The following is a 69,463-nucleotide window of genomic DNA, read 5'->3' on the forward strand; positions in this document are numbered from 1 at the left end:
CACCTGGACAGATGGGGGCAGGGTCTGGAAGGGCAGACCTGGGGACGGGAACAGGTACACATGCTGAGCGCCCAGCCTAGACCTCGAGCCTCTAGGCTTCTTTCCCCAGGGGTGCCAGAAGCATGCCAGGGACAAGGAACAGTATGCCACAGGACAGTCTGGGGCTTGGTCTCTCTGTTCTTTGTCGAGCCTCCCTGAGGCTCCTCCCCCCTCCTCCTCCCACAGGCAACTTGAATGGGAGCTGCCAAGTTCATCCACCTTGACCAGCCGTCCATGGAGTTTGTGGGCAGCATGAACGACTTGATGGCAACCCCAAGCACCTGACCCTGACCAAGGATGCCCAGAAGATGAGGAGGGAGGAGGGATGGCCATGGTGTAATGCTTGTTTACCAGCCCTCACCCACAGATCAAATACGGGGGCGATGTGCCCAAGAGCTACTACCTGCGTAACCAGGTGAGGACACACTATGAGCACACAGTGACCGTGGCCCGAGGCTCCTTTGTGCAGGTGGAGAACGAAATCCTGTTCCTGGGCTGTGTGCTCAGGTAGGGATGGTGGCCATGCCATCCCTGGGCACAGCCAGGAGGGGCCTAGAGTCCAGGCAGGTGGTCATCTGTGGGGCCCTGTCACCTGCAGGTGGCAGTTCACATCGGAAGGGAGAGACATCGGCTTTGGGGTTTTCCTGAAGACCAAGATGAGCGAGCAGAAGCAGGAAGGGGACATGGTGGAGGTGTTGCCCATCCAACGCTACAAAACCCACGTGGTCCCTGAGGAAGGGGGCCTCACCTGCCTCAAGGCCAGCATCTGGAAGTATTGGCAGGAAACAGCTGCGCTTGGACCTGGGGGCTGGGGGCTGGAGTCCTGATGTGCATCCACGTTTTACCAGGTGGGGGTCCCTGGCACCAGGAGACAGGGTGTGTAACTGGCTTTGGGCTCTCAGGCAGGACAATGGCTCCCTGGTCTGGGTCCTGGCACAAGGATTTACACCATGGAGGGTGAGGTCCTGGGTGGGGCACCCTGTCTGAAAATCTGTCCCTTGATGGAGATGTCCTGAGGTTCAACAACATCTACAGCCTCGTTCATTCCAAACATATCGGCTCCACTGTAGAGGTTCTACTCATGGACCAAACCTTTGTGGAGAAGACGGAGAGATTCTAGGCAAGCCTTGTGGCTCCCATAGCCTCCCCTTTGATCTCTAGGACCACAATGAATTCATAGTCTTCCCTGGCCAGACCCCCTCCAACCTCCCTAGGAGTGGGAATCCTACAACAGCTGCTCCCAGCCCAATTGTCACAGTGGGTCTGCATCTTAGGAACAACTAGGACTGTGTCCCAGGGGTGGCCAGACAGCCACAGCAAAGCAACCAAAACATGAAAGACTGAAGGCAGTCATCCCTGGAATCCCATTTTTTAAGGGCTCACCAAGCACCCCTTCTCAACAATCTATTCCAGAATCTTGATAGCAAGTTTATTCAACTGATTCCCAAATCCAGTGCCTGGCTCCTATCATCCTCTATGGTTCTACCATGTTATCTTGCCCAGATGGCACCAAGGTGCTGGGGCCAACTGGTAGGGGGAGTTTAGTTGGAGAAGTGCCACATGGGAGGGGAGGGCATTGGAGAGCCATGTCAAGGATGGAGGGATTTCCCTGGCTTGGGTTGCCTTGGTCCCATGATCTGCCATATCCCACCCTCTGTTCCATCTATTTCTAGCAACTGCCCTTGCTACAGTCTTCTGGAGACATGGGCTGAAGACCAGAGCTGTTGGCCAGATAATGGACATGTCCACAGCTGTCCCCACCTGCCTCCTCTCCTACAAAGCCTTCACTATGAGCCCACACTCCCCTGCCCCAAATCTTTGTCTTTGCTCATGCTGTCCCCTGACCTAGAAGGCCTGCTTTTCTTCCCTCTGTACAAAGTTTCTCTCCAGCAAGTTGTGCTGAGTCACAGTGAGGGCAAGTACTTGGTGTGTCATTTACACCCATGAGATTCTCTCTTTCTACTGAACAATCCCGAGAGCTTCGACAAACCTATACAGTCCTAGGACTACTGCCACAATCAGGACACACAACAACTCCATCTCCCCCCAAATTCCCTCCTGCGGTCCCTTTGTCATCCACCTTTCCCCCACTCCAGCCCTGACAACCACTATTCTCTAACGCTCAATCTGTTCTCTAACGCTGCAGTTGACTTTTCCGAAAATGCCAAATTATACGGTATGTGGTCTTTCGGATCTGGCTTTCTTCTTTTGGCACGACGCCTCTGAGAACCATCTGTGTTGTTGCCTGTGTCAGTGGTTGGCTCCTTCTTGTGGCTGAGTGGTGTTCCATTGCGTGGAAGCACCGCTCTGTGTTTATCCGTTTCCCGGTGGAAGGTTGGCTGGGTTGTTTCCAGTTTGAGGCAATTACTAATAAAGCCGCTATATGAATACATGTGCAGGTTTTTGTCTGTTCCTGTTTTCATTTCTCCAAGATAAATATCCAGGGGTGGGATCACTGCTGAGCCATATGGGAAGGGTCTGTTTAATGTTGTAGGAAACTGGCAAACTTCTTTTTTTGCCTCGTTCTGCATTTCCCACCCTGAGCATTTGAGCATTCCATTTTCTCCACACCCCTGCCTTGGTATCCTTGGTTATCTTGATGTTCTGATGCCACTCTAATATGTATGTGGTGATATTTCTGTGGTTTTAATTTACATTTAACTTACATCACTAATGACTAGGGCTGTTTGTTGAGCTTCCTTTCGCGAATGGGGGCATCATCTATGAGATAAGGCAGACCCAAGTTCAAGTCCTGTGTCTGGTGCTTACTGTGTGACCTTGACCAGATCTCTCGGGGGCTCTATTTCCTCATTGACAAATGGGGAAGATAATGGTATCTATCTTTGGGTGGTTGCTATGAGGAGAAATGAGATCCACAGGCACCCAGTGAGCATGGTATGTTGCGGGGAGGGGCAGACAGCAGCTGCTCATGGGTGCTGATAACAAGTGTTGAAGCCCACCAGAGACCTACACACATGTGTCCCACAAGCTTTGCCCAGGTAGCTTCGTCTCACCCACTCTGCTCACCCCAGCTGCCCCAAAGAACTCTCTGTCATTTACAACAGCTCTGATCTCCCACTGTCCTCTCTGGGTCTGGTGCCCCCCACCCCCACCAGCTCCCTCCAGCTGGCTGCTGGTTTGCCCTAGCACGGTCAGCCCTGCCCCTGATCTCTCACTCTTAGGTCTCAGTAAACCTCCTAGGTCTGTCCCTGAATTTGACCTTCCCACTTACCCTGTTTCTGGACTTCCTTCTCTTAATTCGGCTAATAGCTCAAAACCCCTGCCCTTCTCAGGCCATTAGAGAGCCGTCCCCCATCCCACCCTGCAGGGACTCCTTGGCCAGATCTGAGGCATGTGTCATATGTTTTCTGGGGCCCTTGTCCAGCCTGTGCTATTTCAGTGCCTGTTGGTGTCTGCTGCCATCAGCTTGTAAACTTACACATCTTTCCATGGACTCTCTCCTCGGGTGGTGACTGCCCGTCCAGACTTGGGACAGTCGTCCCTAGTAAACGGTCTTGTATCCATCCCAGTTCAACACACACCACAGAACAGTAATGCAGACTGCAGCTGTCTGCTTGGGCCCTGAGTGCCAGGCATTAGGCCTGCAAACTCTCTCTGGCTCTCAGAATATCCCCCCATTCTGAGGGTCAATGCAAACTTGGTCATGCAACAGTGATTCTGACAGAAGGGCAAGAAGCCCCTTGTGCATGTCCCTCCCTGCTGACCCGGCCAGGTCCAGGCTTGTCCACTCACCCAGGGCCTCCGGGACACCACCACCCTGCAGCCACATGATGGAGGATTCATTTTCTATGAATTATCCAGAATAGATAAACACATAGAGATAGAAAGCAGATTGGCGGTGGCCAGAGGACGGGGAAAGAGGAGAATGGCGAGTGACTGTTTAATGGGGGTTCTCCTTTGGGGTTGATGAAATGTTTTGGAATTAGCTAGAAGTAGTGGTTGTACAATATTGTGCATGGACAAAACGCCACTAATGGTATGCTAAAATGGTTAATTTTCTGTTACATGAACTTTAACCCAATAAGAAATTTTTTAAAAATAACACTTGTGGAGTGCCTAGTGGCTCAGTTGGTAGAGCATGTATGTCTTGAACTCGGGGTCATGAGTTGGATCCCTACTTTGGGTGTAGAATTTATTTAAAATAAATAAACAGACAAACAAACAAATAAATAAAACTAAAGTAATATTTGTGGATTCCTTTCCCCCAGATATAAAAATAACACACACGCAAAGAAATACAATCCACAGGGAAATGCGGGTTGGCCACACAGTCATGGAAAAATAAAAGCTACAAAAAGAACAGAAGGGCTGACCAAATTTATGAAGTCAGACTTTATAAATAGGTAGGAAGGGGGTCAAGGAATTAACGGGCACCAGGGGCCACACACAATAACCAAGAAAGATGTGTCAATAGTATGTTTTAGGGGCTCCTGGGTGGCTCAGTCGGTTAAGCAACTGACTCTTGGTTTCAGCTCAGGTCGTGATCTCAGGGTCATGATGAGAGTGCCCTGATATCATGATCAGAAAAACACCCAGTAGGTGTTAATAAACAAATGAAAATCAGGTCCTCCTTAGCAGTCCCAGTAGGCTGGCAAGGACAGTGCTCTGCTCCAAGGCCAAGCCCAGCTGCCCGGGCCACTCCCCAGCTCTCCATCTTGCAGCCAGCCTTGTCCCTCTGGGCTCACACTCCACTTCCCACCTGGGTCTGCAGCACTTCTGCTAAGTGCCCCCGGCTGATGAGAACCGAGTGGCTTCCCTGGTTCCCAAGGCCCCAGCACTGGTCTCTGCATTGACTTCACATGGGCCTCATGACCACCCTGCAGGGTGGGCAGAAGGGTCTAGTTTCCCAAGAACAGACAAGGAAACCGAGGCCCAACAGAAGGGTGTCGCCTGCCCCAGATTCTACCCAGCTAGTAAGAGGCACAGATGGGATTAGACTGGCCCTTTTTTTTTTTTTTTGAAGATTCTATTTATTTATTTGTCAGAGAGAGACAGAGCTCAAGCAGGGGGAGTGGCAGGCAGAGGGAGAAGCAGGCTCCCTGCTAAGCAGAGAGCCAGACGTGGGGTTTGATGTCAGGACCTGAGCCGAAGGCAGCCGCTTAACCAACTGAGCCACCCACGCATCTGCAGACTTGGTCTTCAGGATTCCAGGGAGGATTCTTTGCTGCTTTGGTGGTGGTTTGAGGGGCATTGTAGGTGGAGGGAACTGTCTGAACAAAAGCTTTGAGCTGGGAAAGCCTTGTATAAGGTATACATAACTTGTATGAGCTTATGAGCTATACACCTCATTCAGAGTCAAGTTGCCCTCACAGATTTACAAAAGCTGTTATCGCATATTAAGTATCCTGCGTGCTCTCTCTCTCCATTCAGGCATGTGAATTCCTGTGTATAACTTGAATAAGCTATACACCTCGTTCAGAGTCAAGTTGCCCTCACAGGTTTACAAAAGCTATTATCGCATATTAAGTATCCTGTGTGCTCTCTCTCTCCATTCAGGCATGTGAATTCTTGTGTACTCTGCACTAGTTGGGGTATGTGTAATCATCAACATGGTTTTATTTATTTATGTATTAAAGATCTTATTTGTTTGAGAGAGAGAGAGAGAGCATGCAGGTGGGGGGCAGCAGGGAGCCCAACGCAGGACTTGATCCTAGGACCCGGGGATCACAACCTGAGCCAAGCATGCTTAACCAACTAAAGCACCCAGGTGCCCATCGACATAGTTTCATATTGGTTTCCTCCCAGCAGCCAAAATTGATGCCAGGCTTACCCCACTAGGAAGGAGTCTGCACGTGGGAACTCTGGCCACATTCTCGCGACCATGGAAAAGGGAAAAAGACCGTCTGTGCAGTCAGGTTCCTGGGATTTCCAACATTTATCTCAAGAGCAAACCTCTTCCCTATCCTTTCTCCCCAAGCTCTTCCTCTAGGAAGATGGTAAGCAGTTGGCCTCTAATGTCAGACGCACCTGGCATGGCTGCTTGCTAGCTGAGTGACTTTAGTCAAGTGGTTTAACGTCTCTGAGCTAGTTTCCTCCAATGCAAAACAGGGTTGATAGTAGTACCTACATCACTGGGTTGTTGGGTCAAAAAAAAAAAAAAGGCAATGAAAAACAGATTATCTTACTCAGTGTCCATCACAGAATAAGTGTTCAGAAGATAGTAATAATTATTATTATTATCAGCCTCCACAAGACAGAGTCTGCTTGAGATTCTTTCTCCCTCTCCCTCTGCCCCTCTTGCTCATGCTCTCTCTGTAAAACAAATAAATAAATCTTACATAACAGATGTTGGCAGAAAGCAGAGGAAGGGGAGCCCTCTTACACTGCTGGTGGGAACATAAGCCGGTGCAGCCACTCTGGAAAACAGTATGGAGGTTCCTCAAAAAGTTGAAAATAAGGCTAACCCAGGACCCAGCAATTGCACTACAAGGTATGTACCCCAAAGATACAGATGTAGTGATCCAAAGGGACACGTGCCCCCCAATGTTTATAGCAGCAATGTCCAGAATAGCCAAACTATGGAAAGAGCCCAGATGTCCACAGACAGAGATGACTGGATAAAGAAGATGTGGTATATGGGGAACCTGGGTGGCTCAGTGGGTTAAAGCCTCTGCTTTTGGCTCAGGTCATGATCCCAGGGTCCTGGGATCGAGTCCCGCATCGGGCTCTCTGCTCGGCAGGGAGCCTGCTTCCTCCTCTCTCTCTCGGCCTGCCTGTCTGCCTACTTGTGATCTCTGTCTGTCAAATAAATAAATAAAATCTTTAAAAAAAAAAAAAGAAGATGTGGTATATATGTACAATGGAATATCACTTAACTATCAAATCTTGCCATTTGCAACAATGTGGATGGAACTAGAGGATATTATGCTAAATGAAATAAGCCAACCAGAGAAAAACAATTATCATATGATTTCACTCATGTGTGGAACTTAAGAAACAAAACAGAGGATCATAGGGGATAGGAGGGAAAAATAAAACAAGATGTAATCAGAGGGGGAGATAAACCATAAGAGACTCTTAACCACAGGAAACAAACTGAGGGTTGCTGGAGGAGAGGTGGGTGGGAGGTTGGGGTAACAGGGTGATGGGCATTAAGGAGGGCACATTATGTAGTGAGCACTGGGTGTTATGTGTAACTGATGAATCATTGACTTCTACCTCTGAAACAAATAATACACTATATGTTAATTAACTGAATTTAAAGAAAAATAAATTAATTAATCTTTAAAAAAAACAGTATCTTCCAAAACTGTGCTGTTCAAAGCAGTGGTAATTGAGCATTATTTAAACTTAAGTAACTAAAATAAAAAATTCAGTTCAGTTCATTTCAAGGGCTCAGTAGCCACATGTGCTTAGTGGCTGCTGACAAAGACTTTCCCCTTGATCAAATTCAGCCTGGTTTCTAGCAGCTTGTGCCTGTGTCCCTAGGATAATCCCAATCCCTCTAATATGTCCACTGAGAAAGCTTGCAATTATACATCCTTTCTCTACTCCTTTGAGATGTAAATCATATACCACTCAAAACTGTCCCTCAAGGACCTGAAAGCCATCTCTTTGAAATGCAGACATTCAAGGACATGACTTTTTTTTTTTTTTGAAGATTTTATTTATTTATTTGACAGACAGAGATCTCAAGTAAGTGGAGAGGCAGGCAGAGAGAGAGAAAGGAGGAAGCAGGCTTCCCACTGAGCAGAAAGCCCAATGCAGGGCTCGATCCCAGGACCTTGGGACCATGATCTGAGCCGAGGGCAGAGGCTTTAACCCACTGAGCCACGCAGGCGCCCCAGGACATGACTTTTGATCCTGTTCCCAGTTCATGTAGGAGGATAAAAGGATAAAAGCTTAACTTGGGGGCAGGGGTGAGTGGGAGGGGCTCCACTTGCTCCAACTTGCACTGTTGTCTGCCTTAACTAGTGCTCAGCTTTGTTTATCTTTTTTTTTTAAAGATTTTATTTATTTATTTGACAGACAGAGATCACAAATAGGCAGAGAGACAGGCGGGGGGGGGCGGGGACCAGGCTCCCTGCTGAGCAGAGAGCCCATGTGGGGCTCGATCCCAGGACCCTGAGATCATGACCTGAGCTGAAGGCAGAAGGTTAACCCACTGAGCTACCCAGGTGCCCCGTCTTTGTTCATCTTTGACATTACGAAATTAGACAGTGTGGACATAGGACATGTGGAAAACCCTGTGGAGCAGTGCTTCATATGATGATGACATCATTGAATCTTCCTAAGAGGGGGCCACCTGAGCCCAACTGATCCTTCATCTCCTAGGAGAGGAAGTTTCCAAGGAGCTCAAGGGAGAATATTAAAGAAGCAAATCAGGTCAAATCAGGTCAAAACATTAAAAAGCATAAAAAAACATTTTGGAGGAAGGACAGGCATTTATTATTTTTTTATTTTTTAAAGATTCTATTTATTTATTTGACAGTGAGAGAGGGAACACAAGCAGGGGCTATGGGAGAGGGAGAAGCAGGCTTTCTGCCAGGCAGGGAGCTCCATGTGGGGCTCCATCCCAGGACCCTGCTGTCGTGACCTGAGGTGAAGGCAGACGCTTAAGTACTGAGCCACCCAGGCGCCCCAGGATGGGCATTTTAAGTTGTAAGCAAACAAGCAAAACTTCTGTAAAAGTTGCAAACTTTAAATCTGGTTGAAGTAACAAGTAAAGTTTATAGTCAGTTCGGTGTGGCTTTAATTCCCTTTGCGAGAAAACCCCGGGTTCCATGTCCCCTGCTCTGGCAAATTGGCCCATAACTCAGAACCGTAATAACAAGGAGTATCTGGTGAAAATTTTACACCCAAGTTACAACTCCAACAAAATAACAAAAGACGAATATTGAAACTCAGCAGAGATGTCAAAGTATAGAGTTGGAAACCTGTGGGGAGACTAGAGGGAGATATGAAAACAAGTCAAGAAATAACCAATAAACACATGAAGTTCAACTGGGATGTCTAGGAACAAGCCTTAGTATAATTGTAGTAATTCTGGGGATCATTGGATTTCTGCCTTTGCTGTTCAAAGTAATCTGAAGTGATCAAAACTCTCCGTTGGAATGAATTTCTAATTTACTAAGAAATTTAATAATTAATTTAATAAGTCCCACACACCAGACACTGAGTGCTATTCAGCCTTCCATATTCCCCAGGCAAGTCTGCCCACAGGGTCATGGTCTGGGACAGAGGTGAGGCTCTGACATGTCCCCGATCACTATTTGCTCCTCTACTTCCTCCTACGTCCCCCATGAATTTATGCAACAACCTCCTGACCTTTTCCCTGTTCTGAATATCTTCTGTCTAGGTCATTCCTCACCCCTGGGCTATGGTTTTCTTCCCGGCACCGGGGGAATCACATCGGTTTCTCCTTCTAAAACTTTCAAAGGTCCCCCACAAATGAAAGGGCATTGCCTGAAGTCCCCAGCATGGCCTGAAGTGCCTTCCTGACCTGACCTCAATCTTTTTGAGGCCCCTGCCTTTACAGTCACTCTCTCCTCTCTTACCTCTATGAGTTTCTTCGAGTGGTCAGCTCTACCTAGAATATTCTTCTCCCATTCCCACCTAGAGGCCCAGCTCGAAGACCATCTCCTCTGGGGGACATCCCAGGACAGGACACTCCCTAGTGCAGTGTTCTTGCTTATACCTTTACTAAAACACTCTGTCTTCAGGGTGACAGGACAGGTGGTAGTTAAAGATCCAGGCCTTAGGTATAGACAAATGAGGGTTCAGACCCTAGTTCTGGGTCTTGCCAGCCTCTTAGTTGCTGTACATGTAAATGAGCACACTGGTACAACAGTGAGCACAGCAAATATTGCCTGTGCCTTCATGGGGTTGTCAGTTAAGGGGATGAGTCAAATAGTTGAGCCAATCAATGTCTAATGAGAACAATACTCTGGAATAGAGGAGCAGGGTTCTGTTTGAGCATTTAACTGGGGAATCAGAGGAATTGTAGCACTAACGAGACAATGCAGAAGGAGGTAAGGTAAGATGGTCAAGATGAAGAGAATAGCGTGTGCAAAGGCCCTGTGGTAGGACAGAACATCAAGGGGAGAGAGATCACTCTGTACACTCCCTACCTGATGTTCTGTGGCTTGGGAAAGGCAGACCTCCTGGCTTTTGTAGAGAAAGAAAGATAGAAATTCATTTGTGGCCCCAGACCCCTAACCTATGTTTTTTCCTAGCCCTAGGTCTTCAGAGTAGTTGGTCAGGCTCCCACTGTTCACCTCTCTCTCTTGCTCAGGCCCTTGCACCACCTCCCACCCTAGAGTTAAAGAGCAGAGGGGATGTGGACATGCAACGCCCCACCTTTTCCTGAGGTCACCCTGAGATGGTGGTGGGAGCCAACAAACCTTCCCCCAGCTGCCCTAAGGCCTAATCTTCACCTCCCAGGCAGGCTCAGGCATGAGGCCACACCCACCCTGGGCATCTGTGTCAGGGAGACACTCCCTCCCAACCCTTGCACCAAGGGTAACCTATGCCCCATCCTACATAATTGGAGGGACATCCAGTAGCATTTGTTGGGCTAAGATGTCTGCAGGATAGGACTGAATTAGCCATGATGTGGGGCAGAGCTGGCAGGGGCTTCTGCAAAGACTGACCCCACTCCAACAGTGGAGATGCCGTTCGTTCACCCCCCACAGAACTTCCTTCAGTTGGCAGGCTAGGCTACAGGCTTGAATTAGGACCACAAGCAGGCCACCTATGGCCGCCGACAGATGCCTGGAGTTTCCAGAGCACCCAGAAGGTGGGAGGGAGAGACAGTGAGCGCAGTGAGTGGGTGGAAGATGTGAGATTAAGGTTACATACTATCACAACACCATCACTGTAGTTCAGCTTCTCAGCCCATGGCTCAGGGGGACCAAGGGAATGAGCCTGGGAAGGTTGGGGGGTAGATAGACCCATCATGGAAGAGAGACATCTTCTGTCCCCCCAAAGCCTCGGCACCCAGATGCTTAGACTGAAAGTCCTCCATGCCCAGCCACTGGCTGACGTTTGAGGAGGCGGCCTCACCCTACAGGTTCAGAGGAAGAACATCTGTGCTGTGTCAGCATGACAGGACCTGAGGGTAACCTGGATGCAGGGAACTTGGCAGGTTGAAGGACATGGCACGGTGGTGAGTGCCTGGACCCATACCAGCCTATCTGGGTTCTGACCCCGGCTTTGCTGCATGCTGGCTCTGAGACCTCAGAGGCTGCTTGAACTCCAGTTTCCTGGTCCCTAGTTGGGGTAATAATCATGCCAATGTCAGAATGCACCAGGAGGACTAAGTGAATGAACCCTGCATTGTCAAAGAAGGCAACCGCTAATCACTTACAGTAGTTTGCTGGGATTACCATAACAAAGTACCCCAAACCAAGTAGCTTACACAACAAAATGTATTCTCTTCCAGTTCTGGACACGAGAAATCCAAGATCCAAGTGTCAGCTGGCTTGGTGCTTTCCATGGGAGGAGAATCTGTTCCCTGTCTCTCCTCTGGCTTCTGATGGGTTCCCGACAGTCTTTGGCATTTCTTCGCTCGTGGGAGCATCACCTCCATCTCTGTCCTCACAGGGTACTCTCCCTGTGGGCATGTCTATATCTGAATGTCCCCTCTTCATAAGGACACCAGTCACTTTGAAATAGGGGCCCGCCATTCTCTTGTAGGACTTCATCCGAATTAATTACATCTGCGATGACCCTATTTCCAAGCAAGGTCACCTTCTGAGATACTGGGGATTAGGTCTTCAACATATGAATTTAGGAGGGGACACAATCCAACCCAAAATATGACATGTGGCTCATTGAGCATTTGAAATGTGGCTAGTTGGAATTGAAATGAAAGACTGCATACTGAGCTGCAATGCTAAATACACACTGGGTTTCAAAGACTTAGTACAGGGGTGTCTGGGTGGCTCAGTTGGTTGAATATCTGCCTTTGGCTCAGGTCATAATCCCAGGGTCCTGGGATTGAGTTCTGTATTGGGCTCCCTGCTCGGAGGGGAGTCTGCTTCTCCCTCTGCCTGCCACTCTCCCTGCCTGTGCTCTTTCTCTCTGACAAATAAATAAAATCTTTAAAAAAAAAAACCCACAAAGATTTAGTACAAAAAAAGAATGCAATATATCTCATTATTAATTTTTAATGAGATAATTAATTTATCTCATTTATTAATCATATCGATCGTGTTTCAAGATGATAATATTTTGAATACCCTGTGTTAAATAAAGCATAATTAGAATTAGATTTTTTAAAACGTGGGTGCTAGAGAATTTAGAGTTACCTATGTGGCTTCCATTGTTTATCTCTTGGACGTACTAAACTAATATTTACAAAGCCCTTAGAACAGGGCCTGGCCCATGGAAAATACTGGCAAGCCCTTGATAAACAAAGCCTTCTCTTAGGAGGTGACTCCTTACTTGTGGCATTTTAAAAATATGACTTTTCCCACTTCTCAGAGCTGGGAAAAGCTGGGAGCACATTTCTTACCCGACTCTTCTTTTATTGTATGGATTTCATTTTATAATCTGGAAGCATATGGCATATATAATGTGGTCTCGTCTTTTCCAAATTGTTTCGTGGTATTTTTTTACATGTGGTTATAAACTCTTCATCAACCACATTAAGCACTGTGGCTTCCTAAAAAATTGTTTCCAATTTTCCTACTAACAACGCACACTCCACTTTTAAGCTGAAAATCCTTTCTGGTAGTTAGGGTTAAAAAAGAGAGATTTAGGGGCACCTGGGTGGCTCAGTGGGTTAAAGCCTCTGCCTTCAGCTCAGGTCATGATCCCGGGGTCCTGGGATTGAGGCCCGCATCAGGCTCTCTGCTCTGAGCCTGCTTCCTCCTGTTTCTCTGCCTGCCTCTCTGCCTACTTGTGATCTCTGTCTGTCAAATAAATAAATAAAATCTTAAAAAAAAAAAAAAGAGAGAGAGATTTATTTATTTTAGAGAGAGAGTGTTCGGGCGGGGCGGGGGCGGTTGGAGAAGGAGGAAGAGGCAGAGGGAGAGTCCCAAGGAGTTTCTGAGCTACGCGGAGGCCCAACTCGGGGCTCGATCTTGTGACTCTGAGATCATGACCTGAGCTGAAACCAAGAGCCAGTCGCTTAACGGCCTGAGCCACCCAGGCACCCCTGTTAGTTAGCAATTTTATTGGACAAAGTGATAAAATATTGAAGGATCCTAATGCACTTTGTCAGGTAGTTTCCGAGAAAAGCTGAACCACTTTCCAGTCCAGCCAGCAATGTATAAATGTCTCCATTTCACCAACTTCTACCTTTATCATAGTATTATTTTAAAAGTTGTGTGTGGAAAAAAAAAAAAGTTGTGGGTGTATGTGCGTGTGTGTGCGTTTGCGTGTGAGCCTTATTTGGTTTGTTCTGTTTCTGTTTTGTTGCCGATTTTGCTGAGGCGGGGGCGGGGGGTGGAGTATCTTTTTTTTTTTTTTAATTTTTAAATTTTTATTTTTTTAAAGTTTTTTTTAATTTATTTGACAGAGAGAGATCACAAGTAGGCAGAGAGGCAGGCAGAGAGAGAGGGGGAAGCAGGCTCCCCACCGAGCAGAGAGCCTGATGTGGGGCTCAATCCCAGGACCCTGGGATCATGACCTGAGCCTAAGGCAGAGGCTTTAACCCACTGAGCCACCCAGGTGCCCCTGGAGTATCTTATTGATTGTATCCCCATTTCTATGATGACCTGGAGGGTTAGCATTTATCCACTAGATTATTTCCCCTGTGCATTTTCCCTTCTGATAATTAGTGTTTTGAGTCCTTTGTCCATTTCTTAGTGCCTTAGTATTTTCCTTATTAGTTTACATGCATTCTTTATAAAGATATTGATTTCGTACATTTTATTTTTTACAAATTCTCATTAGCAACTGCTGACTTAATTGTATGCCTTGCTTAACAGATTTTTGTATTTTTATGTAGTCAAATCAATTGATTGTCCCCTTTGTGATTTCTGTCACTGCTTTCAAGCAAAGGCATGCCCTTCTAGAGACATGGTGTCTGTTTCACTTTCTTTTAGCTTTTTATACTTTTTCTTTTTTTAAAGATTTTATTTATTTATTTGACACAGAGAGAGAGAGAGAGAGAGAGAGATATCACAAGTAGGCAGAGAGAGGGGGAAGCAGGATCCCTGCTGAGCAGAGAGCCCAATCCCAGGACCCTGAGACCATGACCTGAGATGAAGGCACAGGCTTAACCCACTGAGCCACCCAGGCGCCCCATACACTTTTTCTTAAATTAAGATTTTTTTTTAAAGATTTTATTTATTTATTTGATAGAGAGAGATCACAAGTAGGCAGAGAGGTGGGCAGAGAGAGAGAGAGAGGAGGAAGCAGGCTCCCTGCTGAGCAGAGAGCCCGATGTGGGGCTTGATCCCAGGACCCTGAGATCGTCACCTGAGCCGAAGGCAGAGGCTTAACCCACTGAGCCACCCAGGCGCCCCTTAAATTAGGATTTTAAATCCCTCTAGAACAGTGCTGTCCAAATCTTTTTTTGTTTGTTTGTTTTAAGATTTTATTTATTTATTTGAGAGTGAGCGAGAGAGCAGGAGCAGTGGGGAGGGTCAGAGGGAGAGGGAGAAGCAGGCTCCCTACTGAGCAGGGAGCCTGATGTGGCACTTGATCCCAGGATCCTGGGATCATGACCTGAGCTGAAGGCAGTTGCTTAACAGACTAAGCCACCCAGGCACTCCAAAATCTTAAAAAAATAAATAAATAAAATTAAACAATTCTAAAGTATATATTTTATAAAAAAAGAAACAGATGAAATCAATTTGAATAGTTTTTATGAATTTATTTATTATCCCAATATATCAAAAAAATTCCTGCAACATGTAATCAATATAAGAAATTAATTAATTAACGAAGTATTTCATTTGGGGGGTATCACGTCTTCGAAATTTGGCACGTAAGAGCCCATCTCTGTTTGCACTAGTGACAAGCTGCAGTCCCAATACTTAACAGCCACATGTGGCTCGTGGCCACCAGATTGGTCTGCACAGGTCTGGAATTTGGTTCAACCCAGAGGGAGGGGCAGAGGGGGAAGTGCTCTGATGGCCTGATTTATCTCCCCCTTCACCTTCACCTTCCACCTGCTCCTCTTGACAATTCCTGCCCGGCCAACCTGTGTTTTTCTCACCTTTCTCAGTGACCTCTACCTGGTTCCTGGATGCCACGTTGGCCACCTGTGTCAGTCGCCCACCACCCGTGGCCTCCTGACTCCACCCAGGGCTTCCAGCAACTATAGCCACCTCCCAATCCCCTGCCTTCAGGCTATAGATCCCACCCAGGGGCTCACCAGGGGGCCATCCCAGAATTTCCACCTCTGCAGTTCCCTGCTCTGGAGAAAGTATCAGTAATAATGTAATTATAAAACAGTATTCCTAACATTCCATACTGACTGGGTGTGGAATGCCAGACTAATCCGTGGCAGGTCTTCTTACCTAATCCTCCTGACCGTCTTGGGACTGGAACCATTTTGCCCATAAAGACTCCTATCAGTCAGTGAGCACAGAAGTCGGGGAGGGGTGGGTGTTGTGCACGGCACAGCCTGCAGTCAAGGCCAGGGGAGGGAGGTTGGGGTCCCATGGGCCGAAACTCCTGAGGATCACCTAGAGGGTTGAGAGGGGTTTATGAAAAGTTCCTCCATTTTGCTGGGAAAGAGGATCTGGGTGTGTTCCCCAGAACTTGCCCACATCTCCTTTATGACCCCCTCCCGTCCCCTGCCACGCAGGAACCTGTAGGAGCCCCTGAGATGAGGATGCTTGGAGGTAGCAGCGTCTGCTGCCCTCCCCTCGAGTCAGCGTTCCGGGACCTCTCGGGGGCGGGTCACCTCCCTGCCCGCTGTAGGGAGCATCCTAGCCACCGCCAGCAAAACACCCGAAGCGGAGGCGAGAACGCAGCGGGGCGGGGCAGGGCTGGCGCTCTCCCGTTGGGGCGGGGCCAACACCTGCTCTCCGGACGAAACCAGGCAGCGGCAGCGAGGCCAGGCGGCGGGCCGGCAGACTCCTGGCACACCTGCGTCCCTCGACCCCTGAGCCCGCAGGGCACCATGAGCGGCCGAGTCGGGGACCTGAACCCCCAGCAGCAGGAGGCGCTGGCCAGGGTGAGGGGGCTTCACGGGTGGGAGGCTTGGGGAAGAAGGAGCTGCTGGACGCTGCCCACCGGGGGGTGGAGCCCCCATTGTTTAGATGGAAAAGGGACCCTTCAGGGCATCTTTGGGTCCAGCTCGCGGTGCCCCTGGGCACAGTGGCCGAAGCAGACATGTACGGGACACGGGACTTGAGCGCTTCTCCGGGCTACACTGGGGCTGAATCCAGCTTTCCACTCCTGACCCCTCCAGACCACAGAGTCTTGGCCCTTGTCCCCTGGTTGTGGGGGTAGGGTGGTGCTGCCAAACCTCTAGGCAGCCTTGGGCAGACAGACCAGCAGGTCTCCTGCTCTGATTGTGACATTTGTTTGTCTTCTCTTTGTGGTTTTCCGACTCCCGACTCCCTGGGGGCCCAAGCCTTCTCCCTGTTGTCAGTGTTTCTGTTAAAGGGGAATGGAGGGGGTTTGGTGACACTCCTTACTGCTGCAGCTGAGAGTGTCGTGCCCTGGGGAAAGGAGAGCATATTCTGGTCTCAGGGGCCACAGCATTAATTTGATTTGGAGATGACTGGGCCTGGAAATTGTGACTTCAGGTTAGGGGAGGGAGGTGACGGCCCTGGCTCACACTTTGGGCCCATGAAGGGCAGGCTTCGGGCTTGTGGAGAATGGTTTCTTTTGTGGCTCCTACCCTGGGAAGGGTCCTCCAGGAGGAGTGAGGACCCCTGATGAAGGAGGGGGACCCTGGATCAGTTCTTAGTGAAGGAGAGGAGGGTCCAGGTGAAGAGTGGGGGGCCCTGGGTGAATTCCCAGGTAAAGGAGGAGTTTCCAGGAGCAATGGGTCCTGAGCTGAAGAAGGAGTCCCCAAGCGAAGGAGGAGAGGGAGTCCCCTGCTTAGCCCTCTCTCTACCCACTGGCAAAGGCCTCAGGGGAGCCCTGGATGCTAGGCTCATGGGAGGGACTGGACACCTGGCTTTTGGGGGTGAATTAGGACGGACATGCTTGTGGGTCAAAGAGCCTTAAATAATGTAAAAAGAGTTTATTATGATTTGTTCCCCATTATTTAAAAGAAATGAATGCTAGTTGTTTTAAAAATTAGGGAGAAAGAAGAAATAGGAAAAAGAAGTCACCCATAGTCCCAGAGGTTTAGACAACCACGCCTAGGAGCATTTCCTTCTAGGTTTTTCCAAAGCCTAGTTTGACCACCTGTGGTCACACTGCCAGAGGCTGCCTTCTCCATAAAGCATCATTGTTAAGATAGTTTTTCCTTTGGGGTACCTGGGTGGCTCAGTGGGTTAAAATCTCTGCCTTCGTCTTGGGTCATGGTCTCAGAGTCCTGGGATTGAGCCCCATGTCGAGCTCTCTGCTCGGTGGGGAGCCTGCTTCCTCCTCTCTCTCTGCCTGCCTGTCTGCCTACTTGTGATCTTTGTCTGTCAAATAAGTAAATAAAATCTTAAAAACAAAAACAAAAAACTGTGAGATAATAAATATTAAAAAAAAAAAAAAAGATAGTTTTCCTTCAAGTTACTCCAGACCCTTCCCGGCACCTGCTTGTGGCTTTCTGGTTTTTTGTTTGTTTTTTAAGTTTTTTTATTTATTTGACAAGGAGAGACACAGCAAGAGAGGGAACACAAGGAGGAGGAGTGGGAGAGGGAGAACCCTACTCCCCACTGAGCAAGGAGCCCGATATGGGGCTCGATCCCAGGACCCTGAGCCAAAGGCAGATGCTTAACGACTGAGCCACCCAGGCGCCCTGTGGCTTTCTGTTTTACCTGATGTGCTTTCCAAGGATGGGGTGGCTTTGAGACTGGAAGATGTGGACTCCTCATGGCCTCGAAGCTTCCTCACTCTGTCCCTGGGGAAGACCCTCCACCACCCCAGTCTCCATTCCCTCTTCCCTCCTCCAAGAAGCAGCGATGTGATGTGACCTTTTCTCCTCCTGCCTCAGGGCACATCCTGGCATTCAAAGGAGGGACTCTGGTAACCTGGAGGGGCTGAGGGGTGCAGAGTTATTGTTCCTCAGTTATTCTTATGTCCTCACTCTCCCTAAAAAACTTCCTCAGGAGCCCAGAGGCTGCACCTGATCCATGTGTCTTGTGGGGACTGGGGACTCGGGGTGGTGATGAGAGCTGGTGCTCTTGCTCACGTTACTTGTTAACACTGGAGATGTTTCATCTTATTATTTGTTTTTCATCATGTGAGCAATACATGAACACTTTCTTGTTCTATTTTTAATTTTTAAAATTTGTTTAAAAAGATTTTATTTATTTATTTGACAGAGAAAGAGATCACAAATAGGCAGAGAGGCAGGCAGAGAGAGAGGGGGAAACAGGCTCCCCGTGGAGCAGAGAGCCCCATGTGGGGCTTGAGCTCATGACCCTGGGATCATGACCCGAGCCGAAGGCAGATGTTCAACCAACCGAGCCACCCAGGCGCCCCCAAACATACTCTTATTTTAAACATGATCCATAAAGCTAAAGGAGGTTTGGTGGACAGCTGTCAAGACAGCTTCCTATGTCTTTGCTAGCATTGGCTTCTAATCCTAAAGTTCCATTCACAGGTTCCCCTGCAAAGCCACCCCTCCAGGGCTTGCCTTCAACTCCCTTAGTCCCCATGAAAGTGAAGCCTCCTCTCTGTCCCAGACCTGAGCCCCAGTCCCATACCCAGACTTTAAACTCTGCCAGTAGGCAGAGGCTCCCGTCAGCAGGTTAGTCCCTCTCTTTCCCCAGCCTCGATAGGACCTGATGAGGCATCCCCTGCTTCTCTTGCAGCTCCTCCCTGCTGACCTTTGCCTGGGGCTGTTTCCACAAAGACTCCACTGCCCAGAGCTCTGGGCAATCCACGTTTTGCAGAATGCCCACATTTTTCTGGCACCGGCTACAAGCCAGGACTGCGCTAAGTGCTTTACCTGTACACACTCCTATGATTGGCACAAGTTCATCTTTATCCCACTTCACAGATAAAGAAACTGAGGCTCAGAGTGGTTAAGTAACTTGCTTCCAGATCTAGACCCTCAAGATACAGTATCAAGGGCAAGGTTCCTAAATTCTTCTCGTTTGCCTACATCTGATTCACCAGGGATCTTTGTCAAAATAGAGAAAGCAGGGCCCCACCTCAGTCCTGTAGAATGAAGATCTTGGGGAGGCAGAGAACCCCCAGAATTTGAGAAGGACCCAACTCTTCCTGCCATCTTGGGCTGAGGGGTGCTCCATTCCCAGGTGGCAGTCAGCAGCTGCCGATAACTGTGTGGTCCCCACCCTGCAGAGTCCCTGGGTAGGACTGATTGACAGATTTCAGGAAGGGTCATGGTGGGGTTGGGAGCCCAGGGGTCACGGAAGCCCCTTTGACCATTTTATCTCCCCACTCAGTTCCGGGACAACCTTCAGGACCTGCTGCCCGCCCTGCCCAATGCTGATGAGTATTTTTTCCTGCGCTGGCTCCGAGGTGAGGCTGGCAGGACCGGGGGTGGGGGTGGGCAGAGGGGGAGAAGAGGGAAGAAGGGGTTCAGGAAAGCAGGTGCAACTTTGGGAGACAGTGCTACCGAGTGGGAAACATAGGCTCTGGAATCATCCTGCTTTGTGTAGAACGTGAGTTCCCCTCCAAATTGGCATGGCACAAAAACCCCACTGAGCCTCATTTTCTTCATCTGTAAATGGGATGGGGCCACCTCCCCAAGGATTGCTGTGAGCACTAAATGAGAGAGTGTAGCACCTGGCACTGGGTGGGCATATGGTCGAGGTGAGTTTAGAGTTCACACCTGGGAGGTTCTCAGGATGACGGGCCGGGCTGGGCCTGAGTCCCATAGTCCCAGATATACTCTTCAGGACTTGCCTGCAGGTCTGTCTGCAGTTCCTTGCAGGGAGGGCTGTGTCGTCCCCTGAGGGAACTTAGCCGCTGAGCAGGTGCCCAGCAAACACTTCAGGAAGTGGGTGCGATTTAAAGTAGAGAAGGAGTTTCTTCCAGGAATTGCCACAGGAGTGTAAAATTAGAGTAACAGAAACCTTGGGGGAGAATTCATTTCAGTTCAACACACCCCATCGCATGGATTCTGAACTTGAACCAGAAGGTTGAAGTCAGGCTGGAAAGTACACACACAGTGAGGTGATGATGCCAGCCTTGGAATCGGGCAAACCTGTGATTGAATCCCAACTCCGCTGTGCTAGCAGTGTGACTCCAGCAATCACTCATTGTCTCTCAGCCTCCCTTTTGTCTTCTGAGTAGCGGGTATAATACTGGTCTCCCACCTTCCAGATGCTGTGAGTCAGACATGAGGTCATGGGCAAGCACAGCGCCTACACCGAGGAGGCCCTCCCTTCTGTTCTGTTTGTTCTATTTGATTCCATTTTTAATTAATTATTATTTTCTACAAACTTTATTTTTTAGAATGGCTTTAGGTTTACAGAGTGTTGTGAAGGTAGTACAGGAAGTCCCCCCACACACTACACTCAGTTTCCCCTATCATGAACGTTTTTCATTCCTATGGTACGTCTGTTACAATTCATGAACCAACACTGATACATGATTATTAACTAAAATCCCTACTTTCTTCAGATCACCTTAGTTCCTCTGTTCCAGGAGCATATCCAGGATGCCATGTTACATTTAGTTGTCATCTCCCTAGGCTCTCATGGCTGTGGCAGGTTTTGTTCCGTTTTTTTTTTTGTTTTGTTTTTTATTAAAGATTATTTATTTATTTATTTATTTGTCAGAAAGAGAGAGAGTGCGCGCGCGCAAGCAGGGGGAACAGCAGGCAGAGGGAGGAGCAGGTCCTCACTGAGCAAGGAGCCCATATGGGACTCCATCCCAGGACCCTGGGATCATGACCTGAGCTGAAGGCAGACACTTAACCACTGAGCCACCCAGGTGTCCCTTCCATTACGCTTTTTTTTTTTAAAGATTTTATTTATTTATTTATTTGACAGAGATCACAAGTAGGCAGAGAGGTAGGCAGAGAGAGAGAGAGGAGGAAGCAGGCTCCCTGCTGAGCAGAGAACCCGATGCGGGGCTCGATCCCAGGACCCTGAGATCACTACCCGAGCCGAAGGCAGAGGCTTTAACCCACTGAGCCACCCAGGCGCCCCTTCCATTACGCTTTTAACAAGTCATGTCCATGTCATTCTCCTGGGCTAAAGAAGGTGCGAGGACAGTAGATTTCTTGAAGCCCCATCAGACCTCTCTCCTCCTTTGGAGTCTTTCTGGATTTAAAAACCAACTCTTCCAGTCCCTGGTGCGTCATTGAGAAAGGAGTGAAGTCACAGACACTGTAGGCTGCTGGGTCATGGCAAAGGAGAAGGATCTAAGGTTGGGAGAGAGGAGACTGGGTGTCCTGATGCCTCCCACTTTCCGCTGAGGCAGACCAGCTGACACAGTCCCGTCCCCTTCAACCTTACCTCCGTAGCTGCCCTCCCTGCCTCACTAGTTCAACACCTGGGCATCAGGGAGGGTGATCTCTGTGGCTGAACTTGGAGTCTCTCAGCTCAGGCCAGATGCAGAAGGGCTCACCCTGACCTTCCTTCAAGTCCCTTCATGTTTTGTTTTGTTTTGTTTTGTTTCCATCCTATGACTGTGTATGTCTGCCACTCAGATGCCAGCTCCATGATGGCAGGGTCCATGCCTGCCCCATACTTCCAGCCTGGCACATAGTAGCTGCTACTAAAAAAGCTATGAGTGCCCATCAATAGTGCCCAAACCACTTTCTGTAGAACAAGAAACCGCCCTGCTTCTCAGTCGGAAATCTCCTATACACCAGTTATTCTTTTTAGAAGCCAATAAAAGAACATTATAGACAGTTATGCACAAACAAATTTGAAAATCTCAACAAAATCTGTGCATTCCTTAGAATACACATATAAGGCCAAAATCCACCAAGAAGAAGATAGAAACCTCCAACAGACCAGTAAATATTAAAGACATATAAATGGTACTAAAAAGCTTCCCTCCTTCCAAAACCCAGATCCCAGTGGCTTTACAGATGAATTTTCCCAAAGTTTTAAGATTAGCTGATACCTGGTTTTACAAATTGTTGGAGCTGCTTTAAAATATATATAAAAAAGTGAAAGTTACTTTATGAGGCTTGGGTTAGTTTGATTCCAAAATTAGGTCAGGACAATAAAAGAAAATTCTAGACTTGTTACACTTGTTAATGTAGGTGTAAGGAAGTCTAAGGGAAACATTACATAAAAGAATACAATAAGGTATTTAAATTACACAACATGATCAGTGGGAGTTTATCTTAGGTATGCAGGAAGAATTCAACATCAGGCAATCTATCAGGGTCATTGAACTCATTTATAGAATTAAAAATGAGAAAGTATGTGGCTATCTCAATGCAGGAAAAGCAGTTGAAAAGGCTCATCTCCTATTTATAAGATAAAAACAAAATAAAAGTCTTACCAAACTAGAAATAGAAGGAAATTTCCTTGGCTTGGCTTGTTAATGATTATGCAGTTAACACCTTACAATACATGTTGACAGTTAAGAAGTTTTAGATGCATTTTCTTTAAAGTCAGGAAGAAGGAAAGGATGATGTCAAGCAACATCACAGTTTAAACAGAACTAGAGATCCTTGCCAACATTATAAGAAAGAAAAAAGTAATCTAGTCTATAAAAACTAGAAAGGGGGGCGCCTGGGTGGCTCAGTGGGTTAAAGCCTCTGCCTTCGGCTCAGGTCATGATCCCAGCGTCCTGGGATCGAGCCCGGCATCGGGCTCTGCTGCTCAGCAGGGAGCCTGCTTCCTCCCTTCTCTCTCTGCCTGCCTCTCCGCCTACTTGTGATCTGTCTGTCAAATAAATAAAATAAAAAATCTTAAAAAAAAAAGACTAGAAAGGAAGAGTTAAATTTCTTTTCCAAGTTTAGAACATTCATTTCTAAAATAAAGCATCACATTTTTAATTAAAGTGAACTTATATCTTCAAAATAAGTAACCACAACAATAGTTAACAATTTACTAAGAAGTCCTTCGGAGCCAGAAGATATTATTCCTGTTTAACAGATTAAGAAACTAAGACTTAGAGAAGGTAGGTGAATTGCTCAAAGTTGCACAGCAACTAAAAGGACAAAACTAAAATTCAAACCCAAGTCTGTTTGACTCCAAAGCCTATGCTCCTCATTACCCCTAACACCAAAGGGGTTTGTTTGACCACGGGGACATCAAATATTACAGGCCAGATCAGCCTCTGGGCTGAAAAGTTTACAAAAGCTTGGATACTGAAATCAAGGACTTCCAAAGTCTTCTAGAGGATTAAAGATCCTTGCTTTTTAAAAACGCCCGGGGGTGCCTAGGTGGCTTAGTTGGTTGAGAGGCCAACTCTTGATTTCAACTCAGGTCATGATCCGGGTTTTGAGATAGCGGGGAGTCTGCTTGAATTTCTCTCTTTCTCCCTCTCCCTCGGCCCCTCCCCTCTGTGCTCCCTCTTTCCCTCTCTCTCTTTTTCTCTCTCCAAAATAAATAAATAAGTATCTTTTTAAAAGATAAAAAATAAAATGGTAAAAATATGTCCAGACCCCCCAATGTATTCTGGGGGCATCATGGAAGGCTCAGGCCCCGTGTTTCCTCATGAGTCTTCAAAGAACTGTGAGTTCTAGACCCAGCCTCAAGCCTCCTCTTACCTTGGCTCTTTTTGCAGCTCGGAACTTTGACCTGCAGAAATCTGAGGACATGCTCCGGAAGGTGAGGCCCCATTCTCATGATCTCCTGCCTCCCACACACTGGACCCCAGGGATCAGTAACAAAGAGAGTAGGAACCCATGCCCTGTCCTGTTCTTGCGTGTTTCCTCCCTTCCACCTTGGATCCCTTTCTGCATCAGACCTGGATCCCCCACAGCCCTTTTCCTGGCATTGCCATCTCCAGTTCTAGGTCAGTAGGGCCTGGGGTCTTGGGGGCTGTAGGCAGAGGGACCTTGCCTGATACCCACAGGTGCCTTCATGGCCGTGGTGGTAGGCAGTCTTCAGGTCCTGCCATTTCTCCACAGCACATGGAGTTCAGAAAGCAACAGGACCTGGACAACATCCTTTCGTGGCAGCCCTCAGAGGTGAGCCTCATGCAGCATCCCCCCCAGATCATCAGATACCCCTCATACCCCTTCCCCAACATCCAGCCTTCTGATGGCTGATAGGCTGGTTTGAGTCAGGACCTCACACCAACCCCCAACCCCGTGCCCAGGTGATCCAACTGTACGACTCTGGTGGTCTGAGCGGCTATGACTACGAAGGCTGCCCCATGTGGTTCGACATCATTGGGACCCTTGACCCCAAGGGTCTTCTCCTGTCCGCCTCCAAGCAGGAGCTTATCCGAAAGCGCATCAGGGTCTGTGAGCTGCTTTTGCGGGAGTGTGAGCTGCAGAGTCAGAAGGTAAGTGACTGGGTCCAGGATGGGAAGCACATGGAGGGCCCGATCTGTCTGATGGGAGGCACCAAGACCAGGTAGGAGAGACACGCTGCCTCCGCATCTCTCCAGGCCTCAGCACTCTGGGCTTTGGTGGGACATGGCTTCTCTCGCAGTCACCCATCTGTGAGTATCTAACGTGTGTGGGGCACTTGCTGCTGGCGTGTGCCAAGGATCACTGAAGCCCCTTCCCCGCTGACCTTGGATGAGAGGTTGACCTTGAGTGCAATGAACACTCTGGCTCTGTTCCCTGGGAACCCTGGGAACAGTGGATGGTCAGCTTTGCTTATGGAAAAGATGTGCCTGGTTGGAAACTGTGTAACTATAACCTGATGGAGGAGCCATTGCTGTGGGCTAGTGACTCTTGAGACTTGGCACATTGTCGTGGGGCCCTAGAAGCTAATATGGAATTGCTACAAAAAAAAAAAAATTGAGTCCTGTAGGGCATAGGGCTTCCAAGTCAGGAGGGCCCACACCAGTCTGTACAGATCTTCTCTTTGCCCTGACTCTGTACTTCCTGGTCCATACCCTTCAGAACCAATCTATTGCCAAGAGTGGTCTGTTGGCTTTGTGAGTCTAAGTGTCTCCGTGAGCCTAAGAGGACCCTGGGTGGGGGAGCTCTTGTGTTACTTTGGGATGACCTGCCTGATGGCGAGGACGGGACCTGTGTCTCCAGTGTCTGTCACGCTGCTGGACACCAAGGAGCCCTTGGCACAGAGATCTGTGACATTAACCAGGCAAAAGCATGAGTCAGGCACTGGGCTCTTTGGGAGTTATCTCACTGAATCATCCTAGAAATTCTTTCAGAACCTGGAATTATTCCCACTTCCCAGAAGGGGAAAATAAGGCTCAGAATGGTTAAAAACCCGCCCAAGGCCACAGAGCCTGCCAGCAGTGTAGCTCTGGTTCGACACACCTTGGGACTACAGACGCTGGCTGACCTGGCGTACTATTGTACAGGGAGATGCCCGATGGGCAACAAATGAGGTCTTTAATTCTACTGTTAACTAATTCTGGGCATTTGTGTTGAGCAAACAGTGTGATAAGGAACCACTGTGTCAGGGCTCAGAATGCAGCATTTTCTTAGCCCCTAGGTGGGCTCAATCTGTTTGGAAAACCCTGTGGGCAGTTGGGGGCAGGGGTAGCAGGAGGGTGGAAGTTGAACAGGGTCTCCCTGGCCGGGACCTTCTGGCCAGAGCTGTCTGACTTATATCTCTGTGTTGTCCCATGTAGTTGGGCAGGAAGATTGAGACGGTGCTGATGGTGTTTGACATGGAGGGGCTCAGCCTGAAACACCTGTGGAAACCAGCTGTAGAGGTCTACCAGCAGGTGAGGTAGGCAGCTGGCTCGAGACCAGTAGGGAGCTGCTGTCCACACCAGCTTCCAGTCCATGGAGGAGGGATCACCTTCCCCCCGCCACCGCAGGGGCCCCCAGAACAGCCAGTGAAGCTGGCCTGGGGTCCCCCACTTCCAAGGACAAAGAGGAGCAAGAGTATTACAGGGGATGAAGCACATCTCCTGGGGAAGGTGGGTGGCCAGGGGGTGGCGGTGGCAGGGTCTCCTGTCTCAACAGCATTAAAGGCCACCAAATCCAGGTATAGAATGTGTTGAAGCATGACCTTGACCAGACTTGTCTTGCCACAGTTTTTTGCCATCCTGGAAGCAAATTATCCTGAGACGATAAAGAATTTAATTGTCATTCGTGGTGAGTCCATGATGGGGATGACCCCTGGGGGAGGAGAAGGGAAAGGGGGGATCAGTGGGTAAATCACCCAGTTTAGGGTTTCTCAAACCATCCTTTGTGAAGATCAGGGTTTTGTTTTTTGTTTTTTGTTTTTTTAGTCAGTCCTTCATAGACTGATACTTTCGGAGTGTACAGAATCTGCTCTGGTAGGTTGCAGCAAATGTCAGAACTAAGTTCTAAGTTTCTAAATGTGAATGGGTGTTTTCTTTACTTTATTTTTCTCAGTGTGGAATGGTAACAGATCGTTCAAGGACCACACTGGCTGGTAGATATGCTTGGAGTGGGAATGGTCCCTGTCTGTGACGGTTGTACAGTGAGGGGCCCACCATGTGTGCTCTGGGGTCAAATGATCTGCTTTCCAATTTGACTAGCTCTGTGATTGCGAGCAAGTCTCCTTAGCCTTACTAAGCCTCAGTTTTCCCAGTCTGTAAAATAGGGATATAATGACAACATCCCGTAAGGCCGCCATGAGGTTAAATGAGACAGTCTGTGGAGGAGCAGCCCACAGAAAGTGTCCAGTCAGTGTGAGCAGTTCAGGTGGGACATGAGGTCAAATGCAGATGCTCCATCTACTTGCACCCAAGAAAATTCCGTGGCACCTTGGGAAACGTGTGAGTGTGGACAGGAAGAGACACTATTGGGAAATCTACATTACTGACACCCTACAACTGGGTGGGGGAGGCAACCATTTATTGAGAGCCAGGCACTGTGTCATGTGTTATGCATATATAGTTTAATTTATCTCCATTTTATAGTTAATGGCACTAAGACTCAGAGAGGGTGAGTAACTAGCTGACGGTCACACAGCAGGCGGTAGTAGAATCTAGATCAATCCAACTCGTATCCAGCCCAGGGCCCTGGCCATGACTATACCTCTGGTCCTCTCTAGATAGCTTCCCAAGGGAGTTTCATGTGTTTCAGCCCCCAAGCTGTTCCCCGTGGCCTTCAACTTGGTCAAATTTTTCATGAGTGAGGAAACGCAAAGGAAGATAGTGATTCTGGGAGGTGAGTGACTTGGCCTCCTGGCTGTGCCCATCTCTGCCTGGGCAAACAGAGGTCAGTGTGAAAGGTCCCATTTCTCCCTGCCTCGTCCTCTTTAATCAGGCACTGACCTTGGCCTGAATTCCCACCTACCTTTGCACACTCTGATGAAGCTTTGGGTCCTGGACCCCAGCCTGGGTGGCCACATAAAGCATTTGGGTGCTTTCAGGAGTAGGGGCTCAGGGGAGTGAGCTAAGGGCACATCAGGTTTCCTCCCTGGGTGTGGCTTCTCTGCCCTCTCTTGAGCCTCCCTGAGCCCCCCATTGTCCCCCACTGCCCACCACCACCTTGCTCCCCCACAGGCAACTGGAAGCAGGAGCTGCCAAAGTTCATCAGCCCTGACCAGCTGCCCGTGGAGTTTGGGGGGACCATGACTGACCCTGATGGCAACCCCAAGTGCCTAACCAAGGTACAGGGTGCTCAGAGGATGGGGAATGAGGGGTTATGACCACGGTGTAGTGCTCGCTCACCAGGCCTTACTCACAGATCAAATACGGGGGCGAGGTGCCCAAGAGCTACTACCTGCGTAACCAGGTGAAGACACACTATGAGCACACGGTCACCGTGGCCCGAGGCTCCTTCATGCAGGTGGAGAACGAAATCCTGTTCCCAGGCTGTGTGCTCAGGTAGGGATGGTGGCCACGCCACCCCTGGGCACACAGCTGGGAGGGTCCCAGAGCCCCGGCAGGGCTCTGGGACCCTCATCTGTGGGGGCCTGTCCCCTGCAGGTGGCAGTTTGCATCGGAAGGGGCAGACATCGGCTTTGGGGTTTTCCTGAAGACCAAGATGAGCGAGCAGAAGCAGGAAGGGGACAGGGTGGAGGTGTTGCCCATCCAACGCTACAAAGCCCATGTGGTCCCGGAGGACGGGAGCCTCACCTGCCTCAAGGCCGGCGTCTGTAAGAGCTGTAGGATTCACTGGAGTCGCCTTCCTCTTTATGGCTGAGAAATGAGCGGACACCTCTTGCCCAGGCTGCCCCCTTGCCCTCTTTTTCCAGCTCTTGGGGAGAGGGAGGGGGTCTCTGCAAGTTACTAGATCCTGTAGCGGCTGGGGGAACTGGCTTTGAGATGTTAGGTCTGGTGAGTAGCCCCTGGGTATGGGTAACAGGGTAGAAAGGCATTTTAGAGAGTGGGATTCACAGCCTGAAGCCCCAGACTCAGCTCCTGGGAACCCCTTACACAGCACTCAACAGGCTGAGAGACAGGTAGGTAAATAGACATGGGCTACCCTCTAGGGGTCCCCGGCTGCCCAGGTGCATAGGAAGTTCCTTGTGGGAATCCCAAAGAGAAGATTCCTCCATGTGCTTATCCTTCATTCTCAGACCACCCAAGACAGATGCAATTAGGCCCGTCTCTCCAGAAGAAGCGCTCCCTAGGGACAGCACTGACCTGCCTCTCTTGGGAACAGAGCTAGGAGAAGGGAAACCCAGGGTTGAGGAGCATGAGTTTTACTAATGCTCTGGTTAACACGTATCTAGTTCACCTTTGTGGAGAGGGAGAATCAGAAGGGCGGAGACCCAGAAATTTGGATGACTCATCACATTCCAGAGTTCCCTTTGCACCTTGGCATCGAAGGGAATGCCTTCTTTGAGAGGCACGATGGGAAAGCGGCCTGTGGAGTTCAGCCCTTTCCCCTGGGGAGAGCAGGGCTCCTCTCTTGGTTGGAGCATCAGGATAAGGGAATCCTGGTCTTTCCCTTCGTTGCTCTGTACTCATCGGGAAGTCCTCTCCACCTCTGTAGCCTCAGCTTCCTCATCCTGAAAATGGGGATGATAGTATTCCATGGGGCTGCTTTGAGGGTTTGGAAAGCTGGGAGCGCCGATGGGACTCCTGACACATAGAAGGGGCTGCCGGATGCCGGTGGTTATTCCTCTCATTAGCCCAAGGCGATGGCTTGAGCAGTGGGCGCTGGGAGTGGGGCAGTGGCACCACCTCCGGCACCACCCACAGTCCTGGGCCCATTGCCAAGGGCACTACGCATGCATATATGTCAGGTTGGCTTTGCGGGACGACTTCTCCATCCTTGCAGATGTCCTGCACTTTGACAACACCTATAGCCTGATGCACGCCAAGAAGGTCAGCTACACCGTGGAGGTGCTGCTCCCAGACAAGGCCTCCGAGGAGAAGCTTCAGGGTCTCTAGGCGAGGAGACCATCCCCACTGCAGTGAAGACCGCGGCTGCCTCTGTGCCTGTGCTTTTCAACCCCGTAGCACTCCCTCCCTGTCCCCTGCCCTCCCAGGCACAGGGGCGGAGTAGGAAGGGGACACCCAGTCCATCGGCCACACTGAGGATTCATACAGGCTCCTGATCCCCTGTTTGTGGAGACCAAGGACACTAGTCCCAGGACTCACCAACACCTAGCAATCTGGCCTGGGAGCATGTGCCTGTGCCCCAGGCCATGCAGGGAGAGCAACGCATCAAGTCTGAAAGAGCAGGGACGCCTCTGTCTCTGCGCCTGGGGACTCAGCCGGTGGGGATAGGGGCAGCTGGAGGTGGCCTGGTGAAAGGATGGGGCCAGATGAGTGGTAAAGTGGAGGATCTTGGTTCTGGGAGGGCACCAAGGCCCTTTAGACTTGTCCTACTGCCTTTGGAGGGAAGATCAGGAATGGAGCATGAGGCCCAGCAGGGGATAACCATGGCGAGGACGAGCCATGCTCGGTCACCCAGAGCTAGATGGGTGAAGACTGAGTCTATCAGAATTCTCAGTGACCCTGGCCTCCCTCTCACCACCTGCCATGATCCAGCTGATATTTAGCTTGGGTTCTTTCTAGCTCTGAGGAAGGACCAGGACCATAGCAGATCTGGAGGGCCATGGAACATGCTGGAATAAAGTAGAATGTGCTGGGTTAGAGCTGCAATCCCCAGAGTGCTTATCCTAGACTCTCATTTGCTTCTTGGAGAACCGTCGAGCTTTTCTTCCATCTTTGTGTCTCGCTAGAGGGACAGCTAAGGGTTGTCTGTCAACAGTCCACCACCCCGCCCCAAATGCGACTTGTGATGGCTCTGTTTCCCAAAGGCTGGCCCCCACATCCCACAGTCAGGATCATCCTGTGCTTGAATGAGCGCCCAGAATGAACCAGCGCAGCCGCTGAGTGGTCAGATATCCCTGTTAAAGGGGCCCTTGGTGCAAAGGATTAGCATTGTGGCTGCCAAGATATTTACCAGAGGCAGGAAGCCTCAGCTAACACCGACATCCAGGTGCTCTGCAAACAAGAAGGCGGCTTGGGCCCCTTTCTTGCTCTCAGATTCTGTGATTTCATTTTTTTCCAGTTAATAGCTTTCCTGATTTCCCAGGGCCTCTTCTTCCCAGGCAAGAAAACAATGAGGCTTGGGAAGGGGGGGGGGTCTTCAGGTGAGCTATGTGATGTCCTTAGGGCCCCAGACCCTCCACCTGTGGCAGGCTGCATCACTCATGGTCCAGCACACATAGTCTGAAACAGGGGCTCTGCTGCTATAGAAAGCCAACAAACTCACAGAAACACAATTTAAAGCCAATGCATGGAGGCATGGCTGATCCAACAGCGTAGGAGGAGTTTGACAAGAAAAAATATGGTCCTGCCAGCGCCAAGGAGAGAGCCCAGGGCTGCTGGGTGAAAATCATATGATGTCTTTGTGTCCAAGGGGTGCTCCTGCCTCCCCACTGCAACGGGCTCTCCCACCACCACCCTACGGCACACTGTGGCCACCCTCCGCGGACCCAGAGGCACTTGGGCATTTCAGAGCCATCTTCCTGCAGCACAAGCTAGAGAGGGTGTGGCTGGCTGCAGTTGTAAGGATCCAGGTCAGGTTTCCCTGGGCCCACCCCATGTCATGGTGAGGGAGCTCACAGTGCCTCATTTCAGCCTCACATCCCCAGCCGAAAAACAAGGGGTTCATGGATTTGAACCTGATCCTTGCTTTTCCAACCACCCACAGCAAATTTCCCACAATGTGTTTGCACAGACTTCTCTGGTTTCCTTGCAAGTAGCAGATTGGTCCGTGTACAAGGGTTTAATTTACACAAATATGGGCTGCCTGGGGAGAGGCAAGGAACGGAGAGCTCAAGGGTCCGGTGCGGGCACCAGTGACCTTGAATCTCAGAGCTGGTAGAGTGTACTGCGTGTGAACCTGTGAGTAGAGTGGTCACCTTGGGAAGTGAGGACAGGATGTCCTGTCCGGCAAGGTGGACAGGGAGCTTGTCCTCAACAACTCCATCCCTCACTCGACACCATCACCTCTTTACCAAAAAAAAAAAAAAAAAAGGGAGGGAGGGAGGGGAGTAGCCCAGAGAGGGGCTGGCTCCCCTGAGGTTTGTTTCTTCCTTCCAGTCACTCATCGATGTTTTTTTTTTTTTTTAAAAGATTTTATTTATTTATTTGTCAGAGAGAGAGAGAGAGAGAGAGAGAGAGAGCACAGGCAGACAGAGTGGCAGAGGGAGAAGCAGGCTCCCTGCGGAGCAAGGAGCCGGATGTGGGACTCGATCCCAGGACGCTGGGATCATGACCTGAGCCGAAGGCAGCTGCTTAACCAACTGAGCCACCCAGGCGTCCCACTCATCGATGTTTATTGAGTGCCCAGCACCAGGCCCTGCAGGCACATGGGGTGCTGGGCTTACCCCAGTCTGCTGGCAGAAAGCTTACCTGCACCAAGGGAGGCTGAAGTGATTCTCATGGCCATTATCAAGTGGGCGGCTCAGTGGGGCAGAAGCCAAATTCTGGGGGAGTATCCAGCAAAAAAACAAAAACAAAAAACAAAACAAACCTGATGGGGTATCAGAAGTGCTTTGCCAAAGGCAGGGACCCCTGAAGGGAGAGCTGAAGGTGTAGGCGAGCCTTCCAGACAGAGGAATGGAGTGAGAACAGCTGTGGGGTGTTTGAAGCTAGAGGAAAGCCAGAAGGGCCCTTGGGTGACGCTGGAAATGGGTCACCGATGTTTGCTGTTTCTTTGTGAATGACTGTGTACACATTAGGTACATTAGTTAATAAGACTATTTCATAATGGAGGTTACAAAACAGAGATTTGTTGTTTGTCAAGAAAGAGTGGCAAAAGCTTGGCAGGAAGCCATGGATCAAAGCTCTTGCTCAAAATGAGGTGGTTGGAAATAGCCAGGCCTTCCCTGTCCAGAGGCGTGGAGGCAGGGCCTGCCTTTCCCAGAGCTGATCTCCTAACTGGAATCCTAACAATATTCCAAGGGAAGCAGGGAAATAAGCTGGGGGGGGGGGGTGTTATGTGTAGGGTTTTTTGAGGGCAGTTGGGAAGGCTCTCCTGCCCCTCAAATCTCTAAGTCAGTTCAGCTCACCTTCCAAGAGCCCAGGCCAGAAGGGACCCCAGTGTGGGACGATCACTAGAGCAAGTCTTCGGCACTCCAGGGCTTGGCAGGCCACAGTATGACCCCTTCCATGAAACCCCGAAACAGACGGGGGTTCTAGCGAGGATGCCAAGGCTCAGTTAGAGGGAGTGCGGTGGCCAAAGGCTCAGTGTCTAATGGCTGAGGTGGAGCCAGCACCCGGGTTAGCTGCCAGCAGTGCCCCTGCCCTGCCTTTCAGAGGAGGACAAGGTCAGTGTGGGCAGGTGGGCCCCTGCCAGAAAGGGCAAGCCTGGGACAGAGAGGGGCGCTGGCCTGGGTCTGAGGAAGCCGCCTCTCCGTGAGATGGGACAGGGGGCCAGGCTCTTCTCCGTGGGCCAGGACGAAGCTGATGCAGGAAGCATCACCCCCTCTTTACCAAGGAGGAGGGTGAGGCCCGGGGCAGGAAGTGACTTGTCAGAACACCCAACATAAAGGGGGAAAGGTAGGATGTGAAGAGAGGTTCATCTATCCAGACAGCCCAGATGCTAAATGAGCACACTGGGTGGGCAGGCTTCAGGCTTGGTGACTTTAGAGAGGAGGGAGCTACCATAGGCTTGGACGGGGTGGTCCTCCGCTGTCCGCGACCTCCTCTCTCAGCCACCAGGGGGCGGTGTTGGTAGTACGTCTCCCTCCCTGCTGCAGAAATGTGAACAGGACCCCTCCGGAATCTGGCTGGTGAAGGGTGGATTTGCAGGCGGCTTGAGGCGAAGTTCATTGGGCCCAGGCTGCCTGTGGGCCCATGCGGAGCAGCCGAAAGAGGTGGCCCACCTGGGTTCGGATCCTGGTTCTGCCCCTTGCTGGTTTTCTCTCTAGATCCCTGTAGACTCCATCCTCCATCCCTTGGCTGCCATAATCCGTCATCTCTCGCTTGGATTATTAGAAAGGTGTCTATGAGTCAGTCTCCCTGTGCCCGTTCCTACCACCTCCCAGGAGGCTCCACGGGGCGGCCAGAAAAAGCCTTTCTGAAATGAAAATCTGATCATCACTTCCTGTGGGAGCCCTTCCCTGGCTCCTCATTTCCTCCCGGGGAAAGTTCAGTTTTCACTGGTGGCTTATAAGGCTTATAAAGCTTATAAGGCTTATGGTGACCTGCCTATGACACCCGCATTGCAGCTTCACCCAACCCAGTGAACTCACCAATGCATCAGACTCCTTCCTGCCTCCCTGCTTTTACTCATGCTTTACCTTCAGTCTGGGACTCCCTTCCCAGTCTTGCTCTGTGCAACCTCGAGGCTCCCAGAGCCCTCTTTCCCTAGCCAAGACCCCTTCCCCAGTCCCTAGCAGAGTTAGAGTCTCGTCTCCATGCTCTTGTTGCAACGGGCCCAGTGTTTATCATGAGAATCATCATCTGTCTCGTGTCAGTCTCTTAATCCCCACCAGCTACCAGGCCAGGCTACACTCCCCAGATGTTCAATAAAGCCTTGCAAAAAAAAAAAAATAGATTCCATTTACTGAGTGTCTATGCAGGCCTGCTGCCCTTGTGCTATCTTGTCTGATCTTCATGGGAGGCTTGTCAAATAAATACAGTCGTCCTGGTAATAGAGGGGAGGAAAGTAAGGCTTGGAGAAATGGTAGTTTGCTCAGTGATGGCGTCAAGACTGGGATTCAGGATGTCTGACTCCAGAGTGACATGTCTCCCTCACCCATCCCCCCCAAGGTTGGGTCATACCAGGAGCACTGCCAGAAAGCAGAGACTAACAGCATGACTCAGCACCAGGGAGAGACCCAAGTAGAGGGTCAGACAGCCACAGAACAGAGGACAAGGAACCGGAAAAGATGGACACACCCAGCTGTGTCCCTGTCCTGAGATGATGGTAGGCCTGACAATAATTATAAAAGCCAACACTAAATAACAATAATAGTAATAGTAATAATAGTAATAATAATAATAAAAGCCAACACTGGCTGGCTCAGTTCACTGGCATATGACTCTTGATCTCGGGGTCATGAGTTCGAGACCCACATTGGGTGTAGGGTAAATAAACGTAAAAAATAAAATAAAATAAAAGCCAACACTATTGATCATTTACCATGTGCCAGGCAGTGAGTGGTTACTGGCTTCTAACCAGGGGTTCCAGGGTGTGGTGTGGGTGGCCCCATCTGCCCCCCTGCCTTCAGCTCAGGTCATGATCCCGGGGTCCTGGGATGGAGCGCCGTGTCGGTCTCTCTGATCAGGGGGGAGTCTGCCTCTCCCTCTCCTTCTGCTGCTCCCTACTGCTTGTACTTCCTCTCTGTCTCTCTCTCTCTCAAATAAGTAAATAAAATCTTTTAAAAAATCAGTCGCATTTCTATACATTAACAGGGAACATTCAAAAAACAAAATTAAGAAAATAATTTCATTTACATCAGCATCCAACAGTTAAGTATTCATGTATGACCTTAACTAAAGAAGTGAAAGATTGATACACTGACAACCACAAAATATTGTTGAAGGAAATTAGAGACTACTAAGTGTAGGTGTAAAGACACCTACACTTAATGCTGTTAAGATGGCAATATTCCCCAAAGTGATCTACTGATTCTGGGCAATCCCTATCCAAATCCCAACTGCCTCTTTTGAAAAAATGAACAAGCCGACCCCAAAGTTCCTGTGGAAATGCAAGGGACTCTAGAATAACCCAAACAATCTTGGAAAAGTAGAATGAAGTTAGGGAGGACTTGCATTTCCTGATTCAAAATTTAATATAAAGCCACAGTCATCAAAACAATGCAGTACAGGCATAAGGATAGACATACAGATCAGTGGCAAAGAACGGAGAGTCCAAAAATCCACTTATCTGCGGTCAAGTGACTTTCAACACGTGTACAAAGACCGTTCGTTCAATGCGAAAAGAACAATCTCTTCAACAAATACTGCTGGGAGTTGCCTGGGTGGCTCAGTGGGTTAATCCTCTGCCTTCGGCTTGGGTCATGATCTCGGGGTCCTGGGATCGAGTCCCACACCGGGCTCTCTGCTCAGCAGGGAGCCTGCTTCCCCCTTCCCCTCTGCCTGCCTCTCTGCTTACTTATGATCTCTCTCTCTCTCTCTCTTTCTGTCAAATAAATAAATAAATAAAATCAAAAACAAAAACAAAAACAAACCAAATACTGCTGGGACAACTCAACTACAACATGGGAAGAAGCCAGTCGGCAAAGACTAGATGATTCTCTTCATATGAAATATCCAGAACAGGGAAATCTATAGAGATAGAAAGTAGATTTGCAACTGCCAGAGGCTGGAGTAGGGGAGCAGGAAATGGGGAAGGGCTGCTAATGGGTATACAGGGGTTGGTTTTCTGGGCGTTGATGAAATGTTCTATAATTAGGTAGTGATGATAGTTACACAACTTTGTGAATATACTAAAAAAAATCATTGAATTGTACACTTTAAGGGTGGTGAATTTATGGCAAGTGAATTATAACACTTAAAATTTTTTTAATTTAAGGAGAAGACAAAACTGCCCAAGAGTAAAGATGAAAAGCAGATTGTCTCAGGGTGCTACCCAGAGCATCATCACAACTCTGGTAGGGCACCCCCAAATTCCCTTCCATCTCCTATTTTCAAGCCATCCCCACCTCGCCTTATAGCCCTCTGAGCCTTCCCCACTTGCCTCTATCCAACAATGCTCAGCCCGCTCACCACGTAGTAAGGCTTCTCTTGGGCCCCCTTTGTACTGGCCCAACTAGTTCTGGCATGATCCATCTAGGGGAGGGTGGACAGGAATGTGACCCCGCTGGGGCCCAAGGGGCCTTAGTAGCAGCCTTTTCACATTTCCTAGTAACCACCTAGAAGGAGGGGTTCCAGGGTGTGCCATGGGTGGCCCCATCTGCTCCCCTGCCGTTGTTTGCTTCTGTGGTTGTTGCCATGGTCCACTGAGAGTCTGGCAAACTAGGAGCTAAACACAATCTGGGGATTTACTGGGAGAAGACATGCATGCAGTGTGGGTGGGTGTTGGGGGCTCTCCTTTGCCAGGGTCTTTGTTTCAAAGGAGGGAAATTAATTCTGCTGGCCTCAAGACACTCCACAGCCCAAGGGGTGTGGACCCAGGCTTCCCAACACACGATGATGTTGATATAGACCATTTATTGAGTACTTACTATGTTCCAGGCACAATGTTAAACTTTCCGAGGGAAGGCAGGGCTAGGGAGTGGTTCTGGTGCAGGTTCCAGAATCAGATAGGCTTGGGTTTGAATCTTGGCTCCCCATTTCCTGGCTGTGTGACCTCAGAAAATTTTCTTACTCTCTCTGATCTTCCATTTCTTTGCAAAATGGGGATACCCCTACCTGTTTCCAAATGGTCCGATAATGATGTCATGCCCTTAGCAGAGAGGAAATGCTCCACAAATGGGAAAATGTGGGCTCCATGCAGACAGAGACCTAATCCATCTGGTTTACTGCAATATCCCCAGCATTCCCCTCCACATGCTCTTCAGTTTCGCATCTCCACACCTTTGCTCATGCACTTTCCCTCCACCTGGAATGCCCTTTCCTCTACTCCAATCTCCATCCTTCTTTTCTTGAAAGTCTGGCTCAAATGCTACCTGCATCCCATTGGGGTGACTTCTGTGCCCGAGTCCTCCCTCTGATAAGGATGGAAGCTCCTGGAGCTGAGACTGTGGGATCATTTAATAGCGCAACAGCTGAGTGCTTAATTGCCCCGTCTCAACTCTGGCTAAGTTTAATTAACTTCTCTATACCTCAGTTTGCTTGTCTATAAAATGGGCTTAACAATGGTGCCTACCCCTAGGGGTGTTCTGAGGTTTAAATGAGGCAATGTACTTAGGATGGGGCTTGGCGTGGAATAAGCCTTCAATAAGTATAATAAACCTACACTGTCCAATATGGTAGCCACAACCCACATGGGGTGATTTAAAGTAAAATTAATAAAAATTGAATTTAATTCAATTCACACTTGAATTCCTCAGTCTCATTAACCATTTTCCTTTGGGACTAGTGGCTAGCAAATATGTTGAACAGGACAGCCCAGATACAAGACATTTCCATCTTTGCAGAAAGTTCTGTTGGCCAATGTTATAAATGATGATGCTGTGTGAACAACAGGTGTTCCCTTCTGGCTCTCCCTGCCCAGCCGCCGATGTCCCTAGAAATAATTGGGGCACCTCACATGACAGGGATGAGGGAGAGAAAGGAGACTGGTGGGAAATAGGAAGGATTAGGGGCTAATGAGAGGGCAGTGGAGAAACATAATCTCCACCTGCTCCCAGCCTGGCCGGAAGTAGGTGTGGACAGCAGCCAGGGGCTTTGCAGAAGAGGATGGAATGTGAAGTGGGGTGGGGTTGAGGTGTGGAGTTACCTAATTGCCTCTGAATGCGCCTGGCAGGTGCCTCAGATGGAGGGAGATGGCTAACAATGCTCCCCTTTTCCTTGTGGGCCAGATTCTATCAGGGGCCCAGAGCAAGGAAGATATCCAGCACTAACCAAAGTCAGCTAGCCGAGAAAGAGGTCCCAAGATAGGGTGCCTGGGTGGCTCAGTCGGTTGAGCAACTGCCTTCAGCTCAGGCATGATCTGAGAGTCTCAGGATCGAGTCCCACACCGGGCTCCCAGCTCCATGGGGAGTCTACTTCTCCCTCTGACCTTCTCCCCTCTCATGCTCTCTCTCACTCTCTCTCTCAAATAAATAAATAAAATCTAAAAAAAAAAAAAAAAAAAGAAGAAGAAGTCCCAAGATAGCCCAGGGATGGGGACATAGGATGCCCACAGACAGGGAACCTGGGAGAGCCCTGGGCAGAGTGCCTTGAGTTAGTCTAGGGGTTGTTTCAGTCCCCACTGACCCCATCAAGTCGTGAAGATATGGCCACACAGGTGTGGTGTGTTCTCAAGCAGATGTGGCCTTGGTTCCTTCTCTTAGATAGTCGTTGACAACGTGGCCTCAGCTCTACTGGAGTTTCTGACAGCTGGACAAGAATAATCCCTTAGATGTGATGACCCTTGACAGTCTATATGCCTCCTTAGATCTTCCCTCCAACTGCACAAGGACAGGGCAAGCACTGGTAGTCCCATTCCATAAATGAGGCAAGTGACTCTCAGAGATGTCCTCTTGAAAGGGAGGTCTCATAGGGGAATGGGGAGCCGGGCCAGGCCTTGTAGGCAGGTCTAATGGTGGGATATCAGGCAGAATGACAGAAATCAAAGGACAGGGAAATCTTCTGGGCTTCCTTCATCACCTTGCATACTTGGTGGACACCCCTCACTAATCAGGTGTTTAAAAACCCAAGAAACATTAAAAAAAATCCAAAAAACCAAGAAACACCCTCACTACCCCAAGACCATCCTTATGCCCCACCTCTTCCTTAGGGCCCAGGGAATGTGGGATCCCAGACAAAGACCCTCATGTCTTCATGATCTCAGCGATAAGAAAGCAGGCAACGAGGTGGGGGTGCTCAGCCCTTCTCATATTGAAGGTGCAGGGTCAGCATCACATGAGAGGACTTGAAAGACACCAGGAAAAGTAGTGTCAGCCCAGTAGAAAAAACAGACCTTCAGTAAGGACACAGTCTGTCTCTTCTTGAACATGGACACTTGGTGCAAAAGGCTATGAGTTTCCCACCCCAACAAACTAAATGAACTCTGCTAGCTTGAACAAGTCCCTGAGTCTTACCAGTCAGAGCTGGGCTTAGCGGGTGCCCTTTGCAGAACGCTAGGTGTGGGGTCTCTTCATTAAGGAGATGGGAGATTGATGATGGGAGAGAAAGGGTGCCTGCAGGGGGCAGTCTTCATTCCTCCTGAAATCCCCCCTTTCTCTGGAGGCTTGGGAGCATGGGTGGGGATTTGAAAGGCACTCAGCCTGGGCTCCAAAGCCCTCTGGCATGCTCTCCTGTGCCCACCTGCCCCCCCAGACCTGTCCCAGAGCCAAGCACGGGACCTCACTTAATCCCAGTTATGTAACATGCAATCCAACAGTTGGCCAAGGAGGAGGTGCCTGGAGCCACACCCAGAAGTGGGGGCAAAAGGCCCCAGCTGGGTAGGGCCACAGATGAGGCTCGGTTTCTACCTGGAGTGGCCCCCACTCCTCCAGCCTCACCCAGACACCATGAGTGGCCGAGTCGGAGACCTGAGCCCCAAGCAGGCAGAGACCCTGGCCAAGGTGAGAGCCCCTTTCCTTGAGCCCCAGAAGAAAAGGGCGGAGGAGAGGGGGGAGGGGGTGGCCGGAACCCTGCCCCACTCTGTTGGCTTAGTGTGTTTTTGACATTTTCTCTTTATTGTCACCTTACCCAGGGTCATGTTCCACAGCAGCCAGTGATATCAGCTCTGTCCAGGGCAGGGGTTGAGGGAAAAGTACCACATCCAAGCAGTAATAGTGTGTGTGCCAGATCAAACTTGACTTCTTTTGTGGGAGACAGTATCAGAGAGCTTTACCGACGGCTGACCCCACCCCAGCCATTCCTCCCAGGCCCCTTCGGTGGAACCCGAGGATGCTAATGGTTTGCCCTCTAACTCTGTTTCCCCTCCTTCCCGAGGACCCTGAAAGATGACCTGTCTGTAAGGGTGAGAGGGACAGAGCAGGGTGAGTGGTCAGCCCCACAGCCAACGGGGAGGAGAACATGCAATCACTAACCATGCTTTTGTAGAAGATGGGATGAAAAAAGCAGAAGCCTCGGCAGGCTAATACACGGAAAGAACTATGAATGCACTCATACTCCAATCCTCTTACCCACCCACCCACACGCTCAGTCATTTATCCTTTCTTCTTCCATCCTCCCACCCCACCCACCCAACCATCCATCCATCCCTCCTTTCTGTCTCTTCACCCACCAATCTCTCTTTCCTCTATTCCCCCATCTCTCCCTCCTTCCATCCACTGATTTCTCCTTCATTCTTTTTCCATCCACCCACCCACTCAACCATCCAAGCATTCATCCATCCATCCTTCTTTCTATCCATTTACTCAGGATCTATCCTTCCTTCCATTCATCTGCACATCTATCCATATACCTGTCTCTCATCCTATCCATCTGCCCACCCATCCTTCCATCGTCATGGGCCAGACTGCCTGTGGAAGAGAAGTGATGATGAAAACAATTATTGAGTCTGGGGGCCAAGGTTCAGTGCAAAAGCCACTTTAACCAGCATCTCCCTTCCCAGTTCCGAGAAAATGTGCAGGACGTGTTGCCCGCCCTGCCCAATCCTGATGACTATTTCCTTCTGCGCTGGCTCCGAGGTGAGGGCAGGGGTGGGGGAGACCAGGGTGAGGGGCAGTGAGAGGGGCCTGGTCCCAACTGCTCCAGAACAACTCATGGCTCTCAGGATCCAATCACACCGTCTTGCTTCACATGCTCAGATCCAGGAGAGGGGAGGGTGCTGGGAAGGAAGGTCCTACCCGGGCCCCTAGTGCCATGCACAGCTCCTCACAGTCCAGGACCAGGACAAAGTGACTACAAGGCAGCCTCTCTCCTGCCTCACACCTTCCTTCCATCTTTACACAGCTCGGAATTTCGACCTGCAGAAATCAGAGGCCATGCTCCGCAAGGTGAGACCTGTCTAACCATGGAGATTTGGGAAGTGTTTTGTGGGGTACAATCCACACCTCCAGCTCCCATCTCCACCCCCTCCCTTGGAGGTGCTGGGAGCCCAACGGGGCCTTACCTCTCTTCTCCCTTTCAGTATATGGAGTTCCGGAAGTCCATGGACATTGACCACATCCTTGATTGGCAGCCCCCAGAGGTGAGCCAACCCCTCCCCCAACACCCCAGTCTTTTACAGACATAACATTCAAGCAGCCTCTGGGTCACTGGAGAACACGAGTGAAGGGCCGCAAGCCTGAGAGGCCCGTGGAACTGCCTGCAGGCCTCCAAGCACCTCTCCTCTAATAAATACGAGCACTTCCTGGGTGCTTATGAGGTCCTGGCCTGAGTTAAAACTTTAACTGCATGAATTTATTTAGTCATCACAACTCAGTGAAGTGGGTACAACTGTCCCCGTTTTACAGATGAGGGGACTGAGGTCCAGCAAAAGTTAAGTGTGTTACCCAAAGTCCCACAGCCTCAACGTCAAGCTGGGATTTGAATTCACATGAAACTGGCTCTTCACCACTACAGATAGCTTGTGCCTCCGAGCCCTCACCCCTAGGGCCTTGATCAAAGCATCCTGTCTGTGCAGGAAAGAAATTTAGCCCACCAAGTTGCTGGAGAGAACAGTCCTACCACTGGCACTCTTAGTAAAGCAATGGTCATAGTTTCATTTGTAGAGCGTGAGTTCTGGGCCAGGCACTGTGCTTTGCCAATATGATCTTGGGGACCTTCCCTAAGGGAGGAATTATCCAAACCATTTTACAGAAGAGAAGTGGAATGGGACTCGGGAAGGGACTATTACTTTTTGAAGGATGCACAGCAAGGACGCAGTAGTGTCTCTATTTGGACCAAATATATTGACCTTCAGAATCCATGTTTTCCATCACTAAGCCCAACTTTTCTCAATGGAAAGGGACGTGGGAGATGTTGGGGGACAGAATTAAGGAGCCAAGAGGCCTTTGGCCAGACCCAGCTGACACCCGGCTTTGCCATGTACTCTCTACAAGCAAGGCATTCCCCCCAGGGTCCCTTAGTTTTCTCACCTGGACAATAGTGCCACCCTTCAGGGAAGGGGCAATGCTTGTACCATGCTGTGTGCAGGCTTGGGTCATCCAGGTCAGCCTAGTATGGGGGTCTCTGGAGAAGTGCATAATGCCAAGTTCTGTGTATCTTTCCATGCCCAGGTGATCCAGAAGTACATGCCTGGTGGCCTGTGTGGCTATGACCGGGACGGCTGCCCGGTGTGGTACGACATCATTGGGCCACTTGACCCAAAGGGCTTGCTCTTCTCGGTCACCAAGCAAGACCTGCTTAAGACCAAGATGAGGGACTGCGAGCGCATTCTGCATGAATGTGACCTGCAGACAGAGCGGGTAAGGCCCAAGCTGAGTGGGGCGGGCAGCTGGGTGCAGGTGAGGCTGCCAGGGGACATAGTCCCAAGATCACACTGTGCTCTCTGCTGTCACAGTCAGAGGACTCTGGGGTCAAACCATCTCAGCAGCTCTACTGCTTCCTAGCTGCGTGGTTTTGGAGAGTCATGTCTTCTCTCTAAGCTTAATATAATATAATATAATATAATAACGGTTTTATAATAATATAATAACGGTTGCAAAGATTAAATGAGATAATGCAAATGTATGGCCCAGCACACAGAGCCTCATGTATATTTCTCAACAATACTAGTTACTTTTATTCCTTTATTCCTTCTGAGTCTGCTTGTTCCTTCTGTTCAGATAACTCTATCCCCCAGTGCATCGCTACCTCCCACACTTCCCTTGGCTCTCTCCCTTCCATCGTTCAGGTCCCAAACTTAGATGCCACCTTCTCTGAGGTCTCTATCTGGGTTAACATGTGTCCTGTGCTGTTTACTTGCAGCACTTACCTTGGGACTTATAGCGACCTAGTTGCTTGTCGGTCTCTCCAAGCAGAATGTGAAGCCTTTGAGCACAAGAGTATTATAGGTTATACTCTCCATGTCTGGCACAAAACAGGTGTTTAATAAATATCAATTGGGAGGGTGCCTGGGTGGCTCAGTGGGTTGAGCCTCTGCCTTTGGCTCAGGTCATGATCTCAGGGTCCTGGGATTGAGCCCTGTGTTGGGCTCTTTGCTCAGTGGAGAGCCTGCTTTCCCCTCTCTCTCTGCCTGCCTCTCTGCCTACTTGTGATCTCTCTCTCTTTCAAATAAATAAATAAAATCTTTAAAAAAATAAATATCAATTGGACAAACTGAGGGATGAATGGATGATTGAATTGTGGTATGGATGGATGGATGGGTGGGTCAGTTAATGGATGGATGGACAAACGGATGGATGGACAGATGATAAATGGATAATGCATGATGGATGGATGGATAGTTAGATAGATGGATGGATGGGTAGGTGGATGTGTGGGTAAATGCATTCAGTTTTGTCCACTTGTTCCTCTGAGGACAGAGTAGGGGACTGGTAGAATCACTGAGGGGTCAAATGCTAGGGTCACCAGGTCCTAAGTTCTGAGCCTGAACCCTGAACCTTGGGACTAGTCTTTGCTTTCATCTTTGCAGCTGGGGAAGAAGATTGAGACCATTGTGATGATATTTGACTGTGAGGGCCTGGGACTGAAGCACTTCTGGAAACCTCTGGTGGAAGTGTACCAAGAGGTGAGGAGAAGGCCCTATGGGTGACTCCTGCTTTCCTTAATGATGAGCTTGGTCTGCTGTGACCTTGTTGCTCACTCAGAGCCAGGATTTGGTAAAAGGTGGTGGACTTTCTGGTTCTGGCACTGCAACGTGGGACCCAAAGGGCCTTAATGTGTTTCCCAAAAGACAGACCTCAGAGTCAACACTGTACTGAGACCCTAGAGGCCACCCTCTGCCAAATCTTCCCAGCTCTGTCGTCCCAAGCTCTGTGACTCCAGCAAGTCACTTCATGCCTCCATGCTTCAGTTTCCTCGCCTACAAAATGGGGATACCGGTATTCTGCATTTCAAAGGGATATAGGGATATTCCAGTGGGTTGATATATAAAATGTGTACACAGTGCTTGGAAAATTGTGAACATTTAATAAACAATAGTTATTATTATTGCTATACTACTACTACTATAAGATTTGCTCTGAAAATGATTATTATTAGAGTGTGGTTGTAAAAGTCTGAAGTGAGAAACTCTCCTCCGGAGGCCAGTGGAGGTGATGGAAATAAAGGAAACCCTCCTTAGTCCTTTGGACACTCCAGAAGGGAGATTACAAAGGCAATGGGAGTAGGAGAAGATGAGATGTGGGCTCTGATGGGGTCTTTCTTGGTTCCACAGTTCTTTGGCCTCCTTGAAGAGAATTACCCGGAGACCCTGAAGTTCATGCTCATTGTGAAAGGTGTGTGACAAATGACTTCACTTTTTTGTGCCTCAGTATCCTCATTTGTACCCTGGAACAATAAAAGTGCCTTCTTCCCTGGGTAGTAGTGAGGCAGGTTGGTTGCTTGGCTGCATGCAAGTCACTTAGAATGCCTGGAATAAAGTTAGTGTTCCATAAATAGTAATTTCTGTGGTTGGCCTTACTGCAAGAAGAGGCAGTTCCAATACTAGCTCTTCCAGGAATCCTCTCTCATTTCTCCCACCCATGTTGATCTCTCCATCGCCAAATTGCCTGTGACACCGAAAGCTGGAGCAGCCAAGTCTGGCCTTTCCTGTCTGCTGCCTTCTGGAGGTCTCTAGTTGTCTTGTGTGTGTTCATCCTGGTTTTTTCCCTCAGTTGTTCTGCCCAAATGGATATTTGATGGTTGGCTGGTTAATTGGTTGGTTGGTTGATTATTTGTTTAGTTGGTTGTCTAGTTTATTGGCCAGTTGGTTGGCTGTCTAGATGAATGACTGGTGGTTGGTTGGAGAGTTAGTTGGTCAGTTAATTGATTGGATGATTGGTTGGTTTGTTGGATAGTTATTGGCTTGATTGACTGAGGGACCAGCTAGCATTTTGTCTAGTTGGGTAGGTGATTAGCAAGTTGGCAGATTGGTTAGTCGACTGGTCGATTTGTCATTTAGCTGAAACTTGGATGGTTGGCTGGCTGCAGAAGGCAAATGGCTGTGTTGTTAGTTGGTTGCTTAATAGGCTGATGGGTTTTCTGGTTGGCTGATTTGTTAGTTGGTTGTATGACTATTTGGTAGGTTGGCTGACTAGTTGGTAGTCTGATTGGTGGCCTGATTAGAAGGCAAATTGATGGGCCTTTTTCTTGCTTGGTTGATTGGATGATTGACTGGGTGGCTGGTTAGTTGGCTGCTTGTTGTCTGGCTGACCAATTGTGGGGATGGTTTGGCAAGTGCAGGACATTTTCCAATTCATGAATCCTCCATATTATTGGCTATGACTATTACGGAGAGAGTGTCACAATGGAATAATTTTTTTCTCCATTATCTTTGTATCTCTCCAGCTACCAAACTGTTCCCTGTGGGCTACAACCTCATGAAGCCCTTCCTGAGTGAAGACACACGCAGAAAAATTATAGTATTGGGAAGTAAGTAATTCTAGCTCTATTCCCTGAGCACTGTGCTACCTGTGCCACTTTACTCAAAAGTAAAGTGAAATGTGTTTTACACTATAGAGTCTATCCAGTTATCTCTACCACATTCCATGTCCTTGGTGACTGAGGCCTCACACCTTCTCCTTATTAGTTTCAGTTTGGTTGATAGTCAACCTCTGGGCTATAGGCCTCATTTTCCTTTCTATGCTTATCACCTCAGTGCTTCTAAAGGCAATGTGGGCTGAGTAGGATAAGGAAGAAGAGCAGGAAGAGGAAGAGGAGATGTGATTCAGGGAAGGAAGGGTCAACAAGAAGGGACTGGATAAGTGAATAATAATGCATCTATTTGATGAATTACTAGAAAGCCACAAAAGATGATTTGATACCAAGGGAAATGTTATTAAGTTTTTAAAAGCAGATTATAAAGTGGAGTGGATAGTATCATCTTCCTTGTAAAAACAAAAATATATTACTGGAAGAAAATGAAACAAAATGTTGATTTGTGGATGGCAAGAAATCAAGTGGTTTTTTTTTAACTTTTTGTATTTTTTCTGTTTTCTAAAGTTTTATAATAACATGTATTACTTTTATAAGTAGAAAAAAAATCATTATTTTTAAAAATGATAAGGAGAGGTGCCTGGTGGCTCAGTGGGTTAAGACTCTGCCTTCGGCTCAGGTCATGATCTCAGGGTCCTGGGATCGAGCCCCACATTGGGCTCTCTGCTCAGTGGGGAGCCTGCTTCCCCCTCTATCTCTGCCTGCTACTCTGCCTACTTGTGATCTCTCTCTCTCTCTCTCTCTCTCTGTCAAATAAATAAATAAAATCTTTAAAAAATGATAAGGAAAGAGAAAGAAAGAAGAGAAATAGTTCTTAAACTCAAGCCAATGACCTTGAACTTGGAGCAACTTCTTGCAAGCAGAATGGTCATATCATCAAATCAGGAGATCTAAGAATCTGGGAAGGTAGTCTTACAAATCCTTGCTTTCTTTCTCTTCCTGATACTTGAGTCTCTGCCTCTGCCCAGTTCCACAGGGATAGGGAGCTAAGTGGATCACAAGGTAGCCCCAAAATCCTGTAGCAGTGTGGGTAATGGCACACTCCAGGTACAAGTCCGGGGCTCTGTCCTACTGGTGGCACACAGGGCCCTGTGTGTTTGGCCAAGCATTATGGTCTTTGCTTTTATCCCACTGGAGGCAAGGTATATCCCATGGCCACAGTGGGGTTGAGGGTGGGTAGGGGAGATAGCCTGGATTGTCATAAGACCGAGAATGCTTAGAGTTTTGCACAAGGCATGAAGAACAGTAATGAGCATTATGGCTTTAGTAGTTAAGCAGCACAGAAAGGGAAGGTCTATTCAAAGGCCCAGGGCTATCCATTCCCCATTAAGAGGTCTGTCTTGAGTATGCCATCTATGCGCTGTATGGCCGCCAACAAGGTTTTTTACTTCAAAGGCTTTAATGTCTCCTTGAGACAATTAGATGATTCTTATCTTCACTACTCAGGACTGGAAGACCCTCAAAAATGTGCAAACCCATCAGCTCAGAGGAAACATTTTTCCATAGCAACACAATGCTGGATGACACTTCCTACAGCCCAAGGCCTGAGAGACTGAGGAATTGGTCTTTGTAGCCTAGTCCCTGTAGGGTTTTCCCCAAGCTTGGGCCCCTCCCCAGTGGGAGTGGAGGGCTGACAAGTCCCCTCCACGCTTTAACCCCTCTGCCCACAGGCAACTGGAAGGAAGGTTTGCTGAAACTCATCAGTCCTGAGGAACTGCCTGCTCAGTTTGGAGGGACTCTGACTGACCCAGATGGGAACCCCAAATGTTTAACTAAGGTACAAAGAACCCCAGATAGGAGAGCGGAGAGGAGTAGAGCTGAGTTCCTTTATCACCCACTCATTCATTCCACAAATTCTCCACAGACATGGAGAGACCCCTGTGAGACAGGTACTGAGCTAGACAGTCCCAGCCTCACTATCACCGGGCTCTCAGCAGCTGTTCAGGCAAACAAGAAATAAGGAAAATTTGACTCTGAGGGTTGAACTGGAAGGGGAGGTTTCCAGAGGAGGTTTTGACCCTGGAGGGTCAGGGAAGGCTTTCTGGTGGCAGGTGGTGGGAAGGTGGCAGTGGGAGAGGACAGGGTGAGCAGCATACTTCCAGAAGATGGGGAAAGCATCTCAGGCAGGAGAAACAGCATGAATTCAACAGCACAAGCAATGCAATGGTCAAAAGAGTGAAGCAAGCCCATTCTGTCCTGTGTCTGCAGATCAACTATGGTGGGGAGATCCCCAAGTCCATGTACGTGCGGGACCAAGTGAAGACTCAGTATGAGCACTCAGTGCAGATCAATCGTGGCTCTTCACACCAGGTGGAATATGAAATTCTGTTCCCAGGCTGTGTCCTCAGGTAAGGGCCAGGACACCAACCCATTTCTGGCTGGTCTTACACCCTCAGGGTCCCACAAGAATGAGTAAGACTTGTCCCCCTCCCTGCCCAGGTGGCAGTTCTCCTCTGATGGTGCAGACATTGGTTTTGGGGTCTTCCTGAAGACCAAGATGGGGGAGCGGCAGCGAGCCGGGGAAATGACAGAAGTACTCCCCAGCCAGCGTTACAATGCCCACATGGTGCCTGAGGATGGGAGCCTCACCTGCGCAGAAGCTGGTGTCTGTAAGTCTACCCTGGTTGGGCCTCAGCGCTGGAAGGCTGGAGCCACCTGCCCCATGGTTTAGAGGAGGAAACAGAGGGGCAATGACTCCCCCTACCCCAGGAACATAGAGCCTAGGTTAGTGTAATTCATTCACACAGTTGATCATTCAGACTACACTCTCAGGCATTTACTACACACCAAAAGCTAGTGACACACATGCCTTGAAAAGGCTGAGAGTACTTGGGCCACAGGACAAAGGCAAGGGACAATAAGGCAGGCATGACATTTCCCAGGCAGAAACTGGGGTCCTGAGAAGTAAGTCAACTTATCCAGAGCCACACAGCTGAGTGTGATGTCAGGGTCCCACCTCAGTCTCATGGTAGCTGCATAACCCCAGGCATAGCTTACCAATCTGGACCCTTGGTTTGCTCATCTGTGAAGCAGAGGTTACAACCTCTGCCTCTTGGGTGGTTGTGAGGAAGCAGAAGGTATACACTGGTCTCACTTTATTCAAGGGGGCTGGGAGGCCTTTGACATTCCCAGCTGCCCTCCCACCCCCACCAACACCTATCATGCAAGTGTCCAGGTGTGGAGATAATGGGACGCAGTGGCCATTGTCCTCATTGCCAATTGGTGCAACTAAAGTCAGGCTGGGCATGAGCCAAGAAGAGGTCAGTGTCTGTTCACAGACATGGCTTAAGAGTGACAGTTCCCATGGGAAAGGGAAAAGGAGTGGTGGGAACTTGGCCCAGCTTAGTTCACATAGCAGGTAGAAACAGAGCCTGTCCTCCCTCCTGTGGCTGCGGTAGGGACATGGGGAATGTGAAGCCAGGCCTAACTACCCATCTGTTCATCTGTCCCCCTAGATGTTCTGCGCTTTGACAACACCTATAGCTTTGTCCATGCCAAGAAGGTCAGCTTCACTGTGGAAGTGCTGCTCCCAGACGAAGGCATGCAGAAGTATGACAAAGAACTCACCCCTGTCTAGGCAGCTTCCTCACTTCTCTGAGACCCCAGACCCTCTCCTTTTTCTATCTATATCCTACCACCCTTCCTTCCCTCAGAAACTGATCACTAGTCTTCTTGACTCTGTGAGATTAGTCAGTAAAGAAAGAGTTGCCTTGAGGAAGACTTATGTGCTGTGGTCAGATTCGGAAAGGTATGAGAGGCACAGTTTTTGAAGGATGCCAAGATTGCATAAGAGAAGGAAGAAAGGTGAAAGCAAGAGGTGATGTCACTGAAATCCAAGAAATCACAAAATGAATCCTTTCCTTTTGTCCTCACTTCTCCTAAGGCATTTGTGTGTGTTCAAATTTCTACGCTGTGAGCTACGAGCCACTTGGGTTGCAAATAGATCTAAATTCTTTTTTACTTCTACTCCTTATACAGTAGATGCTCAATATATACTTGTGAACTTGAATGAAGGTAGTGAGCAGGGTAATTCATGGGTGTGCAGGGCAAGAAGGGACTAATCCAGAGCACATTTCAGCACCTTGGACAGAGGCCAGGCCCAGGCAGCAGACCCAGGTGATCCAGCCCCCTGGTTTCTGGGAGTAGCTGCCCCCTTGGGTAGGTAGGAGAGGCCTCCATAAGACTTTGTCTGACTCTAGCCACATAGCTTTCCCAACCCATCACTCCCACCTGTACCCACTTCCCTTGGAACTCACACCTTATATTTTAAGCAATTAAAGAAACTTTACTGAGAGCGAAGGAGGTCCTATCTGGCTCTGGCTGCTGCCTGTTGATAACAATTTAAAAGTCTAGGCTATTGTTTGAGTGCTTTCTTGCATACCACACATGGTGCCAAGTGCTTTATGAGTGTTGCTCATTTCACTCTCAAACCTCTCCCGGGGGCCACTTGTCATGGCCATCTTATGGATAAGAAAAGTAAGGCTCAGAGAGGTAAAGTCACCTCCAGCATATAGTTCTTAAGTGGCAGATTCAAGCCCTAGGGTTTGTTTTTTCTTTACTCCAAAGACATTGTTTTTAATTGTCTATAATTCCACTTCCTCAGACCCTACTTTCACAAAGGAAACAAAGAATGACTTATCTGTCCTAGATCTTCCAGTAGAAGTGTCCTGGGTGTCATCCTCTCCAATCGCAGTTTGTGGACAAAGTATGTGTTATGTCCATTGGGCAGCTGGGGCAATAGAGACCCCCAATGCTCAATTGTATGTTGTTAGTCCAAGGAGATTCACAGCAAAATGGACTAGGCCTTTGCCTCTAAGCTGTGCACCCTGTCCACTGTTCACATGGCCTCTGAGAAGCACGACCTCCTGACACCCACCATGGCCCTAGGTGACTGAGGGAGAAGTCACATCTCCAGGACATTCCTGCTCCATCCAAGCCGGGGACACAGAGACACTGGCTTGAGCCCTAGGACCTCTGGCCAGGAGGTACCAAATTACACAGAGAAGGTGGGTAGGTGGGAACCAAAGGCTGACTGGTCCTTGGGAATGAGCTGCCCAGGACCAAGGCTGCTGAAGTGAGCCAGAGTGGAAGGCCTGTCTCCGAAACCAATTAAGCAAGTGTTCAGCAATGCCTAGCACTTTCCATCTGCACTTATGGGTACAAGATTTTATCTCCATTTTATAGATGGGAACCTGAGATCTCAGAAGGCACTGGCCTGGTTTCCTTTGGCCTATGGGTGGGAGAAATAGCCTTGAAGTTAGGGCCACCCTCCCCCACCTGCTCACTCGCACCAAATTCACATTACTGTAGCAATTTGCCAGAATAAGACAAGACTGCTGACTCTCAAAGGTGGGGAAGGTGAGGGAGGGAGGAGAGGAAGAGGGAAGGAAGGTTGTCAGATTTATGGGGGGAAGATGCAATATGTGGAATGCACTTAAAATTTATTGTTTATCTGAAATTAAAACTTAATGGGGCATCCTGTATTTTATCTGTCCACCCTACAAATGAGGGAGAGAGGAAGTAGAGGCAGGGAAGAAAGGGAAGAGGAGGATGGGTTCATTCTCTTGGAAGACTGTGGTAGAATCAGTAATGAGGGTCAAGGGGTCCCTGGGAGTGGTTGGCCCAGCATTGCTGGTGCAGGGTGGAGGCAGAAGGCAGCCCTACCCTTGTCCTCTGAGGGAAAGGCTCCTACACTGCAGCAGTCTGGGAAGGAGGATGAGGGGTGGACCCTTTACACCCTTGAAGCTGAGGCAGCTGTAAGCACTGGATGCCGTCATTTGCTCGACCTCCTCTACTGCCACTCAGAGAGCTCCCTCTGAGCAGAAGGGTACTTGCTACCAGGAGACAGGGGCAGCACCGGGAGCCTCGGCCAGGGCTGAAGCCAAGAACCAAAGAGTGCCCCTCTCCATCTGCTGACGGCAGCCATGGCAAACCAGCTCCTACTCTATTTCCACCATCAGTGGGCAGGGAAAGAAGTTATTAGTATACCCGTCATAGGTCCTGTCCCCAAGCAGATGAAGCTGCCTCCTCAAAACACCATGGGACAGGGGTGCCTGGGTGACCTTCGGCTCAGGTTATGATCCCAGGGTCCTGGGATCGAGCCCCGCATCGGGCTCCCTGCTCGGCAGGAAGGCTGCTTCTCCCTCTCCCACTCCCCCTGTTTGTGCTCCCTCTCTCACTTTCTCTCTCTCTCTCTCTGTCAAATAAAAACCTTAAAAACCAAACCAAACAACAGCAACAAAAAAACCCATCATGGGACAAAAGAGGCAGTTGTGGGCGACCAGAGGCCCACAGCCTACGCTGCCCCAGCCACAGTTTCTTCCTGGCCCCTGACTCATTACCTTGTCTACCCTCCCAACCCAGGGACCATGCCCGTGGCAGATGCAGTGACATCCATTGGCCACACAAGCGGTGGGCTCCCCAGTAATCCCTCTAACCCGGTCCTTTGTGGATGGGAAGAGCCAAAATCACAGCAGTCACGCACAGAGCTCTCCCACTTAATCAGTTGTCAGCTGCTGGTGGTCCAGACAGAAAGACGTGCTCAGGCAGGGAGGTAGGGGGAAGACAGTCTGCCTGGGGGAGAGGCCTGTCCCAAATCCCAATTCCCGCATGGCCCTATTAGCTGGGTGACAGCAGGCCATCACTTGACCTCTCTGGGTCCTCCTCTCCCTGGTTTGGCTATACCAGGGAGAGGCCACCTACATTTCTAGGATAAGGATTTCCTATGGTACAGATGAAGCACCCCATTATAGGGCCAGGTGGGGCCTTCTACCTCTCCCCACTGCCCAGCTTTCAGGACCCAGAGCACGCACATCATGGCAGTAAGCACTTTCACTTTTGGAAATGGAGCCCCCCCCACCCCACCAACCTCCAAGATCCAAAATGGAGGAGGGCTTTGCCTGGTGTCTCACAGCTTGAAACAAAGAACACTTACCTGTAGGAGGAAGTGTTGTAAATACAGATTTCCAACCAGGCTCAGAGAGTCTTGTCCAACTCCAGACACTCACCAAGTAGGGATATATAATCTTGGAAAGACACCATGGACTAAGGAAGAATCTGGGACACCAACACCCGCTGAGAGGTTCCCTCCTGGGCTCCCATGGCCAGTGACACAGCCTGCCGGTGTAGAACGACGGTATACTTCATGTATCCCCCACCAGCTTGGTGGGAAACCGGGCCAGCCTCTGAGCCCTAGTCCATCGCAGGCCCTTAGAGCAAAAGAAAATCCTGATTCTCCCTTATCCATGAGTGTTTCCTCACTGCAGCTCTGGTTTGGAACAAGAACAGACAGGAATCCTCAGGTACTGCAATAGGGCCCTGGTTTCCTTTGTTTCCCAAGTTTTCCTGGTTTCCCAAGTTACAGCTTGGCCTGACAGTAGGTTCTATGTAGCTGTTAACTTTCTTTTTTTTAAAGATTTTATTTATTTGACTGAAAGAGACACAGTGAGAGAGGGAACACAAGCAGGGGGAGTGGGAGAGGGAGAAGGAGGCTTCCCTCTGAGTAGGAGCCGGATGAAAGTTTTGATCCCGGAACCCCAGGATCATGACCTGAGGTGAAGGCAGACACTTAATGACTGAGCTACCCAGGCGCCCCAGCTTTCTTTTTTTTAAAAGATTTTATCTTTCTGACAGAGAGAGGGAGAGGGAGAAAGAGAAAGGGAGAGAGAGAACAAGCAGGAGGAGCAGGAGAGGGAGAAGCAGACTGACTCTCCGCTGAGCAGGGAGTCCAATGCTGGGCTCGATCCCAGGACCCCAGGATCATGACCTGAGCAGAAGACAGATGCTTAACTGACTGAGCCACCGGACGTCCCGTAGCTGTTAACTTTCATAGGAGAACACAAAAACATGTTCTCCTATGTAGAGAAATGTGTTAATATCAAGAGGGAGGCAGGGCGCCTGGGTGGCTTAGTCATTAAGCATCTGCCTTCAGCTCGGGTCATGATGCCAGCATCCCGGGAGTGAGGCCCTGCTCGGCGGGAAGCCCGCTTCTCCCTCTCCCACTCACCCTGCTTGTGTTCCTGCTCTCACTATCTCTCTGTCAAAATAAATAAATAAAATCTTTAAAAAAAATAAGAATGAGGGACAGACATGAGTTCTTTAATGGCACACAGAATCCTATTTTCTAAAACACTAACTTAGCATATACCCGAGGATTGGTGATTCTGTTCTATACACAAACAAGTAATGCTGAGAACAGCTCTTAAAAGGAAGACAGCAGAGAGTCAAGTGTAGAGTGTGGCTCTTTATAGACATGCACTTGGGAAATCCCAGTGCCATCTTGGGACACCTACCACACAGTAATAGTTGTCTATCATACACCAGTAAGTCCCATGGTGACCGTGTCTTAGGAAGATACTTATGGAGGAAGGAATCTCTCAGTAGACCCAGACTTTCCGCAACCAGAGGGACAGAAGCCATGGTGCACAGGTTCCCTCCCCCATAATCACATCTATGAAGATCTCTCTGGGGTGAGTGGGTCTTCCCAAGCTTCACTGGAAATCCTGTAGTTTCATTTGCTAAATCTGGAGGCCTGATCAGGGGTCTAGCACCCCTTTCTGGGCTGACTCCCCACCCCCAGCTCTGCCCAAAATAGCCCTGGGGAGGGAAGCCAAGTAACAGGAAGAGCGTCCCCAGACCCCCAGCTAGGCCTGAGTCACGGCCCTCACCTCACTCTCTTCCACATCATTGTTGAGCACAAAGGTTTCCAGGCCCAACTGCAGTGTCTCAGCTTGCTGGGACCAAGGGCCAGACCTGGGGCTTCCTGAGAGACACCTGGGGGACAGCCGGGGTCTGGAGGGACCATCAACTCAGACACTGGCCAGAACAAGTTTCCTGGGAAGCCATTAGAGACTTATACTCCAGGAACTTCTTGCCCCTTAAAGCCCACATTAAATAATGTCCACCCCATTCCTAGAGCTCAGGGACCATTTCGCTTAGCCTGAGCAAAGAGCAAATGCTAGAAATTCAGCCCCAAGTGACAAGACTCTAAGGCTGTGGCAGCCTCGAGAAACTTGCACCCTGGCTGGGAAGGACAGCCTGTCTTTTGCCAAACTCACAGTCCAGGCAGACATGTTCTAAACAGGCACAAAAAAAGGCTGGTCATCAGCGACTAAGCCCAACAAGACAGACCTCTATACCAGATTACATCAATGGTCCAGCTAAGCAAGACTCCAGGGTTGGGATAAGCCCCCTGCCCTCCCTCTCACTCCCCCTGCAGCCTCACAGACCCTCAGTTGAAGACAAGGGTGTATATCCTCTTGGAGTAGTTCAGGTGCTGTCTCCGAGAGCCCACACACTCATCCACAGAGTTTCATGGCCCAGTTTGACAGCGGCTGGATGCGGGCTTCAAGAGTCTGCCATGAGCCTTCTACATAGGGAGGGGATAAGCCATCTGAGGGGAGAGAGGGAAGAGGGTTATTCCCAGCAAGCAGTCACGGTCACTACCTAACAAGCATCTACCACATGCCTGGTAGGCGGCAACCACAGTTCCATTTATTCCTGAATGGTCCGAGAAGTATTTGCTATACCCATTTTTATAGGTGGGATGATGGAAGCTCAGAGAGGTGGTTGAACTTCATTCAGTTCTCCTACCCTGGTCTCACCTACCAAATGGGTGCACATCTGTCCTACCAAGGGCTGAAGACTGAGGCCCGACACAATGGAACAGGGGGCTCACACTCTGCCCTCCTTAGGCAATCCTCGGGGGTCCACAGTCCACCCCCACCATGGCTACACACACTAGCCTGAGACTCACCTCCAGTACCTGGAGGGTCACCTACAGGGGTGGGGGTCCCAGAGGAGGGTGTCATTTGCAGAGCTCTGCAGGGTCCATGACGGCTGCAGCAGAAGTGTTTGCCTCCTCCCCGAGGAGCAGCCTTGGCTGGGTGACTGCCGAGGAAGGGGCTTATAGGTCAAGGCAGACTAGTGGGTTCCCCCAGCCAGACTGAAGGGCAAGCCCTGGGCAAGCTCCCCCGGGGGAGGCAATGGCAGTGGGAAGGCCAAGGAGAAGCTGCTAAATAAATAAACTTGATCAGCACTGAGTATCATCATAGCTGCCATTAGGGGCAAATTCATACATGCTATGTGAACTGCATGACCACTTCTGTTTCACAGATGTGGAAACTGAGGCAGGAAGTCCTGTTACCATCTGCCCAAGGTGCTTACATGCAGCTATCAGCTGCAGAACTCAGATTCAAACTCCCAAGCCAGGGCTCTTCTGGAAATATTTAATGGTTGAAGTTTTTATATGGCAAGACTCAGAAGATACCAAACGGCATTAAAATGAAAGCTGAGTTTACCTTTACCCTCTCTCTACCAGAAGCGTCTTTTCATCTGTGTGAGCAACTGCTTAAAAGCCCACTCACCCCTGCATGGCCCCCAGTGAATTCTTTTTACCATTTGGGCTGACCACATTGCCACACTGTCTCAGGAGGGATCATCTCGACCCAGGGGGCCTCGGGAAGACCAAAGACCAGAAAGGAGTTTTAGGCATTTTTTGTGTTTGTGTGTATGTGTGTGCGTGTTTAAGACTTTAAGGTATTTGTGGGGCGCCTGGGTGGCTGAGTGGGTTAAAGCCTCTTGCCTTCGGCTCCGGTCATGATCCCGGGGTCCTGGGATCGAGCCCCGCATCGGGCTCTCTGCTCTGCAGGGAGCCTGCTTCCCCCCTCCCCTATCTCTGCCTGCCTCTCAGCCTCCTTGTGATCTGTCTGTCAAATAAATAAATGAATCTTAAAAAAAAAAAGAATTTAAGGTATTTGTTTAGTATTTCCTAGGTATTTACTGCATGACAGGTTCTGCCTTAAATGCCCAGGGTGCAGAGTTGGGGTGGGCCTCTACCCCCAAGTTTGGCCTGGCTGGGGAGCCTAAGCAGCAAGAAGCAGGATTGCCCTCAAGTCCCGGAGGGTCCTGTTCAGCCTGGGACAAGGCTGAAAGGTTTCCAAGAAGCAGGGTGAAGGTCACAAAAGAGGAGCTGTCCTCAGCTCTCAGTGGGGAAAAAACAAGAAACTCCAGGGCTGGAGGCATTGGGAGGTGAGGCCAAGTTTTGAAAGGCAACCAGCACAGCAACTCACAGGCCATTAGGAAAGAAGTTCCCTCCTCCAGGTATGCCCAGGATGTCTGGCTCCTGCTGCTGCTCAGCCCGACGGTGTGGGGCAAGGTATCCTCAAGCAGACTCACCAGGTACTCTGCTGGCAGGGGGGAGGCTCAGCTCAGGGAGGGCAGGGGGAAGAACCCCAGCTCCTAAGGGAGGCTCACTGCCCAGACCTCACCAAGCTACAGCAAGACCAGAGCAACCCACAGAAGCCCCCCTGGGGTGGCCATAATGAAAAGAAACATGACCGGTCCCTACTGCCCCCTGCCACGAGCTTCCTTAAGTTGGCCAAGGGGCGACTGGAGAAGGAACACCTTCACCTGGAGCCCATATGGCTAGCGGGACACGGGCCAAATATGTCCATACTCCCCCATCTACCTGCTGTGCCTCCTGATTTTAGAAAGGACACCAAAGTCCTCCTGACTCATGAGGATTTAGTAAGGCTAGTGAAGAGTTAATGCTGACAGAAGGCTTACCGCACAGGGGGCTTCATTTTCTCAGCTGTAGGATGGTGATGGTGCCTATTGCTTTGGCTCTTACAGACGTTATGTAACACGAGGCTTAGTGCAGGGCCTGGCATACAGCAAACCCTCCCTCCAGGTTTTCCGTGGGTGTCTTTCATAACTCTTGTCCAAGGGCTGGGGAAAGCGTGATGATGGAGGGTGCTGTACGGCAACATGATCGTGTCTGGGAGGAAAAGTCGAGAAGCATGCATGGGGCAGATGCCATCAAAGCTGGACACTGAGGGCACTCCTGGCCGGTGGCACGGCCCGCGTGGAGGCACAGAGGCTAGCGCGCAGGGCACATCTGGGGAATGGCGAGGTGTCCGTGGAGGCAGGAATGCAGGTGCACCAATGTGTCCTGGTGAGAGATAAGCCTGCCAAGGCCTGGAGGCTCTGACTGCCAGGCCGAGGTGTTCAGATGGGATTCTGGGGACTGTCAGGAGTCACAGAAGGTATCAGAACAGAAGGCCCCTGGGGAGATTTCAGCCATCAGCATGATCAGAAGACTGTTTCTTTATGAACTGGGCATTTAAGGAGGTCCCAAGATTTTCATACAAATAAGACCCTCAGCTGCACTCCTTGGGATGGTCGCCCGTTATTTCCTCTGAATAAATTCTTAGGAGTGGAATTCTTGAAGTATCTAATTGGCATAATTGATATCTGGGTTGGTTATCAGGTGGAGATTCAATCATTTGTCCTTGAAGGAGAGGTCTCTTGATACATTAATAATAGCCAATGTCTGTGGAGCCCTGTGAGCCTGTCTTGAATGCTTTGTGAGCCATTTCTCTTGTAATCCTGGCAGCAGCTTCAGAGAGTCATTACAGAGAATTGTATGGTGAGGAAACCAAGGCTCAGAGAGGTTAGGCAACTTGCCCATGGTCACACAGCCTGTGAGTCAGCTGCGCCCCAACTGTGTAGAGAATCATAGGCTGGAAGGCAGGAGATACAGAATCAGAACTGGGCTGGGAGAGGGGGGCTAGGGGAGAGAGAGAGGGAAGGTGGAGGAGGTAGGAGGAATGTTGAGTTTTGTGGGTTGGTGGGAGGGATGGGGGCCAAACTGTGAGCTTGGGCCGGTGACTCCAACTCCAGGAAACAGGGACCTAGCCATGCTGTGATTGTAAAGAGTAAATGAGCAACACCACAGGAAGTGCTTAGTGTTGGACTTGACCCACACTAGGAGCAGTTCACTAACACATTGTTCTCCATAACCCTGGAGGCAGTTTGAAACTGCCAGCAAGGGCATGTTGGGTGTTGCTGCCTCCTTGTGGTGATGCTGAATATTGCATGAAGGTGGTCTCTGGGTTCCCAAGTCCCAGAATGCTCTTGGACAAAGCCCTGAGGGGGTGGGGAAAGACAGGCCTCCTGCCCCCACTCCCAGCAGGGGTCTGGCCCCCCTCTCAGGCAGGGGAGGAAATATTGGGCTGGAGGAAGCACAGAGAAGGCTCCCAAGCCAGCCCTAGAGGATCAGAGGGTACCTTGAGGGGGATGGAATTGAGTGGGCTGTAGTCAGGGGAGGGTGGGTAGGCCAGTAGGAAGCGGTGGGGAACGGTTGGAAGGGGGTTCCCAGTTGGAGGGAACAGCGTATGAGAAAGCCCCAGTCAAGACAAATGCCAGATCCAAGAACCCAAAAAGGACAGAATGGCTGAAATGAAGATATAGGGTAGAGGGAAAGGGTTGGGTCTACGGGCTCTAAGAGCCACCTCAAGGAGTCTGGGCTCTGTTCTGAACATTTTAAGAAGTGGTTGGCTAGATAGAAAAGCTGGGGGCAGGGTCTGGGGGAGACAAGCCTGGAGGGGACAGATAGGACATGTGGTGGCGAAGGATTGGGGCCAGAAGCTACATGAGTGAAAGGGAACACTCAGGGAAGAGCGAGAAGGGCCTGAGCCCGAGCATCGGGTGCTGGGGTAGCAGCTGAAGGCAGAAAGCTGGAGCGAAGGTTCTAGACAAGCAGGAGCTGCAGCCGAGACCACCTTCCCTTCTCCCTGCCTGTTTGGGAGGAGAAAGAGCAGAGCAGGTTGAGTCTTAATCCGTGACTCTGCAGGCTGTGAGGCTTCTGCCAAGTCACTTGCCCTCTCTGATCCTAGATGTGGGTCTGCACGGTGGGGAGGGTGCTGTGAGCCTCCCCCCCCCCCACCAGGTTGGCAGGAGGGCCAGAGCAAAGGTGGGCTGGTAAACGTTTAACCTCTTGCTCCCCAGGCAGGGAGACGCTGATCTGTTGATCTCCATCGGATAGATAGTCCCCTCATGACCTATTGCAGGCTACCCGGAGGTCACTAAATGGAGTTGAGAAGCAACGTGCAATAACTCTTTATAAAGTATAGCCACTAAACAGATGCAAGAAATGCAAGAAACCTCAGGAGTGCCGATCATAGTGAAGCCTGCTAAAATCATCAAGAAGCTTTCAGTGTTACCACCTGTTCTTTTTTGCTTGCTTGGGTTTTCTTTTGTTTTGTTTTGTTGGCTTGTCTTTTTGAGGTAGTAATTGACATGACATTAGTTTCAGTGTGCAACATGATTTGCTATTTGTGAATTTAGTGTTTATTTGTGTTTCTTTTAAATATTTTATTTATTTGAGAAAGAGAGAGAGGGAGGGAGGGAGAGAGCGCACAGATAAGCAGGGGGAGGGGCAGGGGGAAAGCAGGTTCCCCGCTGAGAGGGGAGCCCCATGCGGGGCTCCATCCCAGACCCAGGAATCATGACCTCAGCCAAAGGCAGACACTTAATCAACTGAGCCACCCAGGCGCCGCAACCCCCTCATCCATTATTTAATTTAAATAATGGCTATGTTTAAAAGGATTCCTAAAAAGGTAAGGATCTCGGTTCTGGCCCCTGTGAACCCCTCTTGCACACCGCTCATTGGCCCACAGTAAGAGGTTTTGCAAAGTAAGCTTCCAGATGGGCCAGGTCTCAGAGGAAGCCCCACTTCTGGCTAGGGGACTGCTGGGCCCCTGAGCAAGCATTAAAGGAGCAAAGGGAGAAGCACCCTGATTCCAGTGCCCCCAGGCAAGCCACAGGTTTGTCCACCACCCCACCGCTCCTGCCCACGTTCACAGGTGGCAGGCATGGGGACTGCTCACTCCTGGGGGCTTCACCTCACAGGAGACCCAACACCAGCTCCTGCTCTTGGAGAACTGATTTTCCCAGCTCCACCTCAGAAAAACCATGAGTGGTAGAGTTGTTGGTGAGCATCTCTTTCTTGGGAAACTCCAGTAGGCACTGGGCACTCCTTCGACCCCACTGCCTAGGTCTGGAGCTAAAACGGGCCTGCAAGGCTCTGTGTCCTGAGCCAGTGGCCGTGGGTGAAAATGCACGCCCAGGATGAACATCAACATCACCATGAGCAGAGTCCCTGTCATTGCTGTGAGGGGGCTGGATGACAGCTTCCACCAGCCAGACTGTTGTTAACATGGAGAGAGTGTGGGAGCATGGGGCTCACTTGTACCTGTGTGACCTCAAACCTGTAGAGATGAGTTTTCTCATCTCTAAAATTGGGCTGATCTTGTCTACTGCATGGGGTTCTTTTTTAAAATTTAAGTTAACATAGAGTATATCCATGTAATGTTAGTTTCAGAGGTAGAATTTAGTGATTAATCAGTCATATATAACACCCAGTGTTCATTCCATCAAATGCCCTCAGTGCCCATCATCCACTTACCCCGTCCCTCCACCCCTCTCCCCTCCAGCAACCCTGTTTGCTTCCTATGATTAAGTCTCTTACAGTTTGTCTCCCTCTTGGTTTGGTCTTTATTTTTCCCTCCCTTCCCCTATGATCCTGTTTCGTTTCTTAAATTCCACATGAGTGAAATCCTATCATTGTCTTTCTCTAATTGACTTATTCCGCTTAGCATAATACCCTCTAGTTCCATCTACACTGTTGCAAATGGTAAGATTTCCATTTTTTTTGATGGCTGAGTAACATTCCATGTGTATATACCACATCTTCTTTATCCAGTCATCTGTCAGTGGACATCTGCGCTTTTTCCAGTTTGGCTATTGGGGACAATGCTATAAATACTGGGGTACTACATACGGTTCTTGGGAGAATCACATGTGGTCATCACAGAAAAAGAGAAGCTGTCAGGCAACGAAGGGGGTAGCATTTATTGTCCATATACAGGGGACAGCAGTTATCCTTCTTTGGGATGAGGCGGCTCAGGGAGGTGAGTGACTTCCAGTGATGGGGTGAGAAAGCTCACAGCTAACTTCCCTGAGGTTTCGGGCTTCACCCTGGCAGGCCATGAATGGGGGCCAAGGGGGAGAAGGGGGGAAGGAAGAAGCCAGAACCAGGTTCTGCTGGGATTTGCCAAGGGGCCCCTGAGCCTGGGACCCCGTGTCTCCCACTATGAAGGGGACCCCAAAAAGGGCCCAGGTTTTGGAAAAGGACTCCCTTCCTCATCTCTGCACCCCCTAGAGTCAGAAGCCTGACTCAGTTCAGAGGACCAGATCATCTGGTGGGAAACCTTCTCAGCGGACTTCCCAGAGACAAAGGGAAGACATGACATCCCACCAGAAGGCTTGAAGCCAGCCACCCAGCCAACCTCTACACACCTCTAACCTTCTGACCCGGTTTCTGCTCACTGATACTGAAAGTTGAGAGAAAATGAAGTTACTTGTCCTGAGGCAAGAAAAGAACATGTTTACACCATGATGTGAGGGACCAAGGTAGAGACTAAGTGAGCAGGGAATGGTGGCAGAGCCCAGATGTCACAGGGATGCAGGTGTGGGTCGACCTCCGTGGGGAGAAGGGGAGGTGCAGGACTGGAGAGGTGCCTACAAGGGGACTCAGAGCATTCAAGGTAGCCGTGGGAGACTGGGCAGAGGTCAAGGGGGGCCAGGGAAAGGAACCCAGTGGCTGTGGGATGAGAAGAGCAGCAGAGAAAGGCCCACCATCAGAGACCCCCGGCCATCAGATGCACCCTGTAGCTACAGACATCCCTAGAGCACAAGCCACCACCTGAGCCCTCATCCTGTCACACCAGCAATCCTGCCCGGTCCCTTGGCCCCTGCAAGTCCCCAGCCAGGTGCAGGGGGTCTCTCTGGGGACGAGTCAGCCCCCAAGTGTGCACCCAGGCCGCCCATCTCTCTACCCCTCCGAGTTGTTAGCAGCCAAAAATGGGCCTGGCCCAGAATCAAGGAGGAATGCCCCCTTCAGTGCTCCCAGGGACAGCCTCCTGGGTCACTCCCTTTTGTCCAAGGCTCCTGAGTCTCCTCCTGGGAATCTCATGTGATACTCGTAAGGGGGCTGTCTTCACCTCGGCCACCTTCAGGCTCAGGTGGTAACCCTTTCAAAGGTGTCAGTCTTTAGCAGGCTTGCAGAGAGGTCAATGCCCAACGGAGGATGGCAGCACCGAGGGTGGGATCCCCGAATCTGCAGGGGAGCATCGGTGGGTGAGGGGTACCTGACATACTGTGAGCCACGTGTGGCCGTGTGGCTGGAGAAGTCAGCCTTTACCTCTGAGGGCCCCTGGGCCTGCTCCCCACCACCACACCCCTGCTCATCCACAGGAGAAAAGGATAAGAGAACTCAACTTCTTGAGAATTTATTTGGCCAGGGGCTGTCCTGCCTTCCAACTAGGCCCGAGCAGGTCCTGCACCAGGGGTGGGCCAGCTAGAGAATCAGTCCTCAGGGTGCCCGCGACGGCACCCCCTGCATTTCTCCGCGTGTCTGCTGCTCTTCAGTCCAGCCACATTGCCACGGGGCCAAGCCACCGGAACTCCTGGGTCCCCAGCTTGCTAAGCAATCTTGGCTATCTATATTCCTTGCCCTGTCTGGGCTTCTGTCTGCTTATCCTCCATGGGAGGAGGTTACCTTCCTATCAAAAGACAGGTCTGCTTGCCCTCAGTATCACGGATTCCATGGAAGCAGATGGGGGTCAGGTCTCCCTTTCTGTGAGTCACCGCAGCTGCTGCTCCTTGAGGCCTTTGTCTCTCAGTCTACATCTGGCTCAAACATGCCCAGATGCCAGGGCCTCAGACCCCAGGGAGCCAGGCATCCAGATCCCCTGGCAGGAGGAAGAAGCTGGACCAGAGCAGGGAGTGGGCCAACCCACAGGCCAGGTACCCAGGTGGGGTCAGGAGGAGCTGGGCTTCTCCACTGAGGGGTAGAGCTTGCGCAGGCTGGAGTCCAGGAGGAAGTCCACTGACCTGTGGTGGATACAAATGAGCAAGTGAGCCCTGGGAGCTAGAGCGGGGAATGGGAGGTAGGAGGTCAGGGCTAGGAAAGGGACTCCTAGACGCAGGACATGAGTGCCATCCAGGTGGCAGACATCACCCTTTATTCAGTTGGGGAAACTGAGGCACAGAGAGGGTAAAAGGCTCATTTAGGGCCTTTGGGTCAGCTGTGTTCCCTTGGGAAAGGCCTGCTCCTCCTACTCTTCATTGGTCTGGCTGAGTTGGTCTTGTTCTCTGGTTCTAAGAGCAGGCATGTGACCCAAGGGTGGCCAATCAGAAAAGAGAAATTGGCTCAGGGGTGGGCACTCAGTCCAGAACAGACCAATGACAGCCTTCCTTGGGACTTTTTTGGTCAACTATGAGAAGCTTCCTATGGGGCTTGCTAAGCTGGTGGGGAGGAGGCTAGGAGCTGCTGGAGGCCAAATCTCTGCTCCCACGTGGGGAAAGTGAGTGAAGCCAACATGGGATGGTGTGGGAAGAAGGGCACAGCAGGATGGGGAGACGAAGACCCCAATGACCCCATGTGGGTGCCTCAATCCAGCCATGCCTGAAAGCAGCATTAACTCTGGACTTCTCAATTTCATGAAACAAATCATTCTTATTTTCCTTAACCTAGTTTCTGTCAGGCTTCTGTCACCAAAATCTCCCCAAACCCATCCCCTCCAATGTGCATCTAATCCTGCCTGCCTCTGATTGTTCTGTAACACTAGGGTTTCTTTCTAGAATTTACTGGTCCTGTGTCCTATACCCTCAAGGCTCCGCCCGTACCTTTACTGCTTAAGTGCCTGCCAGAACACAGGCACAGACCATCCTTTCTGCCTCAGAAGCCTATTCTGCCAGCCCTGCCCGTGCTGCTCTTGTCCTGTGCAAAGTGGGGACACCCCACGTCTCTCAGAGGATCCCTGAGGCTGGAAGGGGCACCCACCTGTCAATGGGGTGGATGATGACAGGGATGACCAGAAGCCCCAGTGCAGTGGTGGTCCACTTGCGGACGGACAGAGGCCAGCGGGTGGCGGTGCCTAGGATGTAGAGAGAGGCAGCACACACACGGTTGATAGTGAAGCCTGGGATAGCCACAGAGGCCAGAGCCTGCCACACGAAAGTGTCCACCACAGCCACGGTCACCCTGGTGCTGCGGCCTGCTTCAGGGCATGGTACCTGGTAGGGAGAAGAGAGAATTAATCCAGCAGGAGCAAAGGTGGGAAACCCTGTGGACAAGGGGCATAAGGCTGGACCAGGGGAGGTAAGTGGCCAGTGGAGGGTGGGGGTGGAGACAGAACCACACTGGTGTCAGGTTCTGGACTGTACCAATTCAGGGATGAGCATGAACTCATCCACAACCAGAACTGGGGTACAGGCTAGGGCACATGCAGGGCTGGGGGCAAGGGACACTACCCTACAAACAGGACTGGGGTATGGATTGCAACAGGCAAGGTAGTAAGGATTGGACTGTCCCACCGGGCATTGCAGCAAACACTGGCTGTGGACGGAAGCACAAAGGGAGTGGACTAGGGTGGGGGGTGGAGGGGCAAGCCAACACTCACAGCTCCCGCCTTCTTGCCCTTGTCAATGGCATCGGCCAGCACATAGGAGCTGGACACACCATAGCTCAGCCACACCACAGCTGTGGGCACCAGGGAACGGAATGCCTCTCCCACCTCATTGGCATAGCCTGTTAGGGAGAAGACATTTCACTCTGATGGTGGGGAGGGGAGGGGGGCGCCTGGCTGGCTCAGTCCATTAAGCTTCTGACTCTTGATTTTTGGTTTAGGTCACATCCCAGGGTTATGAGATCGAGCCCCGCGATTCTCTCTCTCCCTCTCCTTCAGCCCCTTCTCTCTCTCTAAAAAACCAAAAATAAGAATAATTCCGGTGGTGGGGAGGGGGGACAGGCTGCTCCACAAGGGGGCACTAATTCTAATCCCAGCTTGCTAAACAGTAGCTGAGTGACCTTAGATAAGTGATTTTATTTCTCTGAGCTTCTGTTTCCCAGTCTTTAAAAAGGCAACTATGAAGTCCACCTCCACTCTAGGGCCACTGTGGGAGAGCTGAGTACAGTCACAATTATCATTCCCTTGCCTTCCCAGTCTGGGTTCTAGGAGCATGTGCACCACTGCAGAGACTAACAGCAGGTCCGCTGATGAGGCATTCACCCTGCGCCAGTCTTTCCTGTGCCTTATTCTACCCTTCCAATTACCAGCCCATGAGAGAGGCACCGTTTATCTCCATATACCCCAAAGAACACCGAGCATCAAATAGAGCCAGTATGAGAGTCCAGATACCGACTCCATAGTCAAGGCCCAGACATACCAGAGAGGGCAGCCCACTCACCCCGTTCCTCCCAGCCGGGCTGGAACGTTCACCTGGGAGACTGGCCAGCAGAGACCCTGAGCGCAGAGCTGGGCCGACCTGAGCTGTGTGACCTTGGGCAAGTCCCCAGGCCTCTCTGAGCCCAGTCTCTGGCCCATGCAGAATGAGAACTACGATCCTTCCACCTTCTCCAGGGCCCTGACCGGCGCCTGGCGACCCCTGTCTCTCCAGCCACATGGTAAGGGAGTCGCCGTGCCCCTCGCCACCCCACTCACCTAGGTACCGCACCCACGTGTCCCGGAAAAGGTCGCGCTCGGCGCCCCGCGGGAGCGGTTCGGACATGGCGTTCCGCCTCCGCAGGAGCCACCGCAGCCGGTCCTGCTGCTGTTAACACCTCAGCTTCCACTACCGCTCTAGTCCTCCGCGGCGGGACGGGCTGAAGGTCCCGGGCTGAAGGACAGGTCGTGCGGTCCCCGCCAGCAGGGAGCGTCTGCAAATTACCCCGCGCACTGAAGCCCCTCTCTCAGGCTTGGGTTTTACGGATTAACACACTTCATGTTTTCAATGGGGTTGAATGGTTGGCGCAATCCTTTCCCACGACTGACTGTAGTCTTGGAGCCAAAGAGACTGGGGTTCAAATGCGACATGCTACACTTCCTAGTTGCACTTTATAGCTGTGTAACCTCAGGCAACACACTGTACTCTGAGCTTCGTTTTATTAATTTATTAAATGGGGAACGCCGTGTTCAGTCCTGGGACAGTTGCAAAGATTATTGATAAGAAATCATTTATTAAGTTTACTACTGGCCAGACCATTGGCTAAAGACTCTAGACAGATTGCCTCCTAAAAGCCTCCTACCAACCCGGGACCCCGATTTTACAGACGTGGAAATAAAAGGCACACACACACACAAAGGGTCACTTTTCCAGGTCATAAGCTAAGTGGTGAAACTGGCATTTGAATCCAGGTCGTGGCTCCAGGTGCAGCGCTCTCAAGTTGAGCTGAGTGAATGAGGCTGGGGGAGTGAACAGTGAGCAGCACCTTAGTGTGGTAGATATTTGGACTCTCCCTGCCAGGTGCTATGTTCATATACCAAGCTCTGAGGTCTAACTGGATCAGCATAACTCCCAGACCGAGATTCTCTGGGGCAGGACCTCAAATGGTTGAATGAATGAATGAATTAACGAACGAACGAACGAACGAAGAGACAGGGGAAACAAGATATCATGGAAGTAAGCAAAACAGAAAGAGTGGTCTTGGGTTGTCGTGATTACTAAGAAACTCTTGCCCAGCTGGACCTAAGTATTCTCACGTGAGCAATGAGTGCCCTTCACTAAAACTGTGAATCCTTTGGATTTTGGAGGTATCAGGCAGCGAAGTAGTATACAGGGCGTCCTGGGTTCAAATCCCAGTTGTGCCACCTATTAGCTACGTCTGTAAAACCTACTAGTAACCCATATTTACTGAGCGCTCACTTGTTAAGGTCCTCTTCTAAGCGCTTTGCACGTATTATTTCCTTGAACCTCTTTAATAACCCAGGGCCGTAAGCACAGGGTTGAGGCGTGGTACCCAGTAGGCACTTATTTTATTAAAGAATTGGCTTTTTATTATTATCAAATAAAGATGGGGGAAATAAAACCATTAGTTCAATATTAACGACTCCATTTTCAGCCCTGGGCGTCTCTGTCATTGTATGGTCGTATAGGGCAGCCGGGTCAGCAGCGACCTCGCAGGAAGCTGGGCTCGGGACCAAAAGCGCTCTCCAGCCCCGGAAACACCGGTAGTGCTGGCGCGGAATTAGGAGACGGTCCCTAGCACCACGTGAGCGTCTTTCGTCCGCTTCCCTCCCACTCTGTGCCCACCGCCGGCGCTGCACGTTCTCCCCAAACCCGCACAAATCCGCGCACTAGAACCTTCGGGCACGTATCCAGAAACCGGGCGGGGCGGGGCCTCCGCCCAGACCTTGAAGGCAGCCAGGAGGCCCCATTGTGCCCTTAACAAAGATGGCGGAAGAGCTTCCATCACGTGAACCAATCGGGAAGCAAGCTGGTCGTTGGGCCTCATGGGAAAGCGCGCTAGAGGGAGCAGCGAGGGGCTTCTGCGCATGCGCCCCAGATATTGGCGAGTTGTGGTCCGGTACTGAGGCATGAATCTTTTCTGAGGGGCTTCGAGGAGGGAGGCGGTGGGCATTGACTTCCACTCCCTGTGCACTGAATGTTGCTTTATTCATTGGTTAATTTTCCTAAGAGAGCGCTGTAAACCAAGGTCGGGATGATGCCTCCTAAGCGGAGTAGCAGAGGCCGGCGCAGCCACAGGCCGCTCCGGTCAGCTCCAGCCCTGGCCCCTTCTCCTCCCTCGGCTTCCCCAGACCATCTCCCCACGCTGGGCCGGGGCAGGGGTGGCTGGCTTTCGGAGGGAAAGGAGTTCCTGCGGGGGCCCGGGGATAGGGGGGCGCTCTCCAGTGTTCGTTTGCGGGGCGGTGGGTTGGGTTATGTGCTGTGGTTGCCCGCAGGGTCCATGGCCTCCAATCCGTGCTCGCTGAGGGCCTCCTTGGCCATCCCTGCTTGTCAGTGTGGACGGCGGGGCTGGGGGCCTGCGAGGCTATTTGTGGCTGCCCCCAGATGCCGGGCCGGCCTTTGGCCCACTGCCCGGGGAGCCTCCCCGCCAGACTCCAGGAACCCAAAGCACCCGCCATATGCCTCCCACAGAGACGGGACTGCCAGAGCCTTGCTGAGGTCAGTCAGGAAGCCGGCTGACCGGCACCGTGGGAGACTCAGACTAGAAAGGCTTTCACTGAGATCTACTGTCTTGATCCCACTTGTCATTTTTGTGTGGTGTGCTCAAATGAAGAGTTACTTGATGAGAGGCTGACAGCACTGAAAAGGGGACGGGGGTTGGAAGCCTCAGGATTCACTCCCACCCTTAGCCTCCCGGCCCCATCCTGGAACTGGGATTCCTGGAAGTAATTTTCCTGTGCTTTGTTTGTATTGCAGGACGGTGGCTGGGCACCAAATTGCTGTCCTGAGAAGCTCTGAGTCACTGACAATCAGTAATTAAAGAGACAGCCGGTGGGTCCGGAGTCTCAAGGTGGCCTCTTTGTCTGCCCCTGAGTGGGAAGATCTATACTGACTCAGGCCATCTCTGAAACCTTGTGGGAAAAGCCAAAAGGTCCCAGCCTTGGAGATAGAAAGTTTAGAAGAGCCTTTGACCCCCACCATAATTCTAGCAAACTGCTACCTTGCTACTCCTCATAATGATCTAGACTTAACATTTTCAATTTGGGAGCAAGTTCCTCCCCTACAGCTGGCTTCCCTGAAGTGTTAGCAGATCTCTCCCCCCACCCGTTTTCTAATTTCTGCCCTGCTGCCGCCTGCATCTCCCCCCGCCCCCCACCCCTTCCTGTCTCAACTGTCACTGGACAGGTGATGTTGGCACAGCTTATAGGATGGTAGATCCTATCATGGTGCCCAGCCCCTGGGGACCCCTGAATAATTTGAGAGGAAGGAGACACTGTCCTGCTGCTTCCCCTCTTCCTAATTCTGAAATGAAAGTTCCCCAAATCCAGCCCAAGATCTTTCTTGTAGCCCAGCTTTTTTGGGCATCTGGGTACTGGGAAAATGACGGCTACAAGGGACAGAAACTGAGAGGGAGACATGGAGGGAGCCACGCCTGCTGTGGGAAGAGGCATTACTTCGGGGTGACTGCCCCCAGCTGTTTCAT

The 69,463-nt window shown here is 50.3% G+C and overlaps 4 protein-coding genes across 4 annotated transcripts in view; 2 read left to right on the top strand and 2 right to left on the bottom strand.

The window, feature by feature from the left end:
- Positions 1-15,947: 15,947 nt before the first annotated feature.
- On the top strand, positions 15,948-31,506 carry LOC308354551 (SEC14-like protein 4). The gene is made up of 12 exons (XM_080822060.1): positions 15,948-16,138; positions 19,488-19,563; positions 23,746-23,789; positions 24,092-24,151; positions 24,283-24,471; positions 25,738-25,833; positions 26,149-26,209; positions 27,170-27,253; positions 27,592-27,698; positions 27,776-27,915; positions 28,018-28,187; positions 29,318-31,506. The coding sequence occupies exons 1-12, from the start codon at positions 16,085-16,087 to the stop codon at positions 29,428-29,430; spliced, it is 1,194 nt and encodes a 397-aa protein (XP_080678186.1). The 5' UTR covers positions 15,948-16,084; the 3' UTR covers positions 29,431-31,506.
- An 8,060-nt stretch (positions 31,507-39,566) lies between these two features.
- SEC14L3 (SEC14 like lipid binding 3) lies at positions 39,567-49,968 on the top strand. Its single transcript, XM_080822058.1, has 12 exons — positions 39,567-39,701; positions 40,700-40,775; positions 41,041-41,084; positions 41,219-41,278; positions 42,309-42,497; positions 43,667-43,762; positions 44,411-44,471; positions 45,523-45,606; positions 47,340-47,446; positions 47,878-48,017; positions 48,109-48,278; positions 49,125-49,968. Exons 1-12 carry the CDS (start codon positions 39,591-39,593, stop codon positions 49,244-49,246), a joined length of 1,260 nt encoding a protein of 419 aa, XP_080678184.1. The 5' UTR covers positions 39,567-39,590; the 3' UTR covers positions 49,247-49,968.
- A 12,817-nt stretch (positions 49,969-62,785) lies between these two features.
- MTFP1 (mitochondrial fission process 1) lies at positions 62,786-66,308 on the bottom strand. The gene is made up of 4 exons (XM_080822066.1): positions 66,018-66,308; positions 64,977-65,104; positions 64,358-64,590; positions 62,786-63,405 (listed from the first exon to the last, which is right to left on the bottom strand). Exons 1-4 carry the CDS (start codon positions 66,082-66,084, stop codon positions 63,333-63,335), a joined length of 501 nt encoding a protein of 166 aa, XP_080678192.1. The 5' UTR covers positions 66,085-66,308; the 3' UTR covers positions 62,786-63,332.
- A 1,003-nt stretch (positions 66,309-67,311) lies between these two features.
- SEC14L2 (SEC14 like lipid binding 2) overlaps positions 67,312-69,463 on the bottom strand; it is a 20,953-nt gene continuing 18,801 nt past the window's right edge. Inside the window, exon 12 of the mRNA XM_080822059.1 lies at positions 67,312-69,463. This exon is cut by the window's right edge and continues 98 nt beyond it. Within this exon, the coding sequence (XP_080678185.1) occupies positions 69,431-69,463 (33 nt within the window). The 3' untranslated portion in view covers positions 67,312-69,430.

This window comes from Martes martes, assembly GCF_963455335.1.
Source record: "Martes martes genome assembly, chromosome: 13".
Classification (NCBI taxonomy): domain Eukaryota; kingdom Metazoa; phylum Chordata; class Mammalia; order Carnivora; family Mustelidae; genus Martes; species Martes martes.

Bases quoted from the DNA above. Each gene is read 5' to 3' on its own strand.
- LOC308354551 (XM_080822060.1), top strand. From the start codon at position 16,085: ATGAGCGGCCGAGTCGGGGACCTGAACCCCCAGCAGCAGGAGGCGCTG. The intron at 26,210-27,169 runs GTGAGTCCATGA...CATGTGTTTCAG, and splicing joins GAATTTAATTGTCATTCGTG to CCCCCAAGCTGTTCCCCGTG. The intron at 27,699-27,775 runs GTACAGGGTGCT...CCTTACTCACAG, and splicing joins ACCCCAAGTGCCTAACCAAG to ATCAAATACGGGGGCGAGGT.
- SEC14L3 (XM_080822058.1), top strand. From the start codon at position 39,591: ATGAGGCTCGGTTTCTACCTGGAGTGGCCCCCACTCCTCCAGCCTCAC. The intron at 42,498-43,666 runs GTAAGGCCCAAG...TCATCTTTGCAG, and splicing joins GTGACCTGCAGACAGAGCGG to CTGGGGAAGAAGATTGAGAC. The intron at 45,607-47,339 runs GTAAGTAATTCT...CTCTGCCCACAG, and splicing joins AAAAATTATAGTATTGGGAA to GCAACTGGAAGGAAGGTTTG.
- MTFP1 (XM_080822066.1), bottom strand. From the start codon at position 66,084: ATGTCCGAACCGCTCCCGCGGGGCGCCGAGCGCGACCTTTTCCGGGAC. The intron at 65,105-66,017 runs GTGAGTGGGGTG...TCTCCCTAACAG, and splicing joins CACGTGGGTGCGGTACCTAG to GCTATGCCAATGAGGTGGGA. The intron at 64,591-64,976 runs GTGAGTGTTGGC...TCTCCCTACCAG, and splicing joins AGGGCAAGAAGGCGGGAGCT to GTACCATGCCCTGAAGCAGG.